Genomic DNA, 72,089 nt, shown 5'->3' with positions numbered 1-72,089 from the left:
CACACCTCAACAAAATGGAGTTGCAAAAATAATGAACAAGACATTGAGGGAAAGGGCAAGAAGCATGCTCAGTGGTGGCACCAATAGGACAAGAATTCTGGGCAGAGGCAATGGAGACTGCATGTTACCTGGTTAACAAATCACCTTCATCAATGTTGTAGGATAAGACTCCACAAGAGGTATGGATTGGTAAGAAACCCCCTCTTTCACATCTGAGGGTTTTTGGATGTGATGCATATGTAAATGTTCCAAAGGAGAAAATAACAAAGTTGGATAGTAAATCTGAAAAGTGCGTCTTTATTGAGTATAAGGATGGTTTAAAAGGCTATAAACTTTGGAACCCAGTAACAAGGAAGGTTGTGTACAACCGAGATGTGGTGTTTAGAGAGGTGAAAGATGTTATTAAACATGAAGTCCCATCAAAGGAACCTGAGAAGATAGAGTTTGAGCTTAAGGAGGAAGAATCAAACTCTACAACAAAAAAGGAATTAGAAGATGAAGAGCCACAAACTCTGGTTGTGAGAAGATCAGTTCGAGAAAGAAGGTAGCCAGAAAGGTATAGTCCATCTGATTTCTGTTCAAATTTTTCTTTATCTATTACTGATGATGATCCTAGAACTATGAAGGAAGCAGTAGATTCAGAGGATGGAAAACCCTGGAAAGAGGCCATGGTTGATGAAATGAAATCTTTGCACAAAAATTAGGCTTGGGATCTCGTGGAGTTGCCGGCTGGAAGGAAACCCATTAGCAAAAAATGGGTGTTCAAGAAGACGAAAAATGCATAAGGAAAGGTGGAGAAATACAAAGCTCAGTTGGTAGAAAAAGGTTATTCCCGGGTGTCGGGAATTGATTTTGGTGATATTTTTTCTCCTGTTACTGAGGTAGCTTCTATTAGATTACTTTTATCTATTGTTGTTGCTTTTGATTTTGAGGTAGAACAAATGGATGTGAAGACAACATTTCTTCATGGGGATCTGGAAGAAGAGATCTACATGAAGCAACCTCAAGGCTTTATTGTGAAGGGTAAGAAAGAACTAGTGTGCAAGTTAAACAAGTCTCTGTATGGGTTAAAACAATCACCAAGGATGTGGTATCAGAAATTTGATACATTTATACGGGGACTTGGCTTCACTAGAAGCAAGGCAGATCACTGTGTGTATTTTAAATTAATTGTTGACTGTGTTATTTATCTGGTCTTATATGTGGATGATATGTTGTTGGTTGGAAATGACAAAGAAATTATCTAGGATTTGAAGACCCAATTGTCCTCCAAATTCGACACAAAAGATCTTGGTGCTGCAAACTATATTTTGGGAATGGAAATTAAAAGAGATCATATAAAGAGGAAAATCTGGTTAAACTAGAGGAAGTATGTCGAGACAATACTGCAGAGGTTTAATGTGCAGGATAGTAAACTCGTGAAGGTTCCTATTCTTGTAGGTGTAAAGTTATCTGTTAAACAGTGTCCCAAGACATAAGAAGAGGAAGAGGACATGTCCCTTGTTCCATATGCAAGTGCAGTCGGTAGCCTGATGTATGCAATAGTCTATACTAGACCAAACATTGCACATGCCATGCCATGAGAGTATTGAGCAGGTTTATGTTAAAACCATGGAAGGATAATTGGACAACAATGAAGCGGGTTTTTAGGTATTTGTGTGGCACTAGTGATTATGGTTTGTGCTACCAAGGAAGACCACGATTGGACATAGTTTTGGATATCCGTGGCTTTATAGATGCAGACTGAGCTGGAGATATGGATCAGAGAAGATATACAAGTGGGTATGTGTTTAACCTATTTGGAGGTGCAGTCAGTTGGATGAGTAAGAAACAATCTGTAGTGGCACTATCAACTACAGAGGCAGAATACATGGTAGCCACTCATGCAAGCAAGGAAGCAATTTGGTTGCAGAGATTGTGTTCAAGTATGGGGTTAGTACAGGGAGCTATAAGGATAGACTGTGACAACCAAAGTGAAATTTTCTTGGCAAAGAACCCTGCTTATCATTCAAAGACAAAACACATTGATGTTCAATATCACTTTGTCAGGGATATGATAGAAGAAAAAAAGGTGTTGCTGGTAAAGGTGGACATGTTGAAGAATACTGCAGATGCATTGAAAAAATCTGTGAGCTCTGAGAAGTTCTCTTGGTGTAGAGAAAAAATGGTCGTTGCAGGGTTGGATAAATGACTAAGCTCTCCTGTGGTCCATTGTGGAAAGAAAACAACAAGTGGGAGAATGTTGGGTTGTGTTATATTCTTTCCATGACTAGTGGAGCCCCCCCCTTCGTTGTGCTGATCCGTAGCGGGGGGGTCACAGGGGGTTTGAGGGGGGTGTTTAGCCCCCTCTATGGGGTCTGAGGCAACACTCGGGGAATTTTTTTTTTGGACCCTATATTAGGCGGGCGGACCTACCTATGGTTTTGTGCATGGTTTTTGCACATGGTTTTGGGCGCGATAGTTTTTGGTCCATGGTATTTTGTAGATCCGTTCAAGGGAACAATGGCTATGTTCTAATCCATGGTTAATGGATTGGGGTGATGGATGTATCGGCATGTATATATCTGTATTGTAACATTTAAAGGGTCATAATGAAAAATCAATCTCGCAGTCCCGGTTTTGGGATCTAGGGGAAAATCTCTATGTATGTTTATTTTATGTGTTATGCTCTCGCCTTTGTTTATTTTTTGTTTTTAGAATTCGTATGCAGGTAATTTCTATACGGGGTTAAAACCTACACTGCAGACTTCTTATCGAACCATCTCTTGATATGGTTCTCGTGGAGTGTAATTTTTTTTTTCTTTCATCTTTTCTTTCTAAAGTTGGCAGAGTGTATCCATCCTACACTGAACTAGCTGGTAAGGCTTGCCTTGGAATTCTTGAGATAGATGAATTGCAAGCAAGTATATATTGGGTGGCAGGATGGACTCTTTACCATAGACCAGGAAGTATGGTGAGGTATTTAGAGATGGTTTGGGTATTACGCAGTCAACCCATATTTCATTTTCCAGGGCAGAATGCCAGTCGTGCTGCTTAGAGCAAACGATATTTTTGATTATGCAGATAAGTTTTTTGTTATTGGATTCCACGAGATCGTTTCCCTGCAAGTAGTAGTTAGATGAGTGTTTCAACACAATACAATTTTGTAATGCAAAATCATAAACTTTCAAGGACAAAAAGTAAGTTGCATTATCAAACACAGGTGATACCGAAATGCTGAAGCGTGAGATGATGTTCTGTTGGAGGAAGCTCATTACCTCCTAGTCGTTCACTTGCTTGAGCGAAATTTCTTCTGTTCATCACGTAAAGTAATCAATTGATGTCAGAATGTAGCGGTTTTGTTTTGACAAATGTGGGAAGATTTCCCCAATGATGTCCAAGCCCCATTGTTGGAACGGTTCGGTCACTGCAATAGGGTGTAGTGGGGCTGCTGACCTTCGTGTAGCGCATTACTGACAGACCTGGCACTTATGGGCGTAAGCATGTGCATCCTTGAATAATGTGGGCTAGTAGAAACCAGCTCGCATAACTTTGTGTGAAGTGGTATTTCCCGTAAAGTAAACCTCGATGGGTCCATCACACAGATCTTGTAGTACCTTCTCTGATTCATGTGCCTCCAGGAACCTGAGAAAAACTATGCTGTTGTGCTTCCTATAAGCACTCCTTGCACCGATTGGTATGCAAAAGATTTGAGTTGAAAATCCCTCTTCATATAGTCCTTATCATTCGGATGGCTGCGTCCATACCATGGATTCATTATATCAGATATGTATATGTATATATGTCCTTAATTTGCAAGTCTCCTGATAGTGTTTTTCCTCATCCTTGCAAAAGATCGTAAAGCATCTCAACCATCACTCCTCTTTCTACCTTCATGCTTTAGGGGGCATCTATTACACAGTATTTTGTCACACCTCCTGCACTTCCATGTGACATACCCCGAAGTGCCTAAAACATGAATATAAAGCAGTGTACTCTTTCATATATGCATCTCGAATACTCCCTAAGACATTTATTGGAAAATGCCTTGAGCTTCCTCTGAAGGAAATAACTCTTAAACCCTAATTTGAGAATCATCGCTCTTATGAGACTAAAACCACGATGGTCGCCTATTGTATTATACTCGACCTGCGATGGCAAAACTTTGTTTACTTTTATACCTGCAATGATCCGAAAAAGGAAATTTTCCCAAAGAGGATGAGAAGCTTCGTGATCTAGAAGCTTTCAGAGTGGCGATCTAGAGGTGTTTCAGCGTAGATGAGGTCGATTTCTCCAAAATTTACCTCTTGGTCTTATGCCTATGAGCTACCTCCTTGAAATGAGGGCCTGCTCCTATCTTTGGAGAGATCCTAACTCCCTTTCCCTACCTATATATTTATCCTCTCCCATTCCCAAATGGTTGGTCTATTCCTATTTGCACCCTTATGCTAAGATTGTGCCTATATGCTACTCATTTTGCTTGGAGAAGGAGTGCTTGGAGAGCTTAGCTTGGACTTGGATATTAATTCAAGGAGAGCCTCTCAACATTAAGGCTTGGTTGTATGCTTCCCTTTATTTTCTATTTATATACAACTGCTGGTTCATTTTCCCTAAATGTGTATGCTCATGTATCATTTAGCTTAACATTCCTTGATCAGTTAAGTAGGTTTCTTTTAAATATGCCATTTGTATTTGCATGCCTTGTTGTGTCTTGATCTCTTGTGCAGGAGCATAAATGCTGAGAGTAGCAGGAATGAGCCCGTGACGCAAGTGATTCAAGGTTTTCAACCAAGGAGATCGAGATATCATCAAAACGAGGTAGGTCATCTTCTTCATCTCTCTTTTCAATTGAAACTTAGGAAAATATCTAGTAGATTTTCACTTCATTTTCTAGACCCACTCATTGGGCTAGAGGGATCATCTCTATTCGCAGAGAGGATTTACCTAGAAAACAAACACGTACCAAGATTGACGAACTTCAGATCTTGTTCTATTCCCAAGTTGATCAGCTCGTGCATCATGGTGGAACTATGATTTCGCTATTCCTCAACCCCTGAAAGCATTCTTATGAGTCATAAATATTTCCCAATGATTCCACTCCCTTAGCGATGAGGTGGCCTTTCTTTCTACTAGCTTTTGCTTGCAGAGATCGCTCGTGGTCGTCTTCATCTATCGCTGCTTCCTTGAAGGTGTCAGTGTTGGTCGTGAAATGAAGTATCTGTTGATCATCATCAAACACGTGTAAGTTAGTTATGTTATCCGAGATAGATGGTCTATATAAAATTTCAATAGTAAATCTATCCCTAATTGGTGACATCCTAGAGGTTGCATTTTCGAGAGCACTGGACGCTACATTACGTGTATGTGGTACAACAGTGATGTTAAATTCTTGGAAGTTAGAGATTCATCACCATACCTCTTGTTGGTAATTTTTATATGCGGTGATAAATAGTGAATCATGTTGCGTACTTGCCATACCACTATCTCCGAATCACCTACCACTTTGAGTGTGAACACGTTGAGGCTAATGGATTTCTGGAAGCCCAAAACGAGTTCTTCGTACTCAACAACATTTTTCATGCACTCGAACTCCAAGTGACTCGAAATCAATTTCCTATAGTTTGGTTCAATCAAAACATGCCTGGCTCCTGAGTCGTTCTATGCCTTTGATCTGTCGAAATAGAGGGTCCACAACTCATTTGTACAAGGACTATTTGATGCACTTGCACTACTGCAACTATTGTTGCTACTGCTACTGCTACTATTGTTACAATGTACTGCACATGCTTAATTTCCATAAGTTGGGCAAGGAAGGAGACTCAACTGCATGTCTGGTGGGGTTGGAGCTGGCTGCGCAGGATAACAACCCAACGTGTTTCCAGGAGGTAGTTTCCAAACAATAGTTCTGCGAAGGCCAATAGTTCATTTTTGCCATTAATGGGAGTGACATTGTGCCTCATATACCTCTCAGATTACACCCATATTTGATTGTTTTTACCCTTGTACGAAAGCCACATGTGTGACCATTCTGTAGAAAAATATACGTTCAACTTGCTGGACCAATCTCTGTTGAGTAGTAAGCCATATTCTTCTGGTATGTCCACAACAACAATGTTGATGCATTGGTGGAATCAACCTTCGTGAGATAGTCAGATAATCACGTCTCAAAGTTCACTAATGGCTGGTATAGATGTTCGATCAAGTTTGATGATTTGCGCGGATGTCTTGCTCCATTGCACATTGATCTTCTTGGCAATGGACAGCGGCATGACACTGGCTTCCGCACTAGAATCAACCAAGAAGTTGTGAACATTACAGTTGAATATTTCGAATGAGAGAAGGAATGGAGGGAAACCCAAGTTTTCTTCTTCCATCCGGAGTGTGTTTAGCACAGTTGAAAGAGATCTGGGAGGTGTGCTTTCTCCCTTGTTGGTAGAGGCTACGATGTCCGTTGTTGTTTGTCCCAGTGTGCGTAATGGGATGTCCTGTTGTTTGCTCGAGTTTTCTTCATGTCATCCACAATGTTGTAATCCAGAGGGGGTAGACTCACCAAGGTGTCTAGGGTAAGATTGGTGATCGTGTTGTCCCACGGAGTATTCTGCAGTTTGCTGCTCATGGACGTACTCTTGTCTGCCACTGTCTTCCCATGCTTGCTTTGCGTTTTTTGCTTTGGGAGGGATAGTGGATCAAATTTCCTCATTAGCAGTCTCATCTTTTCTTGCACTTCCCCAACTATAGGGGGAGCTCCCTTACTCCTGAGATTGTAACGATCATTTTGATTTTGGGGTTGTTTCTCAGTGTTCATCTTCAGCGCTACTTGCGTGCACTTATACATGTTTGCCACATGCCTAGAACTTGATGCCTCCTCGGGTGAAAAATCTTCATCATTGTCTTTATCTCCCGACTGTTCCTGCATACTATTGTCCATGTCAAATGTGTGACTGTATACTGAGTCTGCAACTTGCTTCCAGTATGAACAAGAATTCTCTGAGTGACCATCTTAATGAAATGAATAGAATTCGGGCTTCGTGCACCGTTCGATCTGGAACACAGAGCTTAGTGTAGTTTTAGTTGGGAGATGATTGCTGCTTGATGACATGCTTCCTTGTCTTTGTCAGGGTGGATGGTTTCTTGTAGATGTTTCTATTTTTCACTGTTTAATCTCAAACACTTCTGATGTCAATTTCTGATGAGGTGAGTCAGGGTTTCAATATCGCTTGTTTCCTTGTCTCTACCTCTGCTTGCCATCGCCTTGGACTTCCTGCTCACGTCTCCGGAGTCCTTTGCTGGATCATCATCCTTGATGACTCCAATCACATGCAGGGATTTCTAAAAAGTAATTGCCTCTTCACATTTTTATAATAACGTTGGTTTCAGAACTCACTTGACAAACTGTGCAATGCTGGTCGACAGTGCAGACATGTAGTAATCAATAGTGATGTAGTCATGAGGTTTCTTGTCTACTGTAAACTTGTTCAATATGCACAAAAACCTATGATTGAAGTATTTTACCTTTTCTTTCCCCTCCATCTTTAGGCTTCCCAATTCTTTGAGCAACATGATTGGGGTCTTGTTGTAAACAAATTTTTCAAGAAACATGCATTTGAACACACCCCAGTTTTGTATGGAGTCGACAGGAAGGCTGTGATACCATGTTGCTGCGTGTTTGTCCAAGGTACATGGAAACAATATACATGCTACATCATCGTATCGTACCTCAAGGGTCTACAACTGCAAGTAGAAGTTGTCCAAATGGCCTTCTGCCTTCACTATGATTTCAAGGTTGAACTTGATGCTCATTCTCTCCGCCTGGTTTGACATCTTGTGCAAAACACCCGGGAGAGCCAATGGTCCTTGAGTCATCCATTCCAGATATTGGTCAGCCATATCTTTTTCTTCTTTGTCCTCCTCTTCTTCAGAATCTGACGGTTCTAGCTTTGAGTCTGTTGGTTTGTCTTCGCCTCCACCTCTTGTATCGGAGTCTAAGCCCAAGATCACGAGGGTGTCTCTTTCTCCCTGTCAGAAGATTGGAGGCTCCTCTCCGTCTTCAACAGCTTTTGCCAGACCTTCAAGTGTGGCAAGAACTGCTTATTCCACTGATGTTAAAACAACCCCTATGGGAGTGGTTTTTGGCTTCCTTGATATGTATGGAAGATGTTGTATTCCTGGGATCATTTCGACTGCTTTCAGTCCTAGGAGGTGAGCAGTAACCAATTGCAAAGTTGCACGTAGGTGAGAGGAAGTGTGAGTTACTGTCTTGACTAGATGGTTGCTGAGTGAGAGTGAGAGGACATTCAACCATAAACAACTGGTGACCCTCCTTCTAGTACCAAAAATGTTGACGGTGTTGGACCCACCAAAATTTAGGGGATCACCTCGATATGAAGTCCTAACTAGACCTCACACTGTTTGGTGTGAAAGTCCCATCCATTATGATGGGCTGGTTTCCATTATCTTAAATGTTTGCCTTAGCTCTTGCTTGTCAACACATGAGAGTGGTCTACTTCATCTTCGAGTAGTGAGGTTCGCGTGCCTGGTGATTGATAGTGTTACTTGTGACGAGGTTATCTCACTGGAGATAGAAAGGGTGGGAGTGAGTCCCAAGTCAGATGGGAGGAAACCCAACTCTGTTAGGAACACACAACACAACAAGACGTGCGTACCTTCCAAAGGAGGAATCCACTTAGATGCGATAGTCACAACTCAGAAGGGAAGACAACACGTATGACACTCAATGGGAAATTTGGGCGAGCGTGACGGTCATTATAGCAAGTTTACATGAAAGGTTATGTTGTATGTCCAGGAGGTAACCAACACAGGTAGGACAAAGTTAACAACTTATACAACACATTTTCATTAATATATATGTATTAGAACAGTTTAATGAAACCAAGTGTTAAACACAGGTTGAAGAAACATGCATTACAAATGTTCAAGATGAATATTACAAACAGTTACAACACGTGTGAAAATGTGTTGGTCTATTACTAGGCTTCTAAATTAAGTGAAAGTTCCAAGGCACATCGATACACCATACATCACTAACCTCGTGGACGGGGCATTGGAGCCACTGCTTACTCCTCAAAGGAAAGATTACAGACTCTCAAGTCTATATGGTAGGAGCCAAGGTGAAAATTCCTTTGCATGTACAAATGAGGGGGTATTTATAGCCAAGGGTGAAACTAACCTTTGTGACTGTTCGAATTCCCTCACGACTATTTGACTTCCATGAATTTTCAAATTACATGAATCTTCAAATTACAAGTGGGTCTCTTGGACTTCCATGTTACATTACATTGATTGAAAATAGTATGGCCCATAGTAGTGATGTGACAGACATGACTCGACATGACAATTTTGGTATGTTCATGCTGCTACTGGTGTACATGTTGAACTGCATTATTGCTGAGTGATGGATGTTGTCTTATTGGGGCCTGACCTAGGTTCAAAGTTAAATAGCCAAACAAATCCCTACACTACTGGCCCTTTCGACAAAAGCCCGCGGTGCGTGGACTGAAGTCTCACCCGAAGCAGTATGGGGGGATGCTGGAACCAAGTTTTTGCACCCTCGAGATGTCTGAGGGGTCAATTTAGTCCAACTGTGAATACCTTCACACAGGTCACTTCGCACACTATCCTGACCTACGATACCTTCGCGATCTATTATAATCGCCTTCACGCAGCCCTCACTAGGGGCTAAGAGGTTTTCACGCTGCTAGGGTAGTGATCTGCGCTATTGTCCCAAGTTACACCACATATCTTACTTATCTTCCTACAATTGTTAGTTACTTCACGTAACCTGATACTTATCTTATATTCACTTAATCAACACAATCATATATGTTCGCGCATCATAAGACAGTAAAGAATGAAATTCATACCCAATATACTCAATGCATAAAACAGGAAATAGATACACAAAATTGATGCGACACTTCTCTTTATTAATGCTTCAATGGTTACAGACTCGACTCACCCTGCGCACTCAGCTGCAGGGGTTCGTGCACTTAGCTGCGGACTACTAGGCCTCTGCTCACTCAGCTGCAGAGCCTTCTCCTATTCTACGACCCAAAGACTCTACTCTACACTTTAGATAAGACTCAATTCTTCATCCTTCATTCTTTTATCACTACTTTTTTTACAACTTAGAGCCTCGCTCTATTTATACAATCCCATGGTCCGCAAATCTCCAAAGCCGACATTACATTACAAAAGTAAGGGTGGAAAACCCTATGACTCATGTACAAACTTCGCGCTCCACACCCACAAAATGCGGAGCCTTTACATTGGATTTACATATTTTGACCAAAATCTGGGCTTTAAGCCCCAAAACTTCCCTTGGGGGATTCTGCACCCAATAGGCCCCCAACACAAACATTTTGACTCACCCTCGAGTCACTCTGTCGGTGTGGAGATCTTCATGTGAAGACCACCCAACTCTGCCTGGACCATTGCAAGATCGACAATGCACTGAGCAGCTGCCTGTTGTACTTCCTGGACCCGCTATTCAGAGACTGCTATAGCTGAACTGCTGCCATGCACCTGTTCTTGTGTACCCTACATCTGCATGAACTTGGCTTCGATAGAGGCTGTGATGACGAAGGCCTCATTGATCCACGATTATACACGTGCCTTTAAGACAACTTCCTTGCGTTGCGCAACATCCACTTGCTCCTTGAGAAATTTTTCTAGCTATATCCCTGTGTGCCTTTGCGTAAGGGCCACCATTTGTGCGGTCCCTTTTATGTCATCATACTATTGCTGCAGCTCACGTGCCTCTGCTTCTAGGTGTTGTATGTTTGGGTCCTCATGCAGAGTGGTGAGTACCTCAAATGATTCTTCAAAAGGTTTGGTGCAGTTCTTAACTGCACTACTGATCTCTGATATTCCTGCTATAATGGCACTAACGCGCTAGTCTTTCACCTCTGGTGGAGTTGAAGGCCGTGCCTTCAATTGTAGCTCATCTATCTAAAGGTTCAACTCCAGCTAAACCTTAGCCATATCTTCTTTGGCCTCGCACACCCCTGTTGCTAATCTCCGGATGCGCACCTTTGTTGGTGCCTTTGCGAGGATGGCCAACTAAGGGACCATCTGGTAGGCTTCCTCGACCACCTGCACTAGCTTCCTGTTCTGTGTGACAACCTCATTGCGTTGTAGGCTTAATTGTCCGATATTAATCTGTTGCTTGCTCATCACCTGGAGCACACGATTCTCCCTGTCCCATAGTTCTGCAGTCACTCCATCCTGCAGAACATAAAGCGTCTCTCGCGGGATCACAACCATGTTTATCCCAACTCCCTTTAGCACATTGACCATAGGCTTGATGGCCTCATTTTCTGTAACCAGTGCCCCCTCTGGCAGCACTATAGTGTTGGTCATGCGAGAGCGCAATATTTCCTCAGCCGCGGTCATGCCTACTACGAGGCTGGTTGACAAAGTACAAACCTGAGGAGTACGCACCTACAACTCCTGTATCTATGACTTGAGGGTCCTCAACACCATCTGATTTTCCTCTGTGAACTAATGGAGGGCCTCTGCAGTGACATCCCACCCTGTTTCCCCTATATCATGTATATCCCCCTCAGTGAGGGTGATCGGTTCGAAAGAAGTCTTAGAGGCCTTCGACTTCTTCCGCTGCCCTACCTGTTCTCTCGGGCGCTGCCTTTTCAGCTATGTGGATGTTGTCTGTGGGTCCGCACCACCTTCCTTTGTTTCGGGCTCTTGTTCAAGCGAGGGCAACTTCTGGCCCTTGTGATCCTTCTTTGCTACCTGTTGCTGCCTTCGTAGCGTCCCATGCCGCCTGCGCCTTTGCTGCTGCTGATTCGTTCCTTCTCTTCTCTACCAACTGCGCCATCCATATTTTTTCCTCCTCCTTCTTCCTCTGTGCAGCAGACCTTTCTGCTTCCACCGTAGAGCTAGCTATAGCGTGCCACTCTGGTGGCTGTGACTCAAGCATGAAAAATATGACTTCGTCCGTGGCCAGGTAGGGGATCTTGTTCCATTTCTTTGTGGGGTCCTTGCACACCCAGATATATATGTGATGGAAGTCTACTTTGAACTCTGCAAAGCTCTGCAGACTATTATAGACAGTGGGCGATAATCGCAGCTTATGGTTAATCCCCATTCTGATGTTCATCTCCATCAACACCCAGAATATCTTGTTGTCTTTGATCCTCTGTGCATCTTTGGTTTCCCACAACGAAGCATACTTCGCTTCTTCCGAAAGATCCTACGTAATCATGGGGAACTGGCTATCCTCAGGAAGTTCCCAAGCCACCAGCACTATGTATATCAGAAGCCACGCATAGTGGAAATTCTTCCCCTGTTCTTGTGCCTCGCGGTAATTCTCCAGGAATTCCTTGCACAAGTACTCCAACCAGTTAAACTGGACGCCCTCCGTACACTGCGCGGCAAGTGCAACCACCGACGCAGGAACCTCATCCACGCGACACTTCCACATGACCTTTCCAGCTAGTATCTATGTCGTGACTCAGACCGCAATGTTGTTGATACTGGGGATCACATAGCCTCTTTTTTTCTTCTCCAACTTGAATTTCTTTTTCATGGCCTCTGCGATGGCCAAATTGTTACTCTTACCCTCCGAAATATCCGCTTGTTCCCCCCCTTTTCAAGGGAGTCGGGTAATTCTATGAATTAGGTGGTCCGTGATGGGGATGGGCTCCTCTAGCGACAAACACCCATCATGCACCAGGCAGATCAGGTACCTGATGAGGAAGATAGTCACTGGGGTGTGATGGTAATGCAACATCCAGAGCAAGTTTAACAACCTTGCTTTCTCTTTTCTGTGCAACCACTTGTGTGGCTCGAACTCTATGACTCCTGCCGCTGTATTTTTCTTCGACTGCATTAGCTGCGTAGTTGCCAAGTGTGGGAATATCTTGTCGTCCGCGAGATCCCAATCTTCAAACTTTAGAACCGGTACCTGTCCTAAGTGCGCTCCTTCAAAAATGATATCATCAAGGAGCAACAGAGTCTACAGAGAGCTTTTTCTCTCATCTAGGTCCTTAGGCACCTTTACTTTCCCCTTCCATAGAGGAACATACGCGGGTAGCCAGGTCAGAAGGTCCGCACCCTCAGTTTCTTCCTCCATTTCTTCGACCTCCTCCTCTTCTACCAGGATTTCCTCAAGATCTTCCTCCTCCTCATCAGCTTCCAAATTAATCACCTTTCCTTTTCTTCCATGGTCAGTTTGGTTCTCAACGGGTTTCTAGGGGACATGCGCACTGGTACCATAGGCTGCTTGTCTTTCTTGGGCCTCGACGTGCGTGGCGATTTAGGGATGTCTGCAACTATCCCTGCAATTTCAGGGGTGTCTCCTATCGTCATGGCATGCGCGGCCTCTTCGGTGGTCATCTCTCCAATATCCATGGATTCCTCTGGCGTGGTCATACTGCTGTTCCACAAATCTATCAATAGTTCAAGTAGGTGCTCAAATATTTCCTTCAAATTAAAAGGATCGAACATATCAGAGTTCATGAATCTTTGGGCGCGTAAAAAATCAATTCTCAAATGGCCAAGTGTTATTTTCTAGGTAATCCTTTGCAATTTATAACACCTTCTGAATTCGATTTCGACCATTCCCCCCAAATCCAGTCCATTAATGCTCCCTTGGCGGCAAATTTTCCCAAATCTAGCCCATAAAGTTTGCCTTAAATTCTTGCCGCCCACTCCATCTGGTCTCAAACCAAGCATCACATCATGAATAGTGACTACAATGGTCACTTTCCAGCCAACCTGCATGGCAGCGCAGCTACCCGTGCGCTGTTGCGGACCCTGTGACACCTCGCTACTGCACGCAGTCCTGACATCGGACAACTCTTAGGCAAAGTAGTTTATAGTATTGCGCCTCCTTTCAGTTGCTTGGAGTGCTAAGAATATGCTTTCCATGGCTAGTCAGATGGTAAAGCCACCTGTATACGGCTTCAATCGACTACTGTTTACTTTTCCTGTGAAGAGTTCGCCATTTAACTTCACCAACTACACCGCATCGCCATTTATGAGCTCCTTATACGACCCAATCAAACTGATAAACTCTCGGTGGTAGTCCCCAAGTCCGTCAATGTAATCGAGCTCATCCTGCTTCATCACCATGGTATTTTTATCAAGAAAGTCCTTCTTTATTCCTTCCTCAAGCCTTTTGACTTCTGCTTCTGCCATGGTGCTTTTCTCCCTCAACCGAACTCTTTCATTCATGATTTCTTGGAGCCTAAGGTCACCTGTTTGATCTCTTCATCGAGTCCCAACTGATCGTCTTCGAACTCTTCCAAACACACGAGCCTTTCTTCCAGGGCTTCGTGGTCCGTTACCCCTGTGAGCGTCACTATGCACAGACTAGACATGGTAGACCCCATAGGCATTATGGCTTTTCCTTCCTTGACCAGCTGAAAAGGCGTCTGTTCGGGTACACATAGGTCCCAATCACATTGCTGCGCATTGCATACCTTGTCCAGCGCGTTGCACACCTTGTCAAATGCTTCCACGTGGATAACCTTCTGTGCAATTGTTCTTCCCACATACTGTCTGTCCAACCTTAAGAGCTAATTGTATGTCTGTCCCCCCAACACATGCTTATTGACCATACCTCGCAGCGCAAAGTTCATGCACATCCGCATTGGTTGTTTTCCATATGCCTACATCCATCTGGTCAGATGTGTGTGGGGATCATCCTGCCCATCATACTTTAGGCTTCCTAAATTGAGTGCGTATCATCCTCCTACACTCGCGCCAATCGTCAAAGCTCCCTTTATGTGTATCCCACCACCTCGCTGGCGTAGCGCAGAGTACCCAATTCAAGGCCTAGAAACATTGCTTTTCTGACACCTCCCTTTGAAACTTATCTAGGAAAGTATCTACCTCACTTAACCCATCATAAGTAGGCAGATCTCTCACTTCTGTCAATACACAGCGTAGCAATCTTGTCATCATATTACAGTTCAGCGTGGTTACCTCGTGTAACCAGTTCTGCCATCGCTCTATCTCCTCATCAGAATCCGACGTATAGGAGATTTCGCACTCCCATGAGATCTGTCTGTCTGCAGTGGGATTTACCCAATATTTCTCCCGCGTGATTATTTTGTAGATGCAGTCCAAATCATCTTCACTTTCATAGTCACGCACCGGCTCTATATAGCACAATCCTTCAGCAGGGTCCAAGGGTATAACTACGCGCAGAGACTTTTTCTCAAAAATCATTTTGCGCTTCTTTAGATTAATCACCCCGTTCATGTCAGTGGCCCAATCAATTCCTAAGAGTGTGGGGTAGGGATTGATGTCATCAGAAATCTCTATCACTTCAAAGTCTGCTAGCGCGCTCGCTCCCTCAATATCCACAGTAATTCCCTGCAATCTCCCCATAGGTACTATCTTCTTTTGGTTCACCATTTGTAGCTGAATAGGAGACCATCATAGTGTAGGCTTCCCCATGCACTCCCATGTTTGCTTCGGTAGAAAGTTCGCATCCGATCCTAAATCTAGAATTACTTTGTCCATCTCATATTCTCCAATTTGCGTGGTTAACCTCATTTCTCTCCCTGTCCTCGTCTTATGCTTTCCAATCTTTCGGACTATGCGTGGTTCTCCTGCCGCGGTCCCAACACATTTGTTAAAGATTTCCTGCAATCCTTTTACAGCCTTATTGTCATGCAGTAGTTCATGCATGTTTCCAGGAATGTCGTAAGCATATATGGGTCCCTCTCCGGCCCTGGTCTGTCTTTGCTTCCTGAAGTGGAGGCATAAGCGAAGCTCTGCTTAGCTTCCATAAAGGCTTTTACAGCCTTATTGTCGTGCAGTAGTTCATGCATGTTTCCAGGAATGTCGTAAGCATAGATGGGTCCCTCTCTAGCCCTGGTCTGTCTTTGCTTCCTGAAGTGGAGGCATAAGTGAAGCTCTTCTTAGCTTCCATAAAGGTTTCTCAAGCACGCTCCAAATCAAACTCCGCTTCTTTCACCGGAGCTTTATGAACCCAATTACTATCTTCTGGTTGTTTGCCTTTGTCATCCCCTGTCGCAATTCCACTTTGGAGCACAATGTTTACATTTGGATCGTCCTCGTGCAGCTTAGACCTCATCATTTGCAAGTTTTGAGTCAAGGGAGTTGGTAGCGCTCCCTTGTTGCGTATCCTAGCTATCAACGTAGGAAAATCTTCCATCTCATGATCAAACAAGGTACAATACAGACACGATGGACATGTTGGGTTTGTACAATCGCGGGCATAATGTCCCGACCCTCCAAAATTGTAGCATATCGGTTGTCCGCGACCTCTTCTAGGTCCTCCTCCACCTCAGCCCCGTCCGCGCCCATGAAATCCTGCTCATGCCACTCCTGCATTCTGGTATCGGGGCCGTGTTTTGGCCTGAACTCTATAGGTGGGATTTCTATCCATCATGAGCTTGTAGCTTCTACACGTGTGCTCATCTTTTCCAACTGACCTACAGAAATTACAGAACAACTGTTGTGTATTCTTCATGTACTTCTGCAACAAATGGCAGTTGTCCGTAGCATGCTTTCCATTTATTTGACAAATCACGCACCACAAAGCAGGCACCATGCTAGGTCCTTCTACACCTCCAGTCTTAACGACATCGGTCCTCCTCCCGCGAGGTAATTTGCGAACACTGGGTAGTGGTCCTTATCATGACCTTGACCCTTGCATTTTATGCACCACACCTCTTTGCGTACTTTTGGTCGAGTTGTCCTGTCCTTCAGACTCTGCATCTCTAGGCATAAGTTTTCAACTGCACGTGGATTTGCTGAATTCCCAAGTTAGGATCTTTCATTGGGGTCTCATGAAGCCTCATCGCAATCTCTAGGGCTTTTTCCTGAGTCGTTAACTCCTGCTGCGACAATGCGCTCCTCAGATGTGGTGTTAGCGATGCTACAAACCATTCACGGTGCTGTCCATCCGTCAGATTCATATTAGCTTCACGAATCGTGCAACCTCTAATCCAGCTCCCAAGGAGTCTTGCCTTATAGCATTGTGATCTCTTTGAATCCAATGATCGATTGCACCTCTGACTTCGGCCTACTAAATTCCTTATTTAGCGCAATTTGGATATCCGGGATTCCCACATTTGGATTGTCATTGGAATGATTAATATACCAGGTCAATGTGCAATCTTATAGAGTGTTGACCAACGTTGCTTTATTTATATTATCATCTGTAACACCTTGCGCTTCCCATACGACTCTTACCACGAACCAAAACTAGTCTAGATCTTCATTTCCCAATCCCTTGAACACAAACAACTTTATTGTGCTTGCCATATTGAATCGCGGTGGTGGCGAAGGTGGTACGGGTGAATATGGAGGTGATGGTGGTGAAGCTAGTGGCGATGTGGGTGGGAGTGGTATGCATGGAATTCTCTGCCTTATCAAATGGATCACACTTCGTGGAGAGACCCCCTCACAAAGGTGAAATCAGAGGGCTATTCTCTGGTCCCTTACTTCCTTTGTTCTTGTAGGTTTTTCCACTTCGCGTAGCTCTGAACATCAAGGGAATTGCATAACCCTCTTTTCACACAATAACATTTTAATCCAAGTATTTAGAGACTTTACATACTTACCTCACAGCCCTTTGAGGAAGCGTCGCTCTGCCTCGCTATAGCTGATTGAAGTGTCTACCGTGAACTCAGTAATGAATCCTCCTATAATCCGTTTGAGTCAGTGATCAACAGCGTGCGCGATCTTATCCTCTGATGCTTCCAATCTGCGCACCAACTCTGGGGTCCACACAATAGGATCGTCGAGTTTCCACCTTCCTTGGCTATCTGCTATATTCGTGATCCACTCGTATAGCTCAGTAGGGAAAGATGTGAAGAATATTTCGTGGATCTCTGTGTATAAGTAGTAGTATAACCACTCTTCTTTTGTTAGTCACGGATTCCTGTTCTCCTACGCCACGAACTCGTGAATTCTCCTGTCCAACCAACCTTCATTTTCCTTCTTAGTTGGATTCCAATGATACGACATCAGACATCTCTATGAAGATTCCGGTCTCGACAACAGAACCATTTTTTGGCTTGTTGGGGCCTGACCCAGGTTCGGTGTTAATTAGCCAAAAAAATCCATACACTACTGGCCCTTTCGGCAAAAGCCCGCAGTGCGCGGACTGAAGTCTCACCTGAAGCAGTATGGGGGGATGATGGAACCAAGTTTCCGCACCCTCGAGATGTTCAAGGGGTCACTTTAGTCCAACCGTGAATACCTTCGCGCACTATCTTTACCTGCAATACCTTCGCAATCTATTATAACCGTCTTCGCATTGCCCTCACCAGCAGCTAAGAGGCTTTCACGCTGCTAGGGCAGTGATATGCACTATTGTCCCAAGTTGCACCACGTATCTTACTTATCTTCCTACAATTGTTAGTTACTTCGCATAACCTGATACTTTATCTTATATTCACTTAATCAACACAATCATATATGTTCGGGCATCATAAGACAATAAATAATGCAATTCATACCTAATATACTCAATGCATAAAACAAGAAATAGATACACAAAATTGATGCAAAACTTCTCTTTATTAATGCTTCAATGGTTACAGACTTGACTCACCCTGCGCACTCAACTGCAGGGGTTCGCGCACTCAGCTGCAGACTACTAGGCCTTTGCGCACTTAGCTGTAGAGCCTTCTCCTATTCTACGAACCAAAGACTCTACTCTACACTTTAGATAAGACTCAATTCTTCAACCTTCATTCTTCCATCACTACTTTTTTTACAACTTAGAGCCTCGCTCTATTTATACAATCCCATGGTCTGTGGACCATGGGTAGATCTCTAAAGCTGACATTACATTACAAAATTAAGGGTGGACAACCCTATGACTCATGTACAAACTTTGCATTCCGCGCCCACAAAATGTAGATTCTTTACATCGGATTTACATATTTTAACCAAAATCTGGGCTTAAGCCCCAAAACTTCCCTTGGGGGATTCCACGCCCAACAATGGATGTCCTCATGGTGTATCACAACTTCACCTCTACATGGCAAGATACGTGGAGTCTTCGATGGTTGTTGGGTTCACTTGATGTTTCATTTGCACATTTCTCCTTTCTTGTATGTTGGCATGCTTGAAAGGTTCAGCCGTTTGTGAAAAGTGTATGTTTGTCCATCTGTCCATCTGTCTGTGTACACATCTTCGAATGTTCATCCATCCGTCCATCTGTGAACACATATTTGCATGATCGTCCATTTGTGAACACATCTCTTTGCATGCATCATTTTTTCATCCGTTTGAGAACACATCTCTTTGCATGCATTGTTTGTTCATCCGTTTGTGAACATGTCCTTTTTCATGTACTCCCCTCGTTCATCCCATCTGTTGTCACACCATGTTTATTCGTGTACCTTTATTTGCAGCCATTCATGATGAGATGACATCAAATCCATAAAATTCCTTGTCTACCATGATGCATGATCATTGGGGATGTAGGTGATCGGGAGAGAGGACAAGGTTACGAAACTGCACAAGGCATGTTTCAAGCTGGTATGCGTGCTCCGGGCACTGCTGGTGAAAACTGCGCAACAGTCACTGGGAGATGGTTACGGGCAATTTGGATTGGTAGTGACTATTTGCGGGATCTGGCTTGGGTGGAGGACAAATCTGCACAATTTTTGGGAGGAGCCGTCTGGGTTGCAGGAAGGCTCGGCAGTCAAAATCTGCGCAATTTATGGAGGGAGCGGGTAGCAAGAGCTTGGAAGAAAAAACTACGCAGTTCTTGGAGGGAGATGGCACTGGGTTGCAGGAGTTTGGTCGCAAAAACTACGCAATTCCTGGAGGGACCTGGCAGCGGGCTACTGGGAGCTGGTGGCGGGAAAAACTATGTTGATGCTTGGAGGTTGACTTACTGAACACCTCTGCATAGTTTCTGACTAGTGGGCTGGCTGGGAAAATTGCGCAATTTTATGAGGGAGGCAGAGATGGGCACTGGGTGTCTGTCTGGCCTATCTGCGCAATTTTCTCAGTTAGTGGAGTGGGCATGGTCTGCAGCCTCTGCGCAATTTTTTAGGGGAGTCAGTCCCGAGGTGAATGCCTAGTCAAACTCTCTGGTCGACTAGCAGGAGGGTTGATTGATCAGCTTGCGGGCATCGCAGCTTGAAAATGGATCGCTGGGTGCTTCTGCGCTGTTTTGGGTGACAGTCACTCGAGTCGATGGTGGGGTGAAATTCAAACTCTTAGAGGGTGATCCGGTCATCAGAAATTAAACAAAAATGACAGAGTGTGTGAGTGAGTGAAATGGTGCATATGTGATCTTACAAACACACACTCACATGACTCGACGATGGGACAACTCAAACCATCTAGACACACATGCTCAACATGACTGACTGATGGTGCAAATCGACATGCGTGACCCTTGTGATTGATCGTTGGATGACCATGATGATGCTTGCGTGACAGTGTATACAACTCTGTGTGTGAGCGCAAAGGATGTTTACATAGTCAATAGAACATGTACACACGAAGTGAAGACGTTGTGTATGAAGAGAACATGGTTGCAAGCGAGACATTATTACCAACATGCAAAATCTGCCCGTTGAATGGTCAAGCAAGGTGGGTGCAAAGACTCACATGAGCCCACGGAGTGAGCCCGAGCGCATGCAAAAATAAAGTGAAAACTCAAGGGAGGCTCCGAAATTGAATGCAGGCCAAAATTTTGGAGGGTGTTGCAGCCGCTACAACAGAAACCAACACTCCCACTCTTATAGGAAATGAAAATTCCACACATTCAAAATGGTAGTTACATAACACAAGAAAACTTCATATAGAATTCACTGACACATCAGGCATAAGAACACTTATGTTATATTGAAATATTTTCCCATTGAGATTGGGACTCTAACTCTCCATCCAACCTTTGTTGATATGCATCCAATATTACTTTCAACTCTCACCCTTGAGCCAAATTTCAGAGCTTTAGGAAGAGTTACCAAAGGAGATTCTCATGCCTCCAACATCACTGGCATGTGATACTCTTGTCTCCACCCAACAACCAAGGTAGTAAACACCCTAGTGTCTCCACCCTAAGCTAGGCACCTAGAGAACATTGGAACACAACAAATTTGTAGTTTAAGATGAAGTTCTTATATTGGTCACTTTGTTCTTTTCCTTAGGAAATGTTTTTTCCTAAAATACTTGCTTTCCCTCTCTTTCTCTTGCATGCTATTCCTAGGGATTTCCTTTGTCTCTTTTCTTCTGAGAGATGCCTTTGTATCCTTAGCTCCCTGCACTAGTCTCTCCTCAACTATTTCCAAATTCCAATTTTTTTCCCTTTCTTGTGTTCCCCCTTTTGGTCCCTTCATCTTCCCATCATGTTGTGTGGTCGTTGAAGGTTCTAGGCATATTATATTTCCAACACAACCCACTTCTTACAATTAATTTCTTTGTCCCTTTTTCTTGTACCTTTTCGCAAAAAGGGTATGGGCTATTCCTTGTCTTTCCAGCTAATTTAATTATTTAAGTAGCCATTAAAAGCACACAAGTTCTTCCATGACTATTATATTAAGGAATTCCTCAATCTCGAAAGAAAACTCCTCCCCAATCTCAAAAGTATGTGTCCCACATCTCAACCTTTTATATTTTATTTAAAAAAATATTACAATAGTTTATAAGAGGGGGTTTTCCCAAAGGGTATGTCACAAACCCCACCCTCTTAGAGGAACATTGTCGTCGATGTTCTGATCCTGAACATAATGAAAAAGCATGCTAAGTCCCAGCGTAAATCTATGTGATATTTATAATGCAACTCAATTATAATTACATTCTACATACACAATTGCTTGCCCATCAACTAAATAAGCATAAAAACATTCATTATATAAGTTACTTTCCATGGCTCTTTTATGCAGTTTCTTGGTGCTTTCATTGCACCTAATCTAGCTTGATATCTTGTCTTTTCTTAGATTTCTTCCTTCCTCCAACATCTAACGCTACATTCTTTATGCTTCGTGTTCCTTTAGTGAACAGTTCTTAGCCCATTACTTCCTAGAACACCCCTAATGTGCTTCTAATTCCAAGAAACCATGCTCATGAACCATTAAAGCCAAATTATTTTCTGACATCCCCTTATTTGAATCCCAATCCCTCGATTAATCCACGGCCTCTTCCCTGTAATCACAAATCTTCCAAGTTCACACATCCCCTTCTTTACTTCTTAGTCCCTTGGGCAATCCATTCCTTCAGAAGGCTTCCTCAAATGAAAATAATTTAATAACTAAAGAAAGTCTCTACCTCAATACCTTCCTACTGGTCATGGCATTCTCATTGTAATCTATTGGAACCATTGGGTGCTAGTCTCCCGCAATGACCATGCTTCATAACTCTTTCACCAATGTACTATTGTGTACTTTAATACCTTTGTTATTGCTACTATTGACCTTGAAAATTGGGCCATTCACCTAAATTGATCAATTTCCATGCTTTTATACATCAAGGCACACAAATCTCCATGAGACTCAACATAAGGAATTGAAATAAAATTAAATCATACTTCATTAGTATCTTATCCATAAATGAATCCTTGCAATTTTGTTTTTCTTCCTATCACAACGAGCCAAATTAGGTCATATACCAAATCATCATAAATCAAAATATCAAATCATGTTCATAATTTAGAAATTCATAAAATCAAAATGAAAAATAGATACTTATCTTTGAATTTCTATTTTCAAATGGATACAGATGCTTGTCGATTTACAAACCTGACAAGTACCCAACTACCTTCTCTCCTCTTGTACACACACTGGGTCGACTTCCAAACCTAATAGGAACCCAACATATTTCTATCCTCTTGTACACACACTGGATCGGTTTCCTATCTTGGAAAGAACATAGTTACTTCTCTTCTCTTCTCTTCTATTTGACCCCCACACTCTAGATCAATTGCCAAACTTGACAAGCACCCAAGTGGTGGATATACCCCCACATATTGGATTGGTTTCCAAACCTAGTGGTGAATATATATATATATATAATCCCCCCCTCTCACTCGCTTCCCTATGAGTGTGGCCACTACCGATCCTAGTAGTATTCTATCAAAAATAATATCATTTACCATCACAATTTTGATATCATCATAATTTCCACATCACATAACACATAGGCTTGAAAATTCCCTACTTGTATGTGCCAACATATTACATGACACATAGGCCCAACCAATCCCACATCTTCCCGTCCCAACGCGTTACACAACACATGCATGTATACATAGTGTATAACACATATACATATACATATGATTCAAACATATTTTGTACATAATTACACATGGCACAATTTACACATTACCATGACTTCCCCATCATCACAACTCCTAGGCCTAGGAAACCCCCAATCCCTAGTGATCTACTTGTCCCAATATTAACCCAGGAAACCCATAATATAGGTGGTCTATCTATATGGATTGTAAATGAGCATATGTTTCCTTTCGACGCTTGACCGCATGCACCCACAACCCAAATTTTGGGTCTGTTCTTACTTCAATTACCCATTCTTGTGCGAACATGCCACATATCACATTTTTTCTATATATCCTGATAAACCTTCAACATGCAAGTTCATAATGTAAACATGGGGAAAAATATAAGAGTTATAATCACATGATATAAAAATCATAAATTAGCTAGGGCTACTTCTTTCTCAATTGATTCCTCACACAACTGAGAATCTTTACATGCCATCCATACTTGCATTAAATAAATATAAACCATCATTCTTCCACAATAATGATCCATGAAAAGAACCTATCAATCACAATGGCCTTAACATACATTCAATTAATCAATCATTCTAATGAATATAACCCATATTCAGATATATCAAGTAAGGTCAAGGTTTAGAGAACCTCCTTTGTCCCATTTTCATGGTTGCCATATCATTGTCCATTATTTCCCATGGACTCAACCATCCCACTTGGCTATCATATTATTGTTCGCTTAATCATGGGCATAACATACATTGACATATGTCAGATAAAATCAAAGTTCAGATAACTCCTTGTATTGTTTTTACTATTCACACTGGTAGTTTTCATCTTGTACATAATGTCATTCATGCTTGACATCATATTTTAGAATTGTTGCTCCAACATATACCAGGCAATTACCTCCTTCTAGCCCATAATTCAATTGTGGTTCCATATTTTATGGAACTCATTTAACATGTCATTATTCATGCCAAATACACAATACCCCCTTTCCAACCTTCCTCATGTTTCTTCACTACTCATTATTTATGCAAGGGGGCTCCTTGGTTGCATATTCTAATGCATTTAAATTAGGCTTGTTCCTAGGAATCTATGGCCTCCATACCACAACAAATATATTTTTTGGAGGCTCCAAGCATGGAAGTCTAAAGGAAAAATTTAAAGAGGAAACAATGGAAATAAAAAGAAAGGAAATTCATGACAATAATCATAAAATCGCAAAACAAAAGTAGCATGACCATGCATAAATTAGGAATCAAAACAAGAGAAAATAAAATATGAATTCAATCGTGAAAGCAAAGTGAACATACAATAGCTCCCAAAATCACCCATCACCATGGGTCCAACATTCTTGGTGCCCTATCCCATGCATATACATACATATATATACATATATATATATATATATATATATATATATATATATATATATATATATATATATATATATATATATATATATATATACACAAAAATCTATTTGAAGCTCTTTCCAAGGTTAACAACAACCTTGAGTCTCAATTCCCTCAAATAATTCATAAGGGAATCCTTTTCAATAAATATATCGATAGCCCCTTTTTAAATGTCCCCCTCCACAATGCCACCAAGAAATCACCTTGTTTTTCTTTCCAGCCTTACAAGGCCTCTTTTTGGACCTATTAGTAGGACTTTTGTCCACATCTCAAGGGGTTGGAGTGTTTTGTAACAACCCTTGAATACGAGATAAATTTTACATTAGCATGGTATTCAACCTTTCAAGCCTCTAATTCTCTGCCTTACAACTTCTAATCTTAGCCTTCAAGTCCTTGAAGGTTACTTTTCATTTAAGGGCTTCCCCCTTTTTCCTCTTGATGGACTTGGTCCATATCATGTTGTACCATGCCATTATCCATGCCTTTTTTTCTTCCATTGATTGTTTTTATATGCTTCCATACACACTCAGTTGTTAGTGCATTAATAAAATATAACAAATAATATACTAGCTACCACATTGCCATGCTAAGCGAAGCAAGATACCTTGCAGTTGTCCACACATCTTCAAAATTATCATTAGTCACATGTACCAAACCTAGACAATTAAACATATACATAAAATTGGTTTCAAAATTCAGAGATACATACATGTTTATATCACCATGGTTACCATCATGCCATTGCATTTCTTTTAAGATCAATATTTTACCAAGACCATCATTATCAATTTTAAAATATAATCCTTCTCTATTAATCAGCATTATCAATTTTTAATATTTAGCCTACTTGCTAATGTCAGAAATAGCCATTAAGTTCAATCTCCTTGCTAAGGCTAGCTACAATCATTAAATCCAACCTCTTTTCGAAGGCCAACAATCATGGCATCTATAATATCAAGGTGGTTAGTTAGAAAGCCATATGTCACATTAGTATCTTCCATATCTTAATTTATAATTTTCATATTTAAAAATGAAGCATGGATATGTATAAAATCTTCAGTCAATACATAACCATTCCATCACAAATTCTACACCTCAACATCCACTTGCACAAGCAAGAAATCATCAAAATACCTCTCTCTAATGAAGTCACAAAATACCATGCCTCCAAGCCACTAAGGCTCTTTGTGACATAATATGCAAACCATGGGATTCTCACAAAGAAACATATAAGCCGCATAGGGACTTCAAAAATCCATCATGTCATATGAACATCCACAGGCATATTCATCCCAATCCTGTAAGAATATACCACTTAACCAATAGTGTTGGTACGTTATAAAAAACCATGTACAAAACAATCCAAGTAGTTCTGCCAATATCAGAGAAAAAATAATCCTTCATGGTCATATCGATAGATTGTCCAGACCTTCAAGATGCCTAATAAAAAACACATGAAATTTCATTACATTAAAAAATAATTCAAGCATCATTTCCACCTACATGCAATCCACAATTAGTGTTATAAATAGCACTCAAGCATATTCACATTTATCTATTACTCTCCAATCTCCAGCTCCACTCATCTCTAAAGGTCTAAGCATAGGCCCTTCTACTCTGTTAATCTTATAATAGGGCACCAATTTATTCTAAAGGTCTAGTGTTGAACCTTTGCTCTGATAGTACTCTATAACATGCCCCCTTACCACCCATTGACCACACTAAGAGTAAAAGGAGGTTGTTACAATGTTGACCCAACCTTTAAAGTTCAATTATGGAAATGGGGTCATTTTTTCAAAATTTTCAAAACCCAAAATAGACCTTTCCATTGTATTTTTCTCATTGAGACCTTTCCAGTGATATAAAATTTTCCTCAATTTGGCTCCTAGATAAAAAGTTATGGCTAGTTAAAGATTGGCCTAATAGTTTTTTTCCATGTCCTCCTAACCTACCATGTGGCACCCATGTGGTCACCACATGGCTATAAAAACCATAGCCATGTAGCCTTTCCAAGGCTTGTGTGGCATTTCTGTTAGCATTTTCCATTGTGGCCTATACCACTTCATTATACATGAGCTCCCCTCATTTTGAACTACACACACACACACACACACACACACATATATCCATGTGTTGCACACATTACCACCTAGTGGGTACCTCATTGCCACATCATCTTGGGGATAAAATCCTATGAGTTTCATTGGAAGCCCTCACAAAAAACTCCAAGATGCCTTTACATGAAACCATTTGGTTTACGTGGAACACTCATGTGTAAATTAAATATAATAAGGTCTCCCCCCCTTTGTATAGTTATAACTATAAGTTTATGCCATATGGTGTGGACATTGCCAACGAGCGGGGTTGTCACTTTCCACACAAGTTTGGGGATAAAATCCTAGGAGTCTTCCCCATCACCTTCATATAAGAACGCCTGGATGACAAGGAGTTTACCTATACACATACATGTATATATAAATACACATGGCATCATACCCTATTTTACCAGGTCAGCGTGCCACGTACTCCCAAGGATAAAATATCAAGAGTTTCTTTTTGCACCTCCAACGAAAACTTCTAAGGTCTAGGGAAGTAGATAGAGCATCCCCTCATGTTAATTGATGGAAAAGTCTTCTGCCTTAGGAGATAAATCAAAGTGATTTCAGTGATGGATCCTCTACATAATTCTAGGGTGACATCATCAATCTATTTCACTCGGGTGACCTCTGCTGATGTCATACCCTCCACATGGCCTCCTATGAGAGTTCCATGTGTCACCTATTTTTAGCCCATTTGGACTTTCCAAATGGCTGAATTTGGATGACATGTGTGTCATCATGAGGGAAACACATCACCCTCCTTCCATGTTATGTGCCATGTTACCCTAGGTCCAACCAAGGGTTAAACACCTTGAAAAACCAAGTTTTCTCTGTTATAAACTAATTTGGTAAAATGGGTTAATTTCGTCATTTTTCCAAAACCTTGGTCAATTTGGTATCTACAACCATACAAAATGTTTGAGATGGTCGAGCCCATATTCCAAATAATCTTGGGATTTAAATATGGGGATTTCCTCCATCAGAGTCCTACAAAACCTCCAAGGTCTGAAAGCTCTAAGGTTCATCTAATGGTTGAAATTACTCATGGCCATCAATGGATCTAATCTACTTTTCTTTTGTGTTCGATCACCACACTCTCATATGGTTGATTAAGGATAAAAACCTTTTCCTTTAGAGTCTTGTGATTTCCAACCCTTGCGCATTGACAATTATCAATACATATGTAACGTGGCCTTTTCCTAGGGCCTCTGATGCATAATATATATGAATGCATATACAAGCTCTTTCAAGCTATTCCACCTAAAACTCACACAGACTCAGGCTGACCATATATATATATATATATATATATATATATATTTGTTCCCTTCTAAGCTTAGCAATAATTTGGCCCAACCAGGCATTACTTATGCATATACCTTTTACTGTAAGTGAAATTCACTATCCTTCCTCAGCTTATAATGCCTCATGCCATCTTGGCCTGTGGATGCAACCATATAATGGTAACATGCATATATATACATAAACGAGTTTATTCCTCCTGAGCTTACAATGTTTCAGCCCAACTCAACTTACAACATATAATTGGATATATGTCTATACATAAACAAATATATTCATCCTAAGCTTACGAGTAAATATCGGCCTGATATAGCCATATATATGTGTGTGTGTGTGTTTGTATATATATATATATATATATATATATATATATATATATATATATATGTATATGTATATATATATATGTATATGTCTATATATATGTATATATATATATATATACATACATATATATATATATACATACATATATGTATATATATGTGTATATATATGTATATATATGTATGCATATATATACACATATACACACACACACACACACACACACACACACACACACACACACACACACACACACACACACACACACACATATATATATATATATATATCTATATATATATATATATCTATATATATATATACTTGTTTGTTTATAGAAAAATTGTTCCTCCCTAGTTTGCCCATTTTAAACCAAGGCTTGATAGCCAAATCATTTCATTTAGATATTCTGTTGGGATGGGGTCCCCGGGGTCAGTTTTGGGGTTAAAAGCCAAAGTTTTGATGAAATTGTTGTAAATGATGTAAAGTCTCCACAGTTTTTGGATGCGGAGCGCATATATGATTAGGAGTAAAAGGGGTTTTAGCCCCTTGTTTATGTAAAGTTGAGTCGACTTTGAGATCCACCCATGGTCCGCGGACCATGGGATTGTATAAATAGGTGTGCCTTAGAGAGTCTACGGAAGATATCTAATGTCATGATGGATAAGGAATGAAGTCTTGGAGATCTTAGTGCAGAGAAGTGGGTTAGATAGGAGAGAAAGTCTCTGCAACTGAGTGCGCAAAGACCTAGATATAGTACACAGTTGAGTGCACGAACCCCTGCAGCTGAGTGCGCTGGGTAGGTTGAGTTTGTAAATCCTAATTGAAGATCAATAAAGAATATTATCGAAGAATCCCTGTGTTTATCTGTTTACTTCTATTTATTTATGATTGTGATATATGTTATGAATGAATAATGTATCTATGAAATATTGATCTAATGATGCGCGACTCTATGGAATAAGTCTTAATAACTGTACGCATTGCATGTTAAGTACTTTTGCAAATATTATGATGCATTGTGTTATGTTTATTAAAATACTTAAGTAGATCTGCACGAGCTCAGATCTAGATTTATTTTTGGATGCACGTAAGTGGATGATTCGACTATTAAGGGTCCACAAAGACCAATCACAGACCTTCACGAAGGTCTAGAGGTTGTTTAAAGGGAGTTGCAGTACCGAGCCCTAGGGGCTTATAGATCTGCGCGAAGGCAGATCTAGGGCACTAAAAGACATCACACTAATATCTGGATGTGGAAACTTGGTTCTAGCATCCCCCCATACTGCTTTGGGTGATACTTCAGCCTGCGCTATGCAGGTTGTTACTGAAAGGGCTAGTAGTGTAGGGCTTCGTTTGGCACAATTAACTCTGAACCTGGTTTAGACCCCCTAAGCCAACAAATGGTTTCGTTGCTGGGACTGGGATTTTCTTGAAGGAGATGTGTGATGTCGCATCATTGGAATCCGACCAAGAAGGAAATTGAAAAGTGGTTGGGCAGAAAGATTCACGAATTCGCGGCGTAGGAAAACAGGAATTCGTGTCTGTCAAAGCAGCAATGGTTGGATAGATATTTGTATATGGAAATACACAAAATTTTCTTTTGCACCTTCTCGATCAAATTATATGAGTGGTTAGTTAAGTTGGCAGATTACCAAGGGAGGTGGAAGCTTGATGGTCCAATAGTGAGGACTCTAAAGCTAGTGCGATGATTAGAAGCCTCTGAAGACAAGATCGCACTCGATGTTGATCGCTGGCTCGATCGAATTATAGGAGGATTTGTTACATAATTCGTAGTTGATACCTCAGTCAGGTACAATGAAGTAGAGTGACGCTTTTTCAAGGGACCACGAGGTAAGTATCTTTGAATATGTGGATTAAAATGTTGTTGTGTGAAAAAAGGGTTATGCCATTGCCTTGATGTTCAGAGCTACGCAAAGTGGAAAACTCTTCAGAGATCGAGAAAGATTAGGTCCTGAATATAGCCCATTGATTGGACCTTCTTTGAGTGTACATGCCTCACCGTGGAGTGTTGTCCAGCTGATAATACATGGTTTTTTGTGGGCACATCATCCATCCACTCCACCTCCACCTCCACCTCCACCGCATACACCTTCGCCCACACCTTCACCACCCCCACTGCCATTCAACATGTCGAGCACAATGAAGTTGCCAATTTTAAAAGGTATAAGGAGTGAAGATACATATCAATTCTGTTTTGTTGCGAATGGTGTGTGGACAACACAACATATTAATAATGACAATATAAAGAAAGCGTAGTTGGTTACCGCTCTGCAAGATTGCACGTTGACGTGGTATATTAAATATTGTTCTGATCATCATGTGGCAACGCTAGCAAAGACTAAGGCCGCTTTAAACAAAGAGTTTAGTAAGCCTAAGTCTGACTCACAGTCAGTAGTTGGATTTAAGGAGATCATGATGAGGGTTGATGATATGCCTTGGGAGTTAGATCAAAGGTTGAAGTGTGTGATCCACGAAGCTAACATGCAAATCACAGATGGTCAACATCACGAGTGGTTTATAGCCTCTCTTTTGCCCCACCTAAGGATTGCTTTGTCACAACAGAAGATAGGAACTCAGGTAGAAGCCCTAGAAATCGCGATGAGGTTGCTGCGACGCCTATGCAAGATGCTACCTTTGGGGTACATCAAATCCATTCTTAGCTAAAGAGCATATGCTTAGAAATGCAGATATTGAAGAAAGATAAGGATTCTAAGCCAGAGGTGCGCGAGGAAGTTTGGTGTTTGAAATGTAAGAGATAGGGGCATGATAAAGACCATTGTCCCGTATTTGTGAACTATATCACAGGAGGGGGACTAATCCCCCTAAGACTAGGACCTCCAACAGGACCGAGCATGGGGGTTGCGCTATGGTGTGCTATTTGTCAGGTAGCTGGAAAACACGCAATGTATAATTGTCATTTGCTTCAAAAGTTCATTCAGACACCAAAAAATTTGTTCTGTGATTTCTGAAAATCAGTGGACGACGATGAGCACCACTATCGCAACTATGAGCTGATGATGGAGAGAACACCTACCTACAGAATGCACGCAGAAACTCAGCCTCCAAAGTAGGGTGCTAGAGGAGTGCACAAAGGATATTAGGGACGAGGACGAGGCCGAGGAGGAGGAGGGCCTGGTAGAGGCCGAGGTCAAGTTATTTTTTAGAACTGTGGAACACCAGGGCACTACACGTGAGAGTGTTAGAATCAACCATGCCTGTCATGTCAATATTGCAGCTAGTTTGATCACACTATAGAAGAATGCCCGATGCTCATAGCTAAGATGTAGGAGAAAAAGGCGTAGCCTCAACAACCTACACAAAACTTACAGATGATGAGAGATGACCCCCGCGAGGAGGACCAGAGCGTGAACATAGCGCTGAGAAGCATAATAACAACTGGTGATGATAAAGGAAAACAACCTGAAGAGGAAGGATGGGTTTGCAAGGCCCCAGAAAAGGAGGTTGGTTTTGATCTGGAGCGCAAGAAAGAAACATTTATGGAAGCCAAGAAAAGCTTTATTGAATCCTCCACCTCAGGAAGCTAGAACAAAGTGCAAGAGACAAGCGCGCCTACAAAGGTTGATCCCTCTATGCTTACCACGTTCTTGGAGACTTGCATGAAACTGTTGCGCGATAGAAAATCTATGAAAGGCCTACAAGAGTTAATAAACAAGTGCACTGGCAAAGAAAATGCCCCTGATGGACAATACATAGTTAGAAAAATGGCAAACATAAGTCAAGAATAGGGCGCAAGATGAGGCTCACCGCGAAGATAGGAGATTATGAGATGGACCAATTCATTCGGGATCTGGGGTCTGATGCGAACGTCTTGCCTAAAAAAACATGGGAAAGAATGGGGAGACCTGTGTTGCAGTGGTCTCCAATCTAGCTTAGAATGGCAAACCAACATAAGATCATCCTTATGGGACAACTACATGGAGTAATAGTGGATATAGAAGGTGTGAGTGCGCTGGATGATTCTGAAGTAATAGAGATCATTGATGACAATAATCCATACCCCCTGCTCCTTGGAATTGACTAGGCCATTGACATGAATGGATTCATCAACTTGAAGAAGAGGAAAATGTCATTTGAAAAGAAATGGCTTCGAGTTGTAGTGCCGGGACCCTGCAGAAGGGGCGCGCTACACTGAACCGGTCCATGATTATGAAGAAAGTGAGGATGAATTAGATGAGATCTACAAAATAACAATGCAAGATCAAGACTAGATCAATCCAATAACAGATGGATAGATTTCATGGGACCGGGAGAGTTCCTGCACCTCTAAATTAGGTGAAGAATTGGAGCATTAGAAGAATCAACTGCATGAAGTATCTACACGGCGCTGCGTTTCGTTGGAGGTAAGAAATTTGCCTTATTATGATGGTTTAATTGAAGTGGATAAGTTTTTGGATGCATTTGAGCATGAAGTCCCTGAGAATCACCACTTCCAATCGTTAGATTTGGCGTTGTGCGCTACGCTTGTACAATGGTGGGGCATGCAAAAGGATCGCTTTGATGGATGGTGCAATTACAGAAGAATGATGAGATTGTGGTTTGGGTGACCTAACATTTGATTGACTGAGAAATATGATGGGATAAATGATCCGCGTGATCATCTAGCGAAGTGGAGTAAAACTTATGGCACGAGGCTGCAACCGAAGTGGGTACACATGTTTTTCCATACTTTAGACAAAATCCCCATGAATAGGTATTTGGAGACAAAGTTCTGCCATGGCACCGCGGAGTGGGATATATTGAGGGAAGGATTCTTAATTACCTTCAGTTTGAAGATGGGTTCGAGAGCATTAATGAAGCTCTGCAGGAAGTTAAGGTTGTGATCTTCAGAATACCACAAGAACCTATGGAATGGGTCCAACCAGATTGGAGTACCGAGATGCACCATGCGCTGGAATGTTATAACGTTACCACTGAAGAGGAGGATGAAGATCCAAGAAATATTAATATTCCATGGGTTGAAGGGCATCGTGAAGTCGAGGGCCTGCAAATAGACAACCCGGACATAACCACACCATTGAAAACAAAGAAATTAAACATTGGGACTGAAGTAGAACCGAAGTTTTCCAAAATTGGAGATTATTAGGATGACACTACGGTGGATAAGGTTGTTGAGTTACTCCGCGAATATCAAGGTATGTTTTCTATTAAGTTTTTAGACTTGAAGGGCATAATAGGAGACTTGGATGCTATGAAAATCACTCTAAAGCTGGATGCGAAGCCTATTAAGCAGAGGTTGTACCGCATAAATCCTAAGTACAAGGAAACGGTTCGCTTGGAGTTGGATAATATGCTAGAAGCAGGCATCATAGAACCAGTGGAAGAATCTGATTGGGTGAGCCCAATGGTGGTTTAGGAGAAGAAGCCGAATAGCGAAATAAGGATTTGCGTAGATCTGAGGAAGCTTAATGATGCTTGTGTCCATGATCCATTTCCAACACCATTTACGGATGAGGTATTAGACAATGTTGGAGGGAAGGAGGCCTACTCGTTCATTGATGGGTTCTTAGGGTACTATCAGATCAAGATTGCGCTAGAGGGTATGAGCAAAACGACCTTCGAGGTGGAGTTAGGGGATATTCGCAGAAAGATCGTAGCACCATCCAAGTGCTCAAGGTGAGTCACGACCTTTGTTTTGGGGGTTTGTTAAGATGGGGTCCCCTGGGTCAGTTTTGGGGTTAAAAACCCTAGTTTTGATGAAATTGTTGCAATGATGTAAATTCTCTGCAATTTGTGGATGCGAAAAGCATAGAGGATTAGTTGTAAAAGGGGTTTTAGCCCCTTGTTTATGTAAAGTTGAGTCGACTTTGAGATCCACCCATGGTATGTGGACCATGGGATTGTATAAATAGGTGGGACTTAGAGAGTCCAAGGAAGATATCTAATGTCACGATGGATAAGGAATGAAGTCTTTGAGATATTAGCACAGAGAAGTGGGTTAGATAGGAGAGAAAGTCTCTACAGCTGAGTGCGCAGAGGCCTAGATAGAGTCTGCAACTAAGTGCATGGACCCCTGCAACTGAGTGCACAGGGTAGATTTGAGTTTGTAAATCCTAAATGAAGATCAATAAACAAGATTATCGAAGAATCCCTGTGTTTATATGTTTACTTATATTTATTTATGATTGTGATATATGCTGTGAATGAATAATGTATTTATAAAATATTGATCTAATGATGCGTGACTCTATGGAATAAGTCTTAATAACTGTACACATTGCATGTGAAGTAATTTATCGAAGATTTTGATACATTCTGTTATGTTTATTAAAATACTTAAGTAGATTTGTGTGAGCTCATATCTAGGGTTATTTTTAGTTGCACGTAAGTGGATGATTCGATTGTTAAGGATCCACAGAGACCAATCGTAGGCCTTTATGAAAGTCTAGAGGCTTTTTAAAGGGTGTAATGATAAGCCAAGTAAACTGGGGAGATATAGAAGTAGAAGACTACCTGAAGTACTATGGCCTTGAGCTGGTGGACCATTTTTTAGACAAGGTGGACCAGGAAATAGCACAGAATTAAAGGATTCCCTTTCTCGACATCGGGTTTATGGCAATGCCAACAAGATGGTGGAAGGTGCACTACAAAGTATTAAGAGATTGGAGGAGTGCTAAGCAAGTAATGAAGGAGAAGTTTGGCTAAGAGGCAGATCGACCACAGGATGAAGGGAAATACACGGGGGATTTGAGTCCCGAGAAGCACATCAAAGACTGCATGACCAGCTAGGAGAGCTAGGTACTACCGAGGAATCAATGTGTACATGCATTTATACATTCCTTTGGCACTGTCCCCTGGGCTTGGTATATCCAGCAGGAGCTACAGCGACAGACAACTAGTTGGGTTACCTTGGAGGAATAGTTCATCAACAATTTTTCATTCATGGGTAATGAGGCACAAATGACAGGGGTACTCCAGGCAATAAAAGGGGTTCTGTTCACCCCAGGGACGTTAGTTGAAGGAGGGCATGATGGAAATTTTCTAAAATGGTTGTACGATATGGAATCGTCAGGATTTGTGACTTGCGACAAAATAGATGCAGAACCAGAAGAGGACGGATTGGAGGGGCTTAGACACCTAGTCTTTGGAGAAACGAAAGGGGAAAGAGGTATTCGAGAGAGCCCTTCGACAGAAGGTTCCCATCTCCTACCAGTGAAGCTGAGAAGACAGAATGTGGGGACAAAAGATAAGCCCAAAATAGCATCGGTGGGAGATTACTGGGACAAAAAAACCACCAAAGAAATCTTTGATTTATTGCAGGAATACCAAGACTTGTTCCTAGCTTTAGTGGCAGAACTCAAGGGAATAAAAGGTAACCTGGGAGAAATGAAAATTGTTCTAAAACTAGACACCCGACAAGTAAAGCACAGACCATACTAACTGAACCCAAGGGTAAAAGAGAAAGTTAAAAGGGAAATTGAAAAAATGTTGGATGCAGGAATCATATTTCCGGTAGATGAAGTTGACTAGATTAGCCCCATAATTATTCATAACAAGAAGGATGCAACTGAAATTAGAGTATGTGTTGATTACTGAAGCCTAAATAATTCATGTGTGCATGACTCGTTCCCCAAGCCATTCAGTGATGTAGTCCTAGACAACGTTGCAGGGAATGAAGCACACTCATTCATAGATGGGTTCTCAGGTTACCACCAGGTCCAAATAGTTAAAGAGGACAAAAGGAAAACACTTTCACAACTGAGTGGAGGTCGTACGCATACAATGTGATGCCATTCGAACTAAAGAATGCACTAGCAGTCTTCTCAAGGATTGTCATAGTCGCATTCTGAGATTATATTCATAAGTTCTTAGAAGTTTACATGGATGACTAGACAATATACAACCTATTGAAAAAACATACTAGCTTATTAAGAGTGATGTTTGAGAGGAGTAGACAGTTACATATTTCCTTAAATCTAAAAAAATGTATTTTCGCAGTTCCCTTCGGAACTCTACTGGGCCATACCATCTGTAAGGACGGAGTCTATGTAGACCTCGCCAAGTTTGCCGCAATTTTCCACATGGAACCACCGCGCAATGTGAAACAACTAAGGGAAACTTTGGGTCACACGGGGTACTATAGACGGTTCATCAGGAACTACACATCCATGACAACCCCGATGGAAAAATTGCTAAAGAAGACGGAAGAATTCATCTGGACTGCGGACTATTAAGCAGCTCTGGATAAACTGAAGGAAAGATTAGTAAGTGCCCCCATATTTGTGTGCCCAGACTGGAACAAAATGTTCCACGTACATATTGATGTGTTTGGAATAGCGCTAGGAACATTCTTAGCACAACCAGGGGAGAAAAGGATGGACCATCTAGTATACTACTCTAGCAGAAAGCTCTCTACGATGGAAAGGAACTACACAACAACTGAACGGGAAGCTTTGGCAATGGTCTACTCTCTCCAAAAGTTCAGGCACTACTTATTGGGTGCATCATTCAAGTTCTTTACAGACCATTCCACGCTGAAATACTTAGTAAATAAGCCAATACTAGAAGGAAGATTATGTAGGTGGCTTTTACTATTTCAGGAATTCATGTTTGAAGGTTGTTAAGCCTGACAGATTGAATGTAGGACTAGATCACCTATCGCGACTAGATACAGGGTAGAATGAAGGAGCAATAGACGATCGGTTGCCTAATGCCGACTTATTCAGGATAGAGGTGATTCCCGACCACCTAGAATAGATCGTTGCATTGTTAACAATAGGTCGTTGCCCAGAGGGATACATGGCAGCACAGAGACAACACTTGGTGGTCAGAGTAGCAGATTACCATCTCATCGCAGGACACCTATACAAAATGGGCTTGGACCAAATACTCAGATGTTGTGTCCTGCAACACGAAAGAAAGGACGTCCTATGGGAGTGCCACATAAGGGTCGTAGGAGGCCATGTAGGAGGAAAGGCTACCGCAAGAAAGATAATCCACGCAAGATTATGGTGGCCCACTATCCCTAAGGATTCTAAAGCATTTTTTAGGGAGTGTGATGTCTGTCAAAGGGTCGGTAAGCCTTCTCGACACAATGAGCTACCACTACATCTGGTCCATATAGCGCAAATCTTTGATAAGTGGGTAGTAGACTTCATTGGACCAATCTCTCCACTAGCAAGGAACTCGTGAGCCCGATACATAATAAAAGCGACATAATACCTCACAAGATGGGCAGAGGCCGTACCAGTGAAAGACTGCACAACAGAAACAACAACAAGGTTCATTTTTGAAAATATTATTTCAAGGTTCGGATGCCCAAGGAGCCTCACAAGTGACCAGGGAACCCACTTTCTGAATGAAACCATTGAGACTCTGCTAACGACTTTTATGGTTCAACATAATAAGAGTAGTCTGTATCACCCACAAGCCAACGATGTAGTAGAAGCATTTAACAAAATACTAGAGAAAGGGCTAACAAAAGTCGTATCTACCAATAGGGACGACTGGGACGAAAGAATTCCAGTGACTCTATGGGCATATAGGACAACAGTAAAAGGACTGCACAAGAAAACTCCTTTTCAGCTTGTGTATGGTAGAGAAGTGGCAATACCAACAAAATTTATACTGCCCAGAATACTCATCTCATAAGCTACGGGAATGACAGATAGCATTGCCTTACGGGACAGGATAAGCCAGCTGATGGAACTCGATGAAACTTGGTTCCTAGTAGAGTTCCATCAATTAGTTGAGAAATGAAGACAAAAGGCTTGGCATGATAGGCACATAAGGAAGAATTCGTTTGATGTTGGAGACCAGGTGCTCCTTTATGACAGCAAGTTCTAGAAGTTCCTAGGGAAGCTGCAGATGCATTGGTTAGGCCCGCTCATAGTCGAAGAAAATAAGAGAATCGGGCGCAGTAAGGCTCGTGCAATTGGATGGAGTCCTATTGTAGGGATGGGTGGATGGTGCGTGCATGAAGCCCTTCCGAAAAAAAAAAATGCTGCAACCCATTTGTGATTGGGAGGGGTAGTGTCAGTGGTCATGCTGGTGCACCTAGTCAGTAGAGAAAGTGGCCACACATGTCAGCCTAATCAGCAGAATACACGTAGGTCCGAACCTTGTCTAGAATCGATGACCGCACAAGTACCCGTCCCATCCATCGTACCAGTAGTTATTTCCCGATTAAGTAATTAATAAGGCAACTGTCAAGATAGGGTCATAAAATATTCCCTGTTAAGCATATAATTAGTTAATAAATAAACCCATCATGACAAAATAAAGACGCCATGCAACCCACTCTGTACTTTCCAGACCACGTCATAGTTTTCACGTCCAAGTCGGCCAATGGCGGTAGGATACAACTAGAATACATGGAAAGGTCGTCGGAGTAATTAGGTGTTAAAGCTTCGTCAGTCAGGGGATGTCATGTCAGAGTCAGCTACTTAAATTTCAAGAGGATGTAGGGGACTCTAGAATTTCAATTGCAGATCACAGAAGAATTCCAGGTTTTCTTTAAAGAACAGGGGAAGGTGACGAGAAGCAAGAAACCTCTAGTGCAAATAGTTTACCGCATAAGAGAAGCGATGGTGAAAGGAATAACATCAGTCCCACAGAACGCTTTGGATGCACGAATTGAAGCAGTGGATGATCTGTATGGAAAGTATGACAGGTCGAATCTGGTCGACAATGACTTCACAGACGGTTTCCAGTTTCCGGCCATGAAAAGGGAAGTGTATGTGGAAGAATTTCAAAAGGAGGATGGCACCAGGACCTCCAAGATTAGAGAAGAGTTCAGGGGGATACAAAGGTCCACACTATTCCACTTAAGAAATCTTCTCGTATTCGGCACCCAATTTTCCACCATGCAGTGCACAAAATTGCTAACAAGAAGGATGCATGAAGGGTCGTTATGGTTGGATAAGGAGTATCCCATCCACATGGAGGATATCAGTTGACCCATCGGGCTGGTCGAAGTTGGAAATGCAGTCAGCACAGGGTTCCAGGCTAGGGCCAAGTGGGGAAAAAAGCAGACGAAGGACCACATTTATGCCATATACGGGACGGAGCGAGTTGGGAGGGGCCCAAAGCTGGACAAGAATAAGAAGGATAATATCAGGTTTTCTTGCTACCTCATTGCATGTAAAACAATGTGGCACTTCACAAGGAACGAGTTCACCTTGGATGCCATTTTAGTTGTAGAACACTGTTGCCAAGGAGAGGTACTCAACTGGTCAGCCTTCATGCTCAATGAATTGTTCGAGGCTTGTGAAGATGTGTATAGGAGGAGCACTAGGTTTGTGTTTGGGTACTTGTTAATGGCACTGGCAATGTAGAAATGGAGGCCACCATAAGAGAGGAAACTAGCAACCATTGCTGAAGACCAACCAATTTTGCTCCTGTATGAATCGTGGAAGGCATCAGGGGATCCCAACATAAAGGAAATCAACGAGAGAGCTTTCAAGGGTTGGTACGAGAAGATGTTGGATGCCATTTGGTCCACCGAGAGGATACCCAAGGCTCTATTAGATGAATTTTTAGACGAGCTCTAGTTTGGCGCCTCCCATGCTCACACTTACCTGAGACCATAGTGTGTCAACCCGAGCACATTTAAGTTGAGGCCACAGAGGTTTAGCCTGATGGAGGAAGCGTTGTGCAGAGAGGTGGAGTCCTGGCTGGGAGTGGTTGGTGAGATAAGAGAAGAGAAACCCAAGTACCTTTTTGGAGCCTTGATGTCACAACGGAAAGAGGGAGAGGGGGCAAAGAGTAGTAAAAAGCAGGCCGCCGATGAATTACTCCAGTCGATGCTGCTCTAGATGGAGGAAAAGATGTTCGAACTAAGACGGACAATCATAAGCTTCGACCCAGGTGAGAGCAACTATCTTGAGCAATTTCAAGGTTCCACCATGCTTTCCCCAATTATAACACCACCGCTTGCTATGGCGCTTCCCTTGGGAGCAGCTCAGGCTCCCTCCTAGACCCCAGTCCCAAACCTCAGAAAAGCGAGTCATCCAAACCCTGGCTACCAAAAATCCAGCTACTAAAAAGCCGAAAATTAACCCGCAAGCCCCAATTTTCGACCTCACTATTGAGGTTGAGCAGTCAATCCCTGCAACCACTATAGTTGAAGAGATCCATGCTACTACATCCACCACATTACATCAGTTGTGGGAGTCATCCTCACAAACTGCTTCCACTTCCACAACCCTGTCCGAGATCCTCCCATTCGGCCAGCGAAGGACTATTGCAGAAGCAGAAGTTCAGTCAGTCGGCCAGATAGAGGGCACCACCCCTACCATGGGAATGCCACCAATGGAGAGTACATCACCAATGCTTGGGTTGGACCCACCAGAAGGGAGATGCCTGGATACCATCTGGTAGGGGAAAGGATTGAACCGTACTTGTCAACTCTCCCTATAAAGCTCGCAGTGCCACCAAACCCTAGCATTATTCCAACCACCCCACAGTTCACTCCACCATCACAACATGCCCACTCACCCACCTCCCATTCCGAAAAATCCATCGCCAGCGGCCTACCTCTACAGTAGCAGTTCCCTGAACCGAACACAATGCAAGATGATACGCTCCATCACTGGTCATTGGCCCAATTATTTTCATTTATTCAGCAAGTAGCACACAAGGTCGAGAGCCTCCATGAGGACCTGACCAAAGAACACAAATAATAGATGAAGCAATTGCACATGGTGATAGAGGAGCGAGATCACCTACGGAAAGTAAACACGGAATTGCAAGCTTAGGTTGATCAGGTTACACAACGGTTTAGATCAATATGGCCGATCATCACCGAGACCAACACTAAAGCACAGGAAGACATGGCTGCGTGCATGCTGGTCGACTACTGTGATCACATACATACGGTGTGCACGCGCCTGGCAGCCACCAATGTTGAGATGAGACAAAAGCTAGAGACAGTAAGTTCCACACTACTAGATCCAGTGGAAATTTATGCATGGACGGTTGAGGGAAAGGTCAGGGAACTGGAAGTGAAGAAGCAAGCCTTGGCTGAGGCCCTCGCCAATGGATACCCCATAATGGACAAGGTCCACAACTAGTCAGACAGTCTAGCACTAAAGAACCACTTGGTCTACCCACTCAAAGAATAAATTCAGTCACTGTTCACTAGCATAAGGGATTGTTCAGACCATACCCAGTTGCAGCAGATCAATGATCAAATCGAAATCCTCCAGGCCTAGGTTGACAGTATTAAGGAGGAGTCAGCGAAGATGAAATGGATAATTGAAGATTTGCAGCCCCCAGTTTGAATGCAAGTTCTACTCTTGAAGGAGGTATGTGACTCCAATAGCCAGCAATGGAATAACCTACAAGGCTAGCGGCTGGAAACCCTAACATCACAATCGGCCGAGGCGTTGATGCAATTCTCGCCAACTAGGACTTGGCCCTTCAAAGATACACTGGGTTTAGGCAGTGGACAACAACCTCGATCCCAATGTTGGAGCCTTCATTTGCAATGGGGGAACCACAAGGGCAATAAGGGGCTGCAAGAACAGATGCTACACCGCAAGAAAGGATCGAGGCAGAAGAGGCACTCGCTTCGCAAGCAAAAATGGAACTAGCAGAGGTGTCGATACAAAAAATAGCAAAGATAGTGTCAATAGTAGTGCAACCACCACTTGTAGAGCACATGGAAGTAACAGCAGGACTGACAGAGGTCGAAATGACTTGAATCAGGGATGAGTCAAGAAATTGTGGTCGGGGCTTGTTGGGGCCTTCATTTAATTTTGAAAGGTTTTGACCAGTTTTGACTGATTGAAGGGTGGGAAAGAAATAGATGGTAGCAATGGTTGGGTGGTAGAATGAACAGTTGCGGAGGAGTGGTGGCAAGGTGGTAGCAGAAAGAAAAGGTAGCCGAGGAGGCAGGAAGGCACAAAAGCAGCCAAGGGGGAGAACAACCGAGCAAGAACTGGCAGTCCAAGCAGCAGAGAAGGATATAAAAGGGGAAGACCAGAGAGGAAAAAGGTTTTTGTTGGACTAGCTAGTGGAAGAAGGAGTCAGTTGAAGCTGAGAGAAGGCGAAGGGATACACAGTTGTGGAGGTTGAATGATAGAGTGCTAGGATCTGAGGGACTTAGTCATGGAACCAATCCGAACCCGCGGGATTGAGTTGGGTACTTTATGTAATGTTTATGGCGAATGCCAGATCATGTTTTAATCTTTCATGTTAAGTTTAATATAAGATATAGTTGATGCTGGTTACGACTTCCAATGTATTTGGGCCTCATGCTTAGTGTGTCTATTAAAATTTTGAATGGCCTATCAATTTCATGTAGATGTTAATTCATAGATTGTCTCAAGGATGTTGTTATCTTTGTTTTATGTATAATGGATATATATGTATGTGATCAAATGCACTCAATCGATACTCCCTCGACCCCATGCTGAACCCTTATCCTTTTTAGTCACTGCGTGCCTCGGGTGAGACTCCTTGCCCTTTGTGGTAAGGTGAAACTGCTAGCGCTGTCCTAGACTATAGCAGACCATTGTTAGTGTCTTGTGCCCGAAGACAGGGTCTTCCCCCTGATGACTCTTTCGAGCCAACAATAAATGAAAATGGGATAAGAAGTGAGGTAAACTACAAGACACGTGTAATAAATATAATGTAGTGTCACACAAGAAGTTCAATGCAACTGATAGAGGATAGGGATTTCAGTCTGAGGAATAGAACAAGGGTGAGGGAAGGAAGCCTTTATAGTGTTGGAATTGTGGCAAGGATCATCACAGGAGAGATTGCCCAAAACATCAAGGTGGCAGATCGTAGATCTACAGTGCTCAGGAGGCACAAACTATGGGGGTGTTGGATCGAGTATTCCAAGGATCTATGCAACATTGGATAACATGCACGATGATCATCAAGTCTCTATTATCGAGATGGATGGTAAGATTTGTGATCAAGTTGTTTTTATTTTGATTGACCTAAGATCTAATGATCGAATTGTTTCTATTTTGATTGACCCTAGATCTAATTATAGTTATGTTAATCTTGACATGGTGGATAAGCGTGGTTTGAGTAAATAAGTACATGCAAAATCTTGGTTAATGTAGTTGGAAACAAGTACTAAGAAAAGAGTTCATCACTGGGTAAGAGCTTATGCATTCAATTTGAATGGTATGCCTACATTAGTGCACCTGAATGTGCTTCTATTGGGATCATACAATATGTTGTTGGGTATGGATTTGTCGTATCTTCACAAGACTAAGGTGGAATGCTATGATAAGGCTATTGAGTGCTTGGATGACAATGGAGAATAAAGAATCTTGCAAGGTAAGAAGAAGGTTACATCAATTATAATGGTTAAAACTATGCAGGAAAAGCACATTCGCAGGAAAGGGTGTGTAGTATTTTCAGTGCATATTTCTAGCAACAAAGGTAAGGATCTTGAGGATGTTGAGGTATTGAATAGGTACCTGATTTTGCAGCAGTTTTAGGATGTGTTTCTAGTACAGGTTTCAGTGTTATTGCCTCATAGGGAAGTTGACTTTTATATTGAATTGGTATCGAGAGTAGCACCAAGATCAAAGGCACCTTACAGGTGAGCACACCGGAGTTGGTGGAACTGAAGTTGCAGTTGAAGGAAATGCTTGAAAAGGGATACATTAGGCCAAGTGTGTCACCTTGTGGTGCACCAGTATTGTTTGTGAAGAAGAAGGATGGCACTCTCAAGTTGTGTATTGACTGCAGGCAGTTGAATAAGATGACAATCAAGAAGAAGAATTCATTGCCGAGGATCGATGACTTTTTTGATTAGTTGAAGGGAGCAACAATGTTCTTGAAGATCGACTTGAGATCAAGATACCATTAGATACACATCAAAGAAGAGGATACCTACTAGACTTCTTTCCAGACCAGATATGGGCATTATGAGTTTGTTACAGTTCCTTTTGCTTTGAATAATGCTCTAGCTACTTTTATGTGCTTGATGAATAATGTATTGTGTCCTTATTTGGACAAGTTTATTATTGTATTAATTGATGATATATTGACATATTATAAGAATGAGGAAGGGCATGCCAAACACTTAGCAACAACATTGAGATTGCTAAGAGAGCATCAGTTGTATGCCAAGCTTATTAAATGCAACTTCTTTTAGACAAAGGTACATTACTTGGGGCATGTGGTTTCCAAGGAAGGCATAACAGTGGATCCATAAAAGATAAGTGCTATCAAGGAATGGGCAACTCCTAGGAATGTGGATGTGGTCAACTCCTAGGAATGTGGATGAGGTTAGATCATTCATGGGGTTGGCAGGCTATTATATGTGGTTCATCAAAAACTTCTCATGGATTTTCTATCCTATTACATCATTTCTGAGAAAGGGAAAGAAATTTTAATGGACAAAGGAATGTGCAACCAATTTTGAGCAATTGAAGTAGTTGCTTGCAAATGCTCTAGTTATAAATATTGCAGATTTTGATAAAGAGTTTTTGGTGTGTACAGATTCTTGCAAGAGAGGACTTGGTGGAGTCCTTATGCAGGAGGGACAAGTGGTATGTTATGATTCAAGGAAATTTAAAGAGCACGAGAAGAAATTTGTGATGCATGATCTTGTGTTAACAATGATAATTCATGCATTGAAGATGTGGATACACTATCTTCTTGGCAGGAGGTTCGTCTTGATGAATGATCACGGTGGGCTGAGATACTTGTTTGACAAGTAAAATCTTAATGCCAGGAAAGCTACGCGGTTGGCGATTATTAGTGAGTTTGACTTCAAGATCAGGTACATTAAGGGAAAAGAGAACATGGTTGAAAATGTTCTTAGCAGAAGGAAACAAGTAAATCATATAGTAGCTTTGAGTTCTTATGGGAAAAATTTACATGATTTGATCTTGCAGGCAGGACAACAGGTATAGGGAGCTTAGGCATAGGTTACAACAGTGTACAGGTGAATAGGATGTGGAATATAATCTCACAACAGATGGTTTGATCATATTTAGGGATAGGATATATGTGTTGGAAAATAGTGAGCTCAAGAATTTTATCTTGCAGGAATTTCATGTTAAGTCGTATTCAGGTCACCCAAGATACCATAAGACATTGAAATTTGTGAAGAAGTTCTATCATTGGTCAAATTTGAAGAAAGAGGTGGTAGAATTTTTTGTGAGGTGCTTGGATTGTCAACAAGTAAAAATAGAGTGTAAGCATCCAGGTGGATGACTACAGCCAATTTTGATTCCAAAGTGGAAATGGGAGGCCATTTATATGGATTTCATCACAAGCTTTCCAAGGAAATCTAAACAACATGATTATATCATGGTTATTGTTGGCAGGTTGACAAAGGTATCTCACCTCATAGTAGTTAAGTCTACTCATTCAACTAGTGAGGTAGCATAAGTCTTCATCAGATATATAGTGAGTTTTCATGGTATTCCTAAGAAGATTATGTCAGAAAGAGATGCCATGTTCACTTCCAGGTTATAGAAAGAGTTATTTGTAGGGTTGGGTACAAACTTGGCCTTCAACATAGCTTATCATCTACAGACAGAGAGGGTCAACATGATTTTGGAGGACATGTTGAGAATGTATGTTATGCATCAAAAATGAAAGTGGGAAGAGTATATTCCATTGATGGAGTTTTCTTACAACAATGGGTATCAAGAGTCAATGAGGATGAGTCAATTTGAAGCACTGTATAGGCAGAGTTGTAATACTCACATAATATTGAGTGTTCTAGTGAACAGGCTGTTGATTGGACCAGACATGTTGGTAGAAATGCAATACAAAATGCATGTTACCAAGAATAATCTAAAGGTAGCATAGGATAGGCATAAGGGTTATGCATATCAACACGGGTTGTTTAAGGATTGTCAAGTTAGGGAACAAGTGTACTTATGCATCAAGACTAAGAAGAGCTCCTTGAGGATTGGCTCATGTGTTAAGCTGGCACCTCAGTATAGCGGGCCTTTCAAGATTCTTGAGAGGATTGGACCAGTAGCCTACCAACTTGCACTACCTCCAACAGTGAAAGTACATGATGTTTTCCATCTGTCATTACTTAAGAAGTATGTGAAACATGTTGATAATGTTATTGAATGGTCTGTATTGCAGGTGGAACCATAAGGAGAATTCCAGTTGGAACCTCAGTACATTTTGCAATGAAAGATGCTCATGCTCCGCAATCAAGCAATCGAACAAGTTAAAATGCAATGGAAGAACTTTGGGCCCAATGAAGCTACATGGGAGATGGTTGATTAGATGCGGGCTATGTATCCTTCTCTATTCGTTGGTTGAGAGGATGCCTTTTGGTATATGTTTTGGTTATGTCTATTTATATGCATATTATGTAAATACCGTAACAAGTTGTGTTATAAAGCTCCAATTAGTGATATGGTGTTCATGATATGTTGGTTTTGTTTTCAAAAATATGATATGATGTAAATGAGCATCCTTGGATCACATTGGATTTGGAAAAAGAAAGCAAAGGAAGGAAGGAAAGCACAAGGGGACAGTGGGAGCAACAACTACAACTAGATTACTTTGTAGGTATTGAGTTGCATGTATGGTTTACTTGCTAGTTTTGGCATGCATGGTGTATGCATGTGGTTATTTGGTTATAATTTGTCATTGGCATGGAGGATTTCCTGGATTGACAATGGTTTTGCTTATCGTTGTCATTCATGGATAGCCACAGTTTTGTGGGTTTTCCCTTTTGTCTTATGATTGGTACTCATGTTCCTTATGGCCGTGGGTTGAGTTGTTAGATCCTTGAGCCTTGGTTGGAAAAATGTTCTGCAACAACTTGGCTTGAGTTACTATTCCTGGAATCCTTAGTTGGACAAAATCTCTGGAGCCGGCGACAAGTTGTGGGTTGAGTTACTAGTCTTGGAGTCAGGTTGGAACAAACACTCTGGAGCCCTGGACAACTTTGGAAGAGACCGATATGGTGAATGTTAGTGATGCTCGACTGTGAGGTGGAATCATTGGTTAAGGATTGAGGTGGTTTGGCCTCTGGAAGCCCTAGTTTGGTTTTTCTTGGTTTATTCCATGATATCCCACATTCATGCTTGGAATATGGCGCAGAGTGATTGGCTGAAAGAGAGATTTAGTTTAGATCAATCTATGGTTGGGTGGTATGTGGAAGTCCAGACTTGGTTGTATTTCGCATATGTTAATAAGAGCTCTTTTCCTCTTGTATTTTATGAGTAAATGTACTTGCTATTAAGTGGCTTTAATGGTTGTCCTATCATTGATATTCCTCTAGTTATGTGCTAGTTATAAGTATGGTTTTATGACTGACTTGATTAATGGCTGCCATCATGTTTTGGTTAGTAAATCAAATGTTAATGAATGCATGACCTAATAGATGATATTGCAACTGTTATGAGAGGGCATCAGACCTTCTTTATGATTCTCATATAAGTATGAGACCCCTATGTTCATATATGTATTTATGACCTGTACATTACATGTTCATGATGTGTTTGATGAAATGAATGTCATGGTTAGGCCTGGTTAGGCCAAGTTATTGTCTAAGGTTTATACTTGTGGCTTTGTCCTGGAGTCATTCATGGTTTTGGAAAGTTTCATTAATTTCTGGGGAGTGGTTTGGAGAATAGCCTTGAAAATGTGCTTCAGATCTCATTGTCACAGGTATAGAACTGGGTGAAAAATACTGCAGTCGCTCCCTTGCAGGATTGTGCATGCGACTGGTGGGTTACAGTCGAATTCCTGTAGTGATGTGCCAACGTCTGGGATTCCAAGACATTGAAAAAGAGGTTTAACTCAGGGTTTGGTCACCTGGAAGGTGGTTTAGCCTTTGGGGGTCCTGTAAGACCCGATGGAAGTCAGTAAGGTTTTGGTTTGTCGATTCCAATTCCTTAAGATGATCTAGGAGGTTGAGTCATATCATAGTATCTCCTCATCACATATTTACCCCGATGAACCGGTAAACTTGGGTAAGTGTGGGAGGAGGGTGTTACACTTGGGTCCCTGATACTGGTCATGCCCGAGGCAAACAAAATTAGTACATAAGAATGACTTTATATTAGCATGTGAAGGCATTATTGGGAAAAATTTTATGGAACAAAAATAAAACAAATAAATTCTCCTAATGTTTGATGAGTTGCACCTATCTTTGAAATCCTTGGATTGATGCATGAAGTGGATCTATTATCACTTTGTAAATTTCCCTAGGTTGAGGAGAGAAATTTCAGAGGTAACCACAAACCACTTGCGGAATTGGAAACTAGCCCTTCCAACGCCAGAGAGGGCTCTCTCTTTCAACTCAGTCACTAAAGACCAGTTTCAATGAAGAAAAATGAATAGATCTTTGGCAAATAACATAGTTTATAGGTGTGGTGGCAGGGCAGAGAAAAACCCATTGGGCATTAGGTTAGGAAAAATTGAGATCAATGGCGTGGTGGGTGCTTGGTGAATTGAGAAAACATGTTCAAAGGCAAGATAGAAAAAATTCCTTATGCCAATTAATAGTTGCAGATGTGAGAAGAATAAATAAGGAAGATAACCATCTCAAGGCATCAAACATTGGATGAATCCTAAAATGATTATGGCAGAAAAAAGATATGGGATTTCTAAATGATTGCAATAGAGCACCATTAAATAGATGAATTTTGAAACAAGTTTTTCATTTAAACATCTTAGGAATAAATATAACAAACACAAAATAGGAAACACTCACATAAGAGAGTTGAATCACATGAATCTCTGAAGAGATTTAACTAGGTACTTTTGATGCACCAATTTCATTAAAACTCAGAAAAAATTACAATATGCACAATGTTCTTTCCTCTCCAATCTGACCAACCAGCTAGTATTTTCCATGTCTTTACATCATTATATACAATGAGGAATTTTTATTACCACTCTAGGTGGTCAAATTCACTTCATAAAAGTCGAATCGTCTAGATGCAATGCATCTTTATTTGTTACACAATAAGAATAGAAAATGTTATCTCAAGAATAATACACTTTAGAAACATCAAGCAAGTTGGAACTTATTGACACTTGCCTTTAAAACTTAAAATTGCATGACTTTAAACTTATCTACACTTATCCGATAACCAATATTAACTCCAGAAGTTCCAACATTCGAAATTTTCCAAAATAAATTGATCGATATGTTTGCGCAACAGAGGAGACGGATATGTTTGCGCAGAAGAGGAGACTGAATTTTTGGAAAAATAGGGTTCAAATATAAGCTCATATATCCGGAATCTTGATAGGTGTTACAAACACGAGGGAGGTTTTTGTATATGAGAGTGTCCTTGAGAGAAACCTCTTTTAGTTTCCAAAAATTCCTCTCCAGCTCCTCACAATCTACACCTAAACATCATAACTAAAACAGGAAATTCCAAAACCTAAAAAATAGACTCTAAATATGCATTTGAATCTTCCAATATATGACACTTGCGAAAAAACTAAAGGAGTTTTTGTTCTTCGGTCTGTTTTTGGAAAAAAACTCTTTCATTTTTTTGAAATCTATTTCCATTTGGTCAGAAAACACTTTTGAAAATGATGACAAAAAAATCACTTTCGCAGCAAATTCGTAGTAAAGTGTGGCAGACCTCCATGGTTGATATGGTTGCAGAGCTTTCTTGGAAAAACAATGATCCAGGTGGCTCCAGATGCATGTAGAAGTCCCAAAGGACTTAGAAAGGGTCAAAATTCAAAGTGGTTAGAATGCTCCCAAACAAGCACTAGATCGAAGTGCTCGTCGCCCTAATTCCAACGATGTGAACAACACTCAAATCTGAGCTCGTATGGAGGAGATAGAGCTAGTCAAATTTGTAGTCAAAGTTGGGCAGTGGGCCAGGTTTAAGTGCACTACAATTTCACCATCAACCAGGGCATGAAACCTAGCTCCTGAAAGTGAGTGAATTTATTGGATGGTTAATTTTCCCAATGACCCTTATTTTACTTAAAATTAAAAATGAACATTTGTTTTTAGATCGAGAAAATAAAAAAAAATATATGTAATGAGGTGGCGGGCCATGACCCTCACCACCCCGCCCAAACCACATATTAAAAAAATAAAAAATTAATTAAAAATGGGTCGATAGACCATGACCCCTGCCGCCCCAACCACCATACCCATACATGTTATGTTATAAAATATAAATATATTGGGGTGGGCGGGCCACCTCTGGTGGACCCGGCCCATGCCCCACCATAAGTCACTTGTAAACCGTGGGCGGCGGCATTTGAACCCGCCCGGCCGAAAAGGCCAGCCCACATCAATGCAACAAAATTGTTATGCCGTGTTAGTGCCTAGATTTACCTCAGGCTGAAAAGGTAGGATCCAGGGCCAACATCAAACCACGCTCAACCTGGTAGCTAGCCCTACCAGGTCAGGAGAGGGCTCTCTCCGGGTCAATCTCAGCAAATAATGATCTATGGGGCTTGAGATGACTGAAATATCTTCTGATTTTAGGCTAGGTATATGTGCAAGAAAGTTGATTTGATAAAATAGTGTTTTGTTGGCTCAAAGGGAAAGGCACATTTTTTGGTTGCGGGGATTGAGGCTCAATTCTGTAGGGATCTCAATGGGGAAAGGTAGGCAATCGTTTTGGCACTTAAATTTGAGTGGTATGGAAGGAATAGATAAGTGAGGTGTTGAAGAGGGCAAGAGTAATCATGAATCCTCCCCAAACAGCTGAAAAGATCAAATAACTAAAGCAAACTTCAAGTAGAGCATTTCACTTTCATTGAATTCTACTTACACTATTGTTTGTTTAGTTCAGAAGAAATAAGATAGATAATTGCATGCAATCACATAAAAAAATTCACAATCACAAAGAGAAGCACTGTACCAAGACAAATTGCCACATGAATCCCAAAGAGTGTTGCAAATCCTGGTCTCAATTCCTTGCCCAAAATGAAAATATCAGTGTACAATGAAGCTCAATGCTTTCTCAAGAGTCCAACCATGCTAATGACTGAAAAACAACATAATATAGACAAACATAGCTCATCCTTTACTCTAGGGGTCGAGATCACATGTTTAGGAGCTGATCCGACTGATTCTAAACTGAGAACTAGAAACTAGGCAACATAACAGCATGCCTCTAGAAATAAGGGAACTGATTCATTTAGTTTCAAACAACCTTTAAACTGATGAATCTACCTCTACAAGTGAAAATCTAACATATTTACATCATAATCCATCAATTTTCATCAAATTACATCATAAATTTTCCATTAGGAAAGTGAAAAAGTCAAACTAGGAGAAGTTGGGCAAAAAACAAAGCAAAACTTGGTCAAACTAGTAATTTTTCCTCTATGCGCCGCCCCTGATTCTCTATGCATAGCGCCTGTTTAGACCCACTTTTGGAGGCCTTCCCGATGTCCAAATGAGCTCCATGTGTGCTTGCGGGAAAGGTCTACCTGTATACTTTCCAACCAAAGTGTAATTTTTCAATTTGGCCTCCATTTTCCCCTTCAAAAGTCCATTCTCCCAACACTACTTGTGTGTCAAAATAGGGGCAGTGAGGTCATTTTTTGAGTGTTTTTGACCTTTTTCAGGACTCAAAACCTGCCCAAATTTCTTGGCCATAGGTAGGAAAGTGTAATTTTGCATGAAAAATCCAAAAATACCGAGTTTTTGAGATTTGGAGACCCCTAGCAAAAGCGAGCGTCACATGGCGCAGCGCATAGGGCAGAAAAACCTGTTTTTTGTGCCAAAAATTTTCAAAATGCAAAAATTGCTCCAAATTTCTTGAAATTTGGGCTGAGTCTTCTCTATCAAGCATGATGTTGGTCCAAGGAAGCCTCAGCCAAGATATGAAGTCCTTCATCCTCTTTTTGCCTCCTTGATGCTCTCTTCAACTTTGCTTTCAAATTCCCATTCTTGCTTGGCACACCAAGTTCCGGGACAAGTAATGATATGACAAGTTTCTAAGCATATTATTCTCATTGATTGCCTTCTCCAGCTTCCTCTCCAAGTGGACATTGACTCTTTCAATCCATGACTCCCTATCGGCATTTATCTCTTGCTCCAATGAAGTGAATTCCACCCTCCTCCTTTGGGCAGCTTGGCGATTCTCCCAAATGTTTTGCAACTCCATAATCACCTGCTGGTCCTCAAGCTGCTTATTCCTCTACTCCAAGTACTGTATAGTCCATTGGGAGCTATCAAAATTGGTAGACAAGGCATCAAAGTTTGCCTGCTACTCCTTAATGATCTCTCTAAGATTTGCTCTTTGCGGGCCCATATCGGTATCATCATCCCAATGAGGATGAAATCAGTCTCCCGCTCACCTGATGGTCCTTCCTCTTGTAGTGGCCTCTTGCCTCGGTCCTGAACCTGCTGTGCTGATGATGGAAGTGAGGACCCTTCCACCTCAGGTGGAGATAACACTCACTTTGCTGCTGCAAACAACCGTCTAGTGCCCCTATGATAGGTGATGAACACCGACACACTAGCGGTCTCATGGCCCTCATGCTGATAAGAAGTTCCACTTGTCTCATGCCCAGCCTCTAAAGGTCCTGTTGAGCTCTGAAAAACTCATAAGAGATGAAGTCATCCCAAGTGATGCCTTGTAATCCAAGCTGATGAACGACCACAATTTTGATGAGAGTAAAATGATAAATACTGTTGAGCTGCTGCTGAGGGTCTTGTGCTGTACAAGAGTGGTCATCTTCTCTATGTTTTGGCATATGAAGTAAGGAATGTTCATCATGCGTACCCGGGTAAAATGCATCAGCAGCCTGATGTGATAAGCATACAAGCGGGAGAACCAGTCCTCACAGCTGAAATACTTCATGATGAGTTTCATTAAAGGAGCATATTCATCTTTGAGGTATCGAAAAGGAAACACTCCCTTGAGTTGTCTCAAAAAACCGGGTTTGATGTATGGTTCATAATGCTGCCGGTCAATTTTCTGCCTCTTGCTCCATTGCTCTCCAATGTTGGGTATGTCGGTTGCTAGTGAAATGTATTCTGGTGTTAATGTGAAAGTGACACTAGCAAGAGTGGCTTGATCACCATGTAAATGCAGCACAAACAGATGAGCCAACTCATAATGAAACTGAATATTAGCAACCTTCTCACAAAACTCATAACATGACTGATGTTGGAAACAAAAGATGGCAAGAGGGCAGGCCTGTAACTCAACAAGAGTGGTTGGTTCTTCTCTGATATGTTTGCCACCTCTATGATGCCTCCTTGCTGTATGTCCCTCTGTGGGTGAGTCAGTTTGGGTCTCCTCTTCATAATCATATGAAGGATCAGATGCCATGGCTACTGGTAGATAAACTGCCTTGGAGAAGTAGGTGCTGATATGTCAAACTGTCTTGGACTGTTTTTGGTGATGTGCTTGACCTCTGCCACCAAGGGAAAACAATGAAATGAGGGACTATAAGGGGAGGGAAAAATAGTGGGAATTTAGGGACTGTTGGGATAGATTTAGTTAGGGAATATGGGATATTTTGGGAGTTTTTGTATAGGATTAGGGTTTGGGGTTTTACATTTGAGAATTTGGAAAAGGGAATTTGGGATAGGGGATTAGTGAATTTAGGGGGTAGGGGAACTTAGGGAATAAGGGAATCAATGGAAAAAAGGGATAAGGGAGTAAACTTGGTGGCAAAACAGTCATCAAAACCCTAGGCAACAATTTTGTTTGAGGAATTTCAAATGGTAGGGTTTGATTGTTTTTTAAACACTCACCATGTAACACACACCATAACATAAACACCAAACTCGGATAATCAACAGAGGTGGAGCTCTACCTACTTGGAACAAGATAAATTCGTGTGTTTTTGGCGATTGGAGGACGTTCTGGCAATTTTCGGGCCCTCTGGTTGTATGCGTCGTGCATCCAGCCCAATGTGTTGCGCCTTCCGTATGCGCCATGCCCTTGTTATTTTACACTGCACAATGAGGCCCAATGCGCCGTGCCTGGTGAGTGCGCCACGCCTTCTGCCCAGTGTGCCGTGCCAGTCGATTTTCACCCAAACTTGTCACTTACTCACCCAAATCGTTTTGCCTTGCTTCTCTTTGCTCTTGGAGTACAAATGGACTTCAAACACTTGGAGAAATGATTTATACATGAGCTTTTCAAATTTAATTTTGCCAAACCCACTTTCATAATGTTTTGCAAATGACTTTATTTCAAACTCTGTTTTTGGACTTTTTCACTTCTTTTAAGTTTTATGATGAACTAAATGAACTGAGCTTTGCTTATTTTGTAGGTATTGGAGCTTTTGGGGCTAAGGAAGGAAACCAAGATTACAGATGAAGAAATTTACAATGAGGAAAACAAAATTTTCATGATTTTGTACAATAAAAGCTAAATACTCTGTTTTTTCCTCAAAACAGAGTTTTGAGGAAAAACACATTTGCGAACACTTGGCGATGAAATTTATTGATGTTGCAACCTCCTCATGGCTTGCTGGTAATTATTGGACATTTTGACACATTTTCTGACGAAACCCTAGACCTAAGTGACCATGAAACCCTAAAGACAACCTTTGCAATTTTCAAGATAAAAAGAAGACTGTGTATGTTTTTTTAATGAACAAACATGAGCCAACAAGTAGATAACATGAGGGAAACTGGAGGAATGCCACTACCGTTAGATGATCTATGCACCTAATGGAATGCAGATGACTGGGTGGGACACCTAATATGAAATGCAACAAGAGGATTTTATCTCTGACGGAGGGGTGAAAATACCGACTCTAACACCGCACGATAAAATGCATTGTGCCCAAATATTTATCATATAACATTATGTCAAACGAAAACACACCGCGGGATTTGATCCTCCAACCTGCTTGCATTATTAACTCTACCCTAACCAACACGCAAATGGCGCTTCATTGAAATATCCACCCACAAAATATATTTAAACCTATATGTTCTCATTTGCATGGGAGCAAATTTGAGAACCGAGAGAGGAGCAGAACCCAGAATAGCAGAACCATGCAGGGGCAGTGTTCCAGACAGGCAGAACCATGATTTTCAGTATTCTAGATAGGCCGAACCATGATTTGCAGTTCCAGAAGGTGGAACCATGATGGCATGCTTTTCGACGCAGAGTTTTTACAGAGAATCTTAAGATGCTAAAAATATTCCTCAGTAGGTAAAAATTCATTTTTTCAGAATGTAATCAAGTTTACAGTCATTTTTTTCAGATTTTCATAGGGAATGTAATGGTGAGGCTAGATTCTCCTTTTGGGTAGTGGATTTTCAGGTTCCCAGCATAGGAGAAACTTTGAGAATCTTGAGGGAATCTTCTAGATTCATTGGAGGCTGAAATTTCCCAGATCCAGAATGCATCCAACTTTACACTCATTCTTCTCAGAATTTCACAAGGATCTCAATGGTGAGATTAGTTGTCTGATTTGAGTTTCAGATCTCCAGTGAACCCAGAGGAGGGAATCTTTGAAGAATCACAAGGGAATCTAAAAGATTCCTACAAGCCTAGATTTTTCCGGTGTCAGAATTCGACAAATGGATAATCGATTTTACACCTCTCAGTGACAATAATTCAATGGTGTAGTAATTTTTTTCAGCTTAGCCTTATATTTTTTGGCCATTTTCCAGATTGGAGTGATAGTGCTAGATTTCAGAGTGTGGATAGTCAATTCTATGCCATTCGACACCATGATTTCGATGGTGCATTTATATCCAACATTTGAGTATTCTATTCTTTAATCAGTATCAGAGTTGAGGTATATGAAGTGTTGTTTTCATGTACTTCTTTGATCATTTGCTGTGAGATGCACTATGTCGTTTCAATTCCTGCTTGATGTATGATGCATAATTTTTTTGTCTACCATGTGAGATGTATTCATCATGGATTGTTATGTATGCTTTGATTGAGATCCCTTTGTTTCCATGATGATGGGATACTCATTGTCACCATGGATGTTTTGGTCGAGATCCCTTTGATGCCATCATGGCGGGATACTCATTGTCACCATGTGTAAGTTATGTCATGCTGATAAGAGGTCTATTGTGAGTGATAGTTCCTGTAGCAGAACGTCTCATGGAGAGGCTTCACCACTCATGTAGAGGACACATATCCTTGTATGACAAAAAGCATAGTCCATGTACATCTTCACCATTTCCATCACTGAATGAAGCAACCAATACCATCTTGACACCAGGCCCAGAGATGTAGTCCACATTGGACGAAATCGTTATCAATGTCTCTTACTTATGATTTGTTGATCGTAATTATGTTTCCATTTTATTAAGCATGCATATATGTTCATTTATGCTCTTATAAAATGAAATTTTAACTACATCACAAAAGCAAAAGATCTTGGTTAAATACGGAAGTTGAGTCAACTCAGATCAAACAGAGTAAATGGGTATGTTTGGAATGGAAGTGTGATGGTGTAGAACCCCTGAATTGTAGGTTTTAACCCCATATGCAGGTAATTTCTGTACGGGGTTAAAACCTACATTTGGTATCAAAGTTGTTTTAGCTTCAAGGGGATGCCTTGTTGCTGAGGGGTTTCTCTCGGGCCTATGGTAGACCCTGTTCAGTGGAAGATCTGCGGGATCGATTTTGGTGGTGAAAGAAGATGGCGATCAGTGGAAACATAGAGATCGAGAAATTTAATGGTTAGAGTTTTGAGTTGTGGAAACTCAAGATGGAGGATCTATTGGTGGATAAACATCAATGGATTGCGGTAGATCCAGGTACTAAACCAACGGGAGTGTCTGATGAAGAATGGAAGAAGTTGGATCAAAAGGCAAGGAGCACAATATGATTGTGTGTCTTAGATTCAATATTACTGAATGTATTAGGGGAAGCTACGACTAAGGCTTTGTGGGACAAGTTAGGGACTTTGTACTAATCTAAGTCTTTGGTGAATAAACTTTTCCTACGGAAAAAGATGTATAACGTGAGGATGAAAGATGGAGACTCGGTGACAGAGCATCTGAATGCATTTAATACTATGGTAAGTCAGTTATTGTCTATTGATATTAAAATTTTAGATGAATATAAGTGCATCAGTTTGTTGTGTTTTCTACCAAATTCGTGGGATAATCTGGTTATTGCAATAGGTAGCAATGTAACTGCCTTGCGGTTTGATGAAATAGTCTCATCCTTGCTGACGAAGGAGATGATACGAAAAAATATGGAGTGCCAGAATGGTGATGCCTTGTCTGTACGAGGACAGTCTTAGAACAGAAACAAAAATAAGTCATCGAGTGGGAGATCTAAATCTAGAGGGATATCTAAATCTCCAGGAAAACTTGTAAATGTAGTTTGTTGGAAATGCGGAAAGGAAGGGAACTACAAAAGGGACTGTAAATCTACAACCCTTGACAAAGGAAAGGGATCTGATGATGCTTCTTCTGCAGAGGTGAAAACCACCTCATATGAAGGTGGGGATGTGTACTTGGCTTCTTCAAGTACAATTGTAGATCATGAGGCATGGTTGATTGACTCAAGTGCATCCTTTCACTTCACTCCCCATAGAGAGTGGTTCCGCGAGTATGAGAAATACGATGGTGGTGACGTCTTCTTAGGGGATGATAAGAAGGCTAGAATTGTTGGTCATGGAAAAGTAAAGTTGAAGTTGCAAGGTGGAAGGGTTAGAACACTTTCAGGTGTTCTGCGTATTCCTGCATTGGCCAGAAACCTGATTTCTCTAAGCAAGTTGAATGATGTAGGTGTAAAAACAGTGTTCGAGAAGGATACCTACAAGATGGTTTGGGGAGCACTGGTATTGATGTGGGGAGTTCGGATTGGAACTCTGTACAAGCTACAAGGTAGCATTGTTTTTGATGGGTGCAACAATTCTGTGGTTCCTGAAAGTGGAGCAGAAAATCTAGTGGTCTCTGGAGAGAAGGCCATGTTGTGTCATCAAAGGCTTAGACATATTGGAGATAAGGGCCTTCGAATACTTCATGGTAAAGGTATGGTAGAAGGTATGAGCAACAACTCTCTGGGTTTTTATTTCTGTGAAAATTGTGTATATGGGAAGCAAAATTGGGTAATTTTCCCCTCTGGTGGTAAGAGGGCGAAACAGATATTAGAGCTTATGCACAGTGATGTGTTTGGACCTATGAAGGTTCCATCACTGGGTAAGTCTGTGTACTATGTATCATTTATAAATGACTTCTCAAGGAATACATGGACATAGTTCCTTAAGAAGAAATATGAAGTCTTTGACAGGTTTAAAGAAATTAAGTCTCTGGTGGAAAACCAGACAAAGAAGAAGATAAAGGTGCTGAGGACAGATAACGATGGAGAGTTTTGTAGTAAGGAATTTGAAGAATTCTGTAAGAAGTGTGGTATATCACGGTAGAAGACTACTCCATAGACACTTGAGCAAATGGAGTTTCATAAAGAATGAAAAAGACGTTGATGGAAAGGGCAAGATGCATGCTCAGTGGTGCCGTGTTAAGACAAGAATTCTAGGCAGAGGCAGTGGAGACAACATGTTACCTGGTCAACAAATCTCTTTCATCAGCATTGGAGGATAATACTCCACAAGAGGTATGGACTGGTAAGAAACCCTCTCTTCCACATTTGAGGATATTTGGATGTGATGCATATGTACATGTTCCAAATGAAAAAAGAACCAAGTTGGATAGTAAATATGAAAAATGCATCTTTATTGGGTATAAGGATGGTTTAAAGGGTTATAAGCTTTGGAACCTAGTGATCCGGATTTAAACAGGAACGCAACAAATTACAGAGATAACCATATACACAAAGATGCAGCGGAAATAATACTTCATTTCATTAATGGAAAATACTGAAATATGCTTACAACCAAAAATGGAAATAAACCAGCTAGGGCGATGGTAGCTTATCTCTGAGAAGAGATGTGGTGGCTACATGCCTCTGAACTGTGTTACAATGAGGCTCGAAGGCCTATTTATTGTTGAGAAACATTGGAAAACCCTTAACATTCCAAAACCTAACCCTAGGAGATGAAACGCCAAACTATGGGCCCCGTTTGGGGGTAAGTTGGTACATCAACTTCCTGGGGTCGTAACTTTGGCATATGATCTCTGTTTGATGCGTACAATAGCTCATTAGAAAGATCTATCCGAGCACTATCATTGTTGGAACGGGCAACACATTCCATCCCATGTTGCCCCTGGATTCCCCAAAAAACGTTGTTTAGGGCCTCAAAACGGCTCTGGAAGTTCAAGACCCGAAAAACTGCTAAAAATAGTAAGTTGTGCTACAATTAAGGAAACTGAAAATGCTGAGAAAGACAATGGTGGGGGTCCAGGTGGACTTGGCAGGTGGCCACCAATATCCACCTGGATCATTCCTCCCCCCTTAGGAAGCAATGGTCCCCATTGCGTTGAGCTCCTCCATGAGATGAGGAAACTTCTGCTAAACTTGTTTCCTGGTGAGCCACTTTGCCTGCTGAAGGAGTTGGCCTGCTTTGACAACTCGATACAGTTGGATATTCTGTTGGCGAGTGTTCTTGATCTGTGTGTCCATGATCCGATCAGTTGCAGCTTGTTCCATGCAATCTGGATTTAATTCTGTGGGTTTGAGTTGTTCTGCAATGTCGGATGTGTCTAGCAATGGTGGAAAGTATGGCCGAAGGCGGTCCACATTGAACACTGGGTGCAGGCCAAGGAATGGGGGAATGCTGAGCTCAAATGCATTGTCTCCCATAGCCTTAGTAATGGTGTAAGGACCATATCGGAGTGGTCTCAATTTCCGATAGGCTCCAGTAAGGCGTTCCTTTTGCAAATGCAACCAGACTTTGTCGCCCACCTGAAACTTGTGTGGCACCCGGTGTTGGTCATGTCGCTGCTTGTACTTGGCATTTGATTTCTCAAGAATGTCATGGACCTGCTGGCGAATATGTTGGATGCGCTCAATGAAGCTGGTGGCCTTATCTGTTTCGGACTGGACATGAGCTGAATTCATGTGAGTAGCTGCAAGGGGCATGGCCACATCAATGGGGCATAGTGGCTGGAATCCCAAACCCACCTGAAAAGGGCTATGGCCAGTGGAGCTGTGAAGAGCTCGGTTGTAGCTATGCTGAACATAGGGGAGGCTCTCGTCCCATGTGTGTGGATGCTTTGAGTTATACATGCGCAGAATGTGCATAATCATCCTATTGACAACCTCTGTCTGGCCATCAGTTTGAGGATGGAAGGCTGTGGACTTCGTGAGTTTGGTGTCCAGCATTGACCAGAGACTGGACCAAAATGTGCTGAGAAACCGACTGTCCCGATCTGAGATGATAGACTGTGGGATCCCAAAGTGTACCCACACTCGTTCAAAGAAGAGTTTAGCAGTGGCTTCTGCTGTGATATTCTTCTTGCAGGCCATCATAATGGCCATCTTCGAGAACCTGTCCACGACCACAAAAACACAGTCATTTCCATGCTTAATGGAAGGAAGGCCTGACATGTAATCCATGGAGATGGATTCCCAAGGTCGACTAGGGGTAGGCAACGGGGTATAGAGGCCGTGCTTCTTAACGGTCGGTTTGGCAATGGCACAGGCAGTACATGATCGGATGTACTTCCCAACATCCTGTCGAAGATTCGGCCAATAGAAATAATTTTGCAGTACTGCCACTGTTTTCTCGACCCCGAAATGCCCAGCAGCCCGACTGTAGTGTGCTTCCCAAATCATCTTGGCACGCTCGCTTGAAGGAACACAAAGGTGCCCGAGGTGGCATAATAGGGCGTCCTGGAGGTGAAAATCTGCAACATGCCGACCCTCCAAGAGTGTCTGGTATGTGTGGCCGAATTCTGGGTCGCTTTTGTAGAGAAGTGGCCAATCAGCAGTCTCGTGCCCACAAGAGTTGAGCACGGTGGTTAGCGCCATGATCGGTGGCCGACTGAGGCAATCTGTAACATTATTGGTGCTGCCCTTTTTATACTTGATATTCAAGTGAAACTGTTGCAGGTATGTAGACCACTTCTGATGGCGATCATTCTGCAATTTCCCTTGGGTCTGTATGAACTGCAGAGGTCGGTGGTCTGTGTGGATGACCATTTCCTTCCCCAAAATGTAATGCTTCCATTGTCGGCAGGCCTGTACAATGGAATACATCTCTTTATCATAAGTGGGGTACTTCCGGACTGTGTCTGAAAGTGTTTCACTGTGATATGCCACTGGATGTCCATGTTGAGTAAGGACTGCCCCAATAGCATAGTCAGAGGCATCTGTCTCGACCTCAAATGGTTGTTGTAAATCTGGTAACGCGAGCACTGGTGCTGTGCAGAGGCGATCCTTCAATTCCCTGAATGCCTTCTGTTGAGATTCAGACCAAAAGAATTTTTCTTTCGCCCCGCCCTTGGTGACTTGACTCAAGGGCCAAGAAATATGAGAAAACCCCAACACAAACCTGCGGTAGAAGTTGGCAAGACCTAGAAAGCTGCGGAGCTCTGTTAGAGTGGTTGGAGAGGGCCAATCCCGAATGACTTGGATCTTGGCCGGATCGACATGTACCCCCTGTTCATCAATGATGTATCCCAGATACTGAACCTGGGTCATGCCAAAAGTGCATTTCTCCAAATTGGCACATAGCTTGTGTTGCCGCAGTGTTTGGAGAACCTGTCGGATGTGGTGGAGGTGCTCTTCCCAACTCTGGCTGAAGATCAGAATATCATCCAAGTATACTACTACAAAGGAGTTGGTGAATGGCCGCAAGATGTCATCCATTAGCCTCATAAAGGTTGCAGGAGCATTCGTCAATCTGAAAGGCATGACCAACCATTCGAAGAGGCCCTCCTTGGATTTGAAGGCAGTCTTCCACACATCGGAGGGTTCGATTGGTACCTGGTGATATCCTGACTTCAGATCGATCTTGCTGAAATATTTCGCCCCCTTTAGTTGGTCTAGGAGGTCATCAATCCGCGGGATCGGGTACCTATTACGGACAATGATCTTGTTCAGCGCCCGATAGTCAATACAGAGTCTCCACGTCCCATCCTTCTTCTGTACCAACACGATCGGGCTCCCACAGGGCGATGAACTCGGACGGATGTGACCTTTCTGCAGGAGCTCCTGAATCTGCCTCTTGATTTCATCGTTCTCCAAAACGGAGCGCCGATAAATTGGTCCATTGGGTAGCGGCGCACCTGGGGTCAGATCGATGGAGTGCTTGACTTGACAGTGCAGAGGAACCCCTGCCGGGGAGGTGAAGATGTCCTCGTACTCCTCCACAACCTTGTCCATCTGTAGTTGTCGTGCAGAGGGACCCCATTTGGAGGCCGCGGCCACTGTCTTCTTCTTTCCTTGAGGGCGTATCATCAGGAAAACAAATTTCCTGGTTTTGGAAATGATCTTACTGCATTGTTTTGTAGTAATCAAAGAGATGGCGGCAGGTGGTGCTACCTCTGGTATCCTGAACAACTTATTTCCCAATGTAATAATAACAGCACGGGGCCTTGATTCATACACAGCATGTCGCTTCCACAAGTATGGTTGTCCTAGTAATACATCACAAACTTCAAGGGGAGCAATGTCACACAATACCTCATCCGTGAAGGGCTTGATGTTGTATGGAAGGCGACACTGCTGGCTTACGCGAAGATCTCGTCCTTGGTGAAGCCACCCAATGGTGTATGGTTGTGGATGTGCTGTGGTCGGTAAGCCCAACCGCTTCACGACCTCTGCCGAAATGAGGTTCTTTTGACTCCCGCTATCAACAATGAACTGTATCGGGGAGCCCTTTACCCACATCTGGGAGTGGAAGAGTCGCTCCTCCTCCTCTGGATCTTTGGGTTCATTTTTCTGGATCTTTGCGGTAGCAACAGTGGCGCTGGGATCCGCATCAATGATCTACTTCCCTTTTTCATACCCCTTATCGGGTTCTGACTCAGAGTCGGAACATGCATCTGATTCTGAAACCTTTAGCTCAGCCACCAGTGACTGCTTGGCCCGACACTCACTTGTGTTGTGAGTGGAGCTCTTATGGAACTCGCACCATTTTCCAGTGTCCTTTCTCGGCTTCGCGGCGCTGTTCTTTGCTTGCGGCTTCGGCTGGTTGTCTTGGGTTGTCCCGCCTTGGCTTTGTACTTTGTTCTGTGGTTTAGGGGCACCTTTCCCCTGCTTTGGATTCGCAGATCCAAAGTCTCGCTTCTTTTGTTTAAACTTCTGCTCGACCTTGACGGCATATCGGTATGTTGCGCCGAGCGAGGGGATGTTTAGGAATTGTATTTCTTCCTGGATGTACTTGTGCAGGCAGCCACGGTATTTGAGTATCAAATGTTGCTCCGAATCCTTGATACCCAACTTTGTGCGAAGGGTATGGAAAAGATTGGTGAACTCCGGCACGTCTTGGTCCCTTCCCTGCCGCAGCGTGGTCCACTTTATGTATTCATCCTCATAGCTTCCGACAGGGTAGTACTGCTCCTTGATGGCATCCCGGAACGAATCCCAGGTGGGTGCGGCTGAAAATAGTGAGCCAGTACTTTCATCCTTCTGCTCGCAGTAGGTTTCCCACCAGTCCTTGACGTGGGGGGCTGCTTTGAGAAGAGCAAAAACAATCTTTTCCCGACTCGAAAATTCATGAACAGAAAAATAACCCTCTAGCAGATTTAACCATTTATCTACGGCATCTGCGTCTATCTGACCCTCGAATATGGGGATTTCAAAATTAACTTGTACCTTAAAGGGTGTGGCGTTTCCAGAGTAGCTGCTGGAAGCCGATGCGTTGCTTCTGGGTAGCCGCTGAAGGATCTGGGCAAAGCTGTCCATCATCGCGTTCCGTTGTCGCTCGAGGGCTTCTTTGAGCAAGATTTTGATGGGATCTCCTGCCCCCTCGTCTTTCTTCTCGTCCGCCATGGGAGGCCGTCGGGATTTGCGAGGCTGGTCTTGCAAAGGTTCAACCAGTTCAAGCCCTAACTCCTTATATCCCGACCTTGTTGGGGACATGCAAAGAAAAACAGAGAAAAAGCAGACCCGCTCTGATACCACTGATCCGGATTTAAACAGGAACGCAACAAATTACAGAGATAACCATATACACAAAGATGCAGCGGAAATAATACTTCATTTCATTAATGGAAAATACTGAAATATGCTTACAACCAGAAATGGAAATAAACCAGCTAGGGCGATGGTAGCTTATCTCTGAGAAGAGATGTGGTGGCTACATGCCTCTGAACTGTGTTACAATGAGGCTCGAAGGCCTATTTATTGTTGAGAAACATTGGAAAACCCTTAACATTCCAAAACCTAACCCTAGGAGATGAAACGCCAAACTATGGGCCTCGTTTGGGGGTAAGTTGGTACATCAACTTCCCGGGGTCGTAACTTTGGCATATGATCTCCGTTTGATGCGTACAATAGCTCATTAGAAAGATCTATCCGAGCACTATCATTGTTGGAACGGGCAACATCGGTCCATTCCATGGACCCATGTTGCCCCTGGATTCCCCAAAAAACGTCGTTTAGGGCCTCAAAACGGCTCCGGAAGTTCAAGACCCGAAAAACTGCTAAAAATAGTAAGTTGTGCTACAATTAAGGAAACTGAAAATGCTGAGAAAGACAATGGTGGGGGTCCAGGTGGACTTGGCAGGTGGCCACCAATATCCACCTGCATCACCTAGTAACAAGGAAGGTTGTGTATAGCTGAGATGTGGTGTTCAGAGAGGTGAAAGATGTTATTAAAGATGAAGCCCCATTAAAGGAACCTGAGAAGATAGAGTTTGAGCTAAAGGAGGAAGAATCAGACTTTGCAGCAGAGGAGGAATCAGAAGATGAAGAGCCACAAACTCCGAGTGTGAGAAGATCAGTTCGAGAAAGAAGGCAACCAGAAAGGTATAGTCCATCTGTTTTCTGTTCAAATTTTGCTTTATCTATTACTGATGATGATCCTAGAATTGTGAAGGAAGCAGTAGATTCAGAGGATGGAAAACTCTGGAAAGAGGCCATGGTTGATGAAATGGCATCTTTGCACAAAAATGAGGCTTGGGATTTGGTGGAGTCGTCGTCTAGAAGGAAAGCCGTTGGCAACAAATGGGTGTTCAAGAAGAAGACAAATTCAGAAGGAAAGGTGGAGAAATACAAAGCTCGGTTGGTAGAAAAAGGTTATTCCCAGGTGTCGGGAATTGATTTTGGTGATATTTTTTATCCTGTTGCCAAGGTAGCTTCTATTTGATTACTTATATTTGTTGCTGTTTCTTTTGATTTTTAGGTGGAATAGATGGATGTGAAGACAACATTTCTTCATGGGGATCTCAAAGAGGAGATCTACATGAAGCAACCTGAAGGTTTTGTGGTGAATGGTAAGAAAGAGCTGGTATGCAAGTTTAAGAAGTCTTTGTATGGGTTAAAACAATCACCAAGGATGTGGTATCTTAAATTTGATACATTCATACGGGGATTTGGCTTCACCAGAAGCAAAGCATATCACTGTGTGTATTTTAAATTAATTGGTGACCATGTTATTTATTTGGTCTTGCATTTGGATGATATGTTGCTGGCTGGAAATGACAAATAAATTATCTAGGATTTGAAGACCCAATTGTCCTCCAAATTCGACCTGAAAGATCTTGGTGCTGAAAAATATATTTTGGGCATGGAAATTAAAAGAGATCGGGCAAAGAGGAAGCTTTGGTTAAACCAGAGGAAGTATGTTGAGACAATACTGCAAAGGTTTAATATGCAAGATAGTAAATTGGTGAAGGTTCTTATTCCTGTAGGTGTGAAGTTATCTGCTTAATAGTGTCCCAAGACACAAGAAGAAGAAGAGGACACGTCCCATGTTCCATATGCAAGTGCAGTCGGTAGCTTGATGTATGCAATGGTCTGTACTAGACTAGACATTGCACATGAAATGGGAGTATTGAGTAGGTTTATGTCAAAACCAAGAAAGGAGCATTGGACAACAGTGAAGCGGGTTTTCAGCTATTTGCGTGGCACTAATGATTATGGTTTGTGCTACCAAGGAAGACCAAGATTGGACAGAATGTTGGATATTCGTGGCTTTGTTGATGCAGACTGGGTTGGAGATCTAGATCAGAGAAGATCTACAAGTGGGTATGTGTTTAACCTATTTGGAGGTGCAGTCAATTGGATGAGTAAGAAGCAATCTGTAGTGGCACTATCAACTATAGAGGTAGAATACATGGCAACCACTCATACAAGCAAGGAAGCAGTTTGGTTGCAGAGATTGTGTTCAAGTATGGGGTTAGTACAGGGAGCTATAAGGATAGGCTGTGACAACCAAAGTGAAATTTTCTTGGCAAATAACCCTGCTTATCATTCAAAGACAAAACACATTGATGTTCAATATCACTTTGTGAGGGATATGATTGAAGAAAAAAAGGTGTTGCTGGTAAAGGTAGACACTTTGAAGAATATTGCAGATGCATTGACAAAATTTGTGAGCTCTGAGAAGTTCTCTTGGTGTAGAGAAACAATGGACATTGCAGGGTTGGATAAATGACTAAGCTCTCCTGTGGAAAGAAAACAAAAAGTGGGAGAATGTTGGGTTGTGTTATATTCTTTCCACGACTAGCCCACGTAGTGAACTAGGGGGTTAGAGGGGGGCGGGTAGCCCCCCTCTACGGGGTCCGGGGTAGTGCCCTGGGGAAATTTTTTTTTTGGACCCTATATTAGGTTGGGAAGACCTACCTATGGTTTTGTGCATGGTTTTCGCACATGGTTTTGGATGCGATGGTTTTCAGTCCATGGTATTGGATGCTTCGGCATGTATAAATATGTATTGTAACATTGAAAGGAACATAAATGAAAAATCAAGTTGGTAGTCCTGGTTTTGGGATCCAGGGGAAAATCTTTGTGCATATGTGTTTTATGTGTTATGCTCTCACATTGTTTATTTTTTGTGTTTTAGAATTCATATGTAGGTAATTTCTGTACGAGGTTAAACCTACATGAATTAGTTTTTTCAATGCCTGCAGACCCCCCTTCAAGATAGCTGACTCCAACTTGCGCAATAGATGAGATCAAACTCTGAACTTCATATATGAAATTGATTTTTCTGCTTCAAACTGATTGAGGAGCATACTTATCACCTACATACACCTTATAACACCTTGTCCATGCTTTCAGAACTACAAAACTCCCACACTTCAACAAAATGAGGGACCTTTACAACTTCAAATTAAGGCTAAAATACCCCTTGATGACATAAAAATTTACAATGACCTCAACTCATATGACTCTTTATACAATGACCCTTTAGACTATGACATTTAGTGACTCATAGGCTAAAATTTTACAAAGTAACCCCCATAATGAAATACTAAGAGGCAAAAACATTTTGATTCCTAGATTATAGGACCCTGACATTGGCTCCAATGGGGATGGCATCCTCCATGTGAGGTGCCAAGAACATTGCAGACTAGTAGCCTAATCCATTAGGCAATGGGGTTGAACACAAAAGACTAAAACTAAATTGACTGAATGATTTGACCTTTACCTTATATATCGCAGCAAAGCACCGAAACCTTAGGTCCTTCACTTCAGGCTTCAAATTTTGATGATAGCTGCCCACACCTGCAGTACTGAAAAATAATACCAAACTACGAAGGAAAACTGTTGGAAATTCACATAGCTAAAAAATATGCTCAGAGGGCTGAGCTTATTCACACCTACTTACTCTAACAGATCCACAAACTGCTTGATCAAGTGAAGTCAAACATCCAGTGCAACCATGAAAGCAAATAGCTTGATGACTAGACTTTGCTTTCATTTTTCTCAAATATAAAGAAAATATTTACAATTAGCAACTCAAAATTCAACTGAAACTGACAACCAAAATCCATAAATAAAAGAACATCCATATTCCTTGATGACTGCAACAAATTGGCAAAAGGGTCTCGAAGATCATGAACTCCTTCATTCAGTTGATCCTTCTCAAATTCTAATGCAACAATTTGTTCTTTCGTATCATCCAGATTAGAGACAAGGTTTGTATGTTCTTTCAAATCTTCAATTGAGGCAGCCACATCTTGAATAACAAAAATGTCTACATCCACGGGGTCTAGAACAACTTACTCTTCTTCATTATTTCATTACAACTCTGGGTAATTATTTTCATAAGTTTTTTCATGAGATGAAAACTGAGAAAATGAGTGACATGAAGAACCAACTGATATATTATCCTTATCTATTTCTTGGGCATTTGAGAACTTCTGAATATGTTCATCAAGCTCAAGAGAACAAACCTGTTGTATTACTTCATCAATCTCAAGAGAATGAACATGAACATTTACATCAAATTCCTGATTAGTTTCATCTTCAGCTAAGGAAAAAATTATTGTCTGCTGGGAATCCACCTGAATATCATGGAAATTGTCCTTACCATTTACCATTTTCTTATGTTGTATAAAATAATTCTCATACTTTTGATCACAAAAAGACTGACAATATTGCTGCAAAATTTCATCAACTTCAGAAGATGGAACACGAATGTTATCATTAAAATTATGCTCGATTTCATTTTCATCCAAGAGAGAAGCTACCATTTCTTCTTGGTGATGACAAGGATTGTCATGAAGGGCCTCTAAAATTTCTTCATCCATGAACTAAATATCTTCATACAAGCTTTCCAAATTTTCAATGAAACTCTCAAAATGTCCACAACAATTTTTCACCAACAATAAAGATGGATAAGATTCTTTAAAATTTTCAAAGAATACTGTATGAAAATGCTTTAAAGAACATAAACTAGTAGTTAGTAATTGTTCATACCATGACCTTGCCTTTCCTTCCAGAGTAGCCATGAACATCTTCATGAGACAATCTTCATTCCATTCAACTTTAAGCTTCCGTGAATGCATATGAAATTTTATAAGAAGTAAAGCCACATCATCAACATTCTCATATTTGAACTTTGGCAAATATGATTGCCAATCTATACAAGGCATACGATTTGGAAATCCAGCTATATGAGCATGATTTATAGGTGCATACCTCACTGTTGAATTCATTTTTGGCCAATAGAGTTGCTAGTAAAACTTTGATTTATGGATCCTACTACCAATGGAGTATTTGGATCAAGTTAAAAAGTGATTGGAGTCGCCAGGTGAATGGTTTAGCCTTCATATGTCTGAATGTTTTCGACTATTAACAACCAAATCTGAAACTTTGATGATCTTTCCCAGAGAAGATGGAACCTTTCATTCCCCAACAACGACACCACTATGTTAGCACCCTGTAATTAACCTCTAGGTTGAAAAAAAGATCACAAGGGTAACAAAAAACCTCTTTTAGGCTAAGGTACAGCCCCCCTAGCCTTGGTGAGGGCTCTCTCATTGTATTGTGCTATCAATCAAAGAAATGATTGATAAGATCTAGGTTTTAGGCTGGTTATACTAATCAGAGCATTGTTACAGATCCAAGTGAATAAGGGATGTGATGGAGTTCAAACAGGGGCAAGATAGGCATATTTATTGGTATCATTTTTTTTTTGTAGTAAATGGGTGAGTACAACATGAGAAAAGATGACAAATAGAGCATCAAAACATTGATGAATTCATATTGCCATAGAATAAAAGAAAACACATATGATCAACTGATCTAAAACAGAGCACTAAATGAATTCTGATATATTCTTTTCAAGCTGAGAATGAAGAATATTTACATCATGGAAATATATATTAGAAATAGAACACAAAGGAACACATATACCAATAAGCACTGACACAAGAATATCTACCAAAAACTCCATCTGCCTTCTTTTCAGTTGGGAGAATGATACAAAAATTATAGAAAATGTAGACTAGCTTCCTTCCACACAAACCCAGAACTATTTTCCATGTCTTTACATCATTATATACAATGAGGAGTTCGAATTACCACTCTAGGTGGTTGAATTCACTTCACAAAAGTTGAATCGTCTAGATGCAATGCATATTTACTTGTTATACAAAAAAATAGAAACTGTTATCTCAAGACTAATACACTTTAGAAACATCAAGCAAGTTGGAACTTATCAACACTTGAATTTAAAGCTTATCCAATAACCAAATTATCCAATAACCAAAATTACTTCCAGAAGTTCCAACATTCGAAATTTTCCAAAATAAATTGACTGATATGTTTGTGCAGTAGAGGTTACCGAATTTCTGGAAAAATAGGGTTCAAAGACGAGCTCATATATCCTGAATCTTTACATTTGTTACAAAACCGGGGGAGCTTTTGTAGATGAGAGTGTTGTTGAGAGAAACCTCTCTCAGTTTCTAAAAATTCCTCTCCAAATCCTCACAATTTGCACCCAAACATCATAACTAAAACAGGAAATGCCAAAAGCTGAAAAATAGACTCTAAAGATGCATTTGAATCTTCGGATAAATGACACATGTGTAGAAACTGAAGGATATTTTTGTTTTTTTTCCTGTTCTTGAAAAAAACCTATTTCAATTTTTCAAAATTCATTTCCATTTGGTCATAACACCCTTTTGAAAATGATGACAAAACATTCAATTTCACAACAAATTCGTAGCAAAGTGTGGTAGACCTCCATGGTTGATATGGTTGGAGAACTTTCCTGGCAAAACAGAGTAAATGGGTATATTTGGAATGGAAGTGTGACAGTGTAGAACCATTGAAGTAGTTTTTTGAATGCCTGTAGACCTTCAATATAGTTGACTCCAACTTGCGCAGCAGACTCTGAACATCAGATTTGAAATTGATTTTTCCGCTTCAAAATGATTGAGGAGCATACTTATCACCTACATACACCTTATAACACCTTGTCCATGCTTTCAGAACTACAAAAATCCCACACTTCACCAAAATGAGGAACCTTTACAACTTCGAATTAGGGTTAAAAGACCCCTTTATGACATGAAAAATTACAATGACCTCAACTCATATGACTCTTTATACAATGACCCTTTAGACTATGAAATTTAGTGGCTCCCAGGATAAAATTTTACAAAGTAACCCCAAAAATGGAATAGTAAGAGGAAAACACACTTTGATTCGTATATTATAGGACCCTAACAGGATCGAAGGCCATCTCGACGTCTCACCTAACTCGAGTAACTATACTGGTAGTGCAAAAGCCCCAATAGAGGTGGTTCCATGTGACTCGTCTCTGTAAGCATGATTTGGTTATGTTTCTTTAGCTTTTTGCTCTTAGTTTTCTACTTACCAACATATCTTTGTCACTTGGTTAGACAATAAAGGCCCATGGACCAAACACTTAACTCTTTTTTATCTCTCTTTTGATCACCATGTATAAATGTTGAAGAACTTATGGTTTTTCCATTGGTTTGGTTTCCCTAGTGGTAGACAAGGGCAAGCTAGGATTATATTTTCCATTTTGTTTTGATCAATCAATAGAAATCTTAATTTAACCAAAAAATAAATAAACTTCCATTTAGTTATTATACTTGATAATAAAAAGGTTGAAATCCTCATAATCCAAAATTATAATCTCAATTGATTTAGAATTGGGTAAAATTTGTAAGGCCATTTTTCCAGCATGTGAATATCTCATATTATTGGCAAAACTTTCCTCATAATTGAAATTTCAACTAGATTCATATCAAATTTATGGTTAGAAATAAGGTCATTTCATTACAAGGTCAGCTTACTTTTACAAAAGCTTTGACAAGCCTTAAGCACCAAAAAAACTTGCCATAAAATATGCTTTCCCTATAACCTTGATATCAAAACATCAAGGTTCACATGGCATGTATGTTAATGCTTAACACTTACCCAAAAGCGTATACATTAGAAGATGGAGGAATCTTAGGTGTTGGGGGGAGGGGGTGGAGGATCATTCATGACCCCAAAGGAAACCTAGAAATAAACTTTGCATGGGGTCTTGGAGAATCTTCGAATAACCAAGTTGAAGCTTACACTTTTCTTTGTGACC

The sequence above is a fragment of the Pinus tabuliformis genome, chromosome 9 (assembly GCF_031772625.1).
Source record: "Pinus tabuliformis cultivar Carrire ecotype Pingquan chromosome 9, CPIR1, whole genome shotgun sequence".
Taxonomy (NCBI): domain Eukaryota; kingdom Viridiplantae; phylum Streptophyta; class Pinopsida; order Pinales; family Pinaceae; genus Pinus; species Pinus tabuliformis.
This window is presented reverse-complemented; position numbering follows the sequence as displayed.